General features: G+C 45.6%; 5 protein-coding genes across 6 annotated transcripts; 3 read left to right on the plus strand and 2 right to left on the minus strand.

The window, feature by feature from the left end:
* Window positions 1-4,950: 4,950 nt before the first annotated feature.
* Window positions 4,951-5,334, plus strand: LOC109752056 (BURP domain-containing protein 4-like). The gene has a single exon (XM_020310925.2). It carries the CDS (start codon window positions 4,951-4,953, stop codon window positions 5,332-5,334), a length of 384 nt encoding a protein of 127 aa, XP_020166514.1.
* Window positions 5,335-5,378: 44 nt separating this feature from the next.
* LOC109752063 (ABC transporter C family member 3-like) lies at window positions 5,379-12,521 on the minus strand. Of its 2 annotated transcripts, XM_073499955.1 has the most exons (11): window positions 10,208-12,521; window positions 9,509-9,595; window positions 8,799-9,428; window positions 8,519-8,683; window positions 7,148-7,442; window positions 6,837-7,051; window positions 6,431-6,646; window positions 6,341-6,355; window positions 6,145-6,208; window positions 5,791-6,030; window positions 5,379-5,687 (listed from the first exon to the last, which is right to left on the minus strand). In XM_073499955.1, exons 1-11 carry the CDS (start codon window positions 11,957-11,959, stop codon window positions 5,587-5,589), a joined length of 3,780 nt encoding a protein of 1,259 aa, XP_073356056.1. In that variant the 5' UTR covers window positions 11,960-12,521; the 3' UTR covers window positions 5,379-5,586. The 2 variants fall into 2 exon arrangements, with proteins under 2 accessions (XP_073356056.1, XP_073356055.1); XM_073499954.1 differs by having other exon boundaries at window positions 6,341-6,646.
* Window positions 12,522-16,635: 4,114 nt separating this feature from the next.
* On the minus strand, window positions 16,636-18,603 carry LOC109752093 (UDP-glycosyltransferase 87A2-like). Its single transcript, XM_020310959.3, has 2 exons — window positions 17,888-18,603; window positions 16,636-17,779 (listed from the first exon to the last, which is right to left on the minus strand). Exons 1-2 carry the CDS (start codon window positions 18,366-18,368, stop codon window positions 16,902-16,904), a joined length of 1,359 nt encoding a protein of 452 aa, XP_020166548.1. The 5' UTR covers window positions 18,369-18,603; the 3' UTR covers window positions 16,636-16,901.
* Window positions 18,604-19,045: 442 nt separating this feature from the next.
* Window positions 19,046-19,974, plus strand: LOC109752064 (uncharacterized). The gene is made up of 3 exons (XM_020310933.3): window positions 19,046-19,105; window positions 19,227-19,373; window positions 19,480-19,974. Exons 1-3 carry the CDS (start codon window positions 19,046-19,048, stop codon window positions 19,972-19,974), a joined length of 702 nt encoding a protein of 233 aa, XP_020166522.1.
* A 23,471-nt stretch (window positions 19,975-43,445) lies between these two features.
* On the plus strand, window positions 43,446-45,444 carry LOC109752087 (WAT1-related protein At5g07050). Its single transcript, XM_020310954.3, has 5 exons — window positions 43,446-43,750; window positions 43,845-43,907; window positions 44,006-44,122; window positions 44,230-44,647; window positions 44,731-45,444. Exons 1-5 carry the CDS (start codon window positions 43,557-43,559, stop codon window positions 45,106-45,108), a joined length of 1,170 nt encoding a protein of 389 aa, XP_020166543.1. The 5' UTR covers window positions 43,446-43,556; the 3' UTR covers window positions 45,109-45,444.
* Window positions 45,445-71,235: the final 25,791 nt, after the last annotated feature.

A 71,235-nucleotide genomic window follows, 5' to 3' on the forward strand; every position in this document is an offset into this window, starting at 1 on the left:
GGCCCCTTACGGTGAAGGTAAAAGCCTACGTCCAGTTTGAGGTGGTATTGATTAGGGTTACGATCACCAGGGAGCTGAACTGCTATGCCCGGCTCTCGATGAGATCGTTCTCGTCCCTAAACCGTTGCCGGGTCATCCCTTTATATAGGGAGGCTGACGCCCAGCAGCTCTCAGAGTCCCGGCCGGCTCATAAGAGTGTCCGGCTCGGACTCTCGACTACTCTTGCCTTACACTACAAGTTCTACCATACTGATGATTGTAACTACGGACCTTAAGCCATATCCGGGTCTTATGCCCATCTTTGGCCCACCGTCTTTAAGCTTGGCGCCGGGCTTCTGGCAATGACCATATGAGTGACCCGGCCCCTCCTGGCGGGTGACTCTAAGGTCTATATCCTCAACAAAATCGATATAAAGATCACCGGAAACGGATGCACGGTTTGCAAATGGCAATCAAAACAAGAATGACATAAATCTGCGATTAACAGCAGGATAGCGCTTAGAATACATCAAGTAACTATGCTACAGCACCCCAACATAGCAACAAAGCATATAGCAGTAATCTACAGGAGATGCTTGACAAAAGATGAACACTAATCTACGGCTAGATCACAAAATAACAAGCTCAAATAAGCATGGCAAAAGTGCAAAAGATATCAGCTTCACAGACTTGGTGAAAATACTGAACATGGCTGAAGCAATCAACATGCTACAGGAACTTAACATAGCAAAACAAAGCATGGAATGAATCTACTAAATGCATAGAACAAAAATCCCTTACTGACCATGAGCCAAAAAGGATCAGAAGATATGATGGCACCCATATAAACATAGCAAGTTTCGTTAACAGGTTCCAGACTTGGCAGAAAACAGAACATGGCAAAAACAGAATTATGAAGGCATCTTTGTAAGCAATGCATGACAAAAAAAAAGCATACCTACAGCAAGAGGGAATGTTTATGAAGCTAACCATGGCAAGAGCAAGTTCATAGCATGTATGGATCAACTACAACAACCTTGGCAAAATTGAATATCATGTTAACAATCTGCCAGGAATATTTTATAGCAAAAGTAGAGTAAGATTAAGACATGCTAGGGCACTCCATAATTGCAAACAGGGGCATGGATCGATAGAGAACAACTATATCTACAAAACATCCTTACTAAACATACTCAAAAGAAGCATGGATCTCTCTGTAGAAACATGGATACATGGCAACAAAATAACAGCAGATAAAGGACAGCAAAATCCAGTCCCTGAAAACAGAAACATCACGAAGCCTAGTTTGCATGCTTGTGCTAGTCACCACATAGATCATAAAAATACATGGAATACACCTCTATAAATATGGAATGGCATAGATCAAAACACCTGTAGAGCTTAAGCCCATAAGATGCACACATCAAATGCAACAAAAATAACAAAACATCAAGTTCTGATAAGTAACAGCAGTAAACATCATATAGCACTCTTGCACCAGAGATTTGGGAATCAAGATGGACTCAAACGAGCATGGCACAATGGAACAAAATGAAGAGAATCTCGTGATGAACATTTCGATATATCACACGCATGAAACGGAGCAGTATGCAATGAGATATGCCATGATGAACAGAGCAACATATTGTGATAATTACGGGACTTAGCAGAAATATCACCTCCCGAAACAGATCTAGGGTTCGGGGCACGGACGTCGAGGCGCGGCGCGAGCTCGCCGGAGCTCGGACGGGGACGGCCGGAGGGGACGAGGCCGGGTGCCAGAGAGGGAGGAGACGGCGGGGACGGCGTCGCGGGGAGGCGCGGCGGCGGCGGTCGCGGGCGACGGGGCGGCGGGGCAGTGGCGACTCGGGCGGCGGCGGGGCGGTCGCGGGTGCGGGCGGCGGCGCCGGCGGGAGTGGAGGAGGCGGCGGCGGTCGCGGGCGACGGGGCGGCGGGGCAGTGGCGACTCGGGCGGCGGCGGGGCGGTCGCGGGTGCGGGCGGCGGCGCCGGCGGGAGTGGAGGAGGCGGCGGCGGTCGGGCGAAGACGACGAGGCGGCAGGGCGCGGGCGACGGGGAGCCGCGCGGGGCGGACGGTGGCGTACGGGCCCGCGGGCCGGCGATGGGCTTCGCGGGCCGGTGGCGGTGGAGCGGCGGCGCTGCCACGTGGCGGCGTCTGATTGGCGCGGGCGCGGTTCGTCCGGCGCGGGACGGACGCGTCCGGCGGCGGAGAGGGGAAAGGGTAGGGTTTGATCTGCGCGAAAATTCCGGGGGAAGCACATATTTATAGGTAGAGGGAGCTAGGAGACTCCAAATGGAGTGCGGTTTTCGCCCACACGATCGTGATCGAACGACCGAGAGCATGGAAGTGACTTAGATGGGTTATTGGGCTGTTTGGAGGGGTGTTTTGCTGCAACACACAAAAGGCCTTTGCGGTTACCCGGTTAACCGTTGGAGCATCAAACGACCTCCAAATGGAACGAAACTTGACAGGTGGTCTACCGGTGGTGTACCAAGGCCACTTGGCAAGACTCAGTCCATTCCGAGAACGTTTAACACCCGCTCACGAAAAGAGAACAAGAGGGGTGCGCCGGTGCATGTGGGAGTGTCGGATTGCAAAACGGACAACGGGGAAAATGCTCGGATGCATGAGACGAACACGTATGCAAATGAGATGCACATGATGACATGATATGAGATGCATGACATGAACAAAATGCAAAACGAAAGACAAAAACCCAACCACGGAGGGAATATCATAACACATAGCCGAAAATGGCAAGAGTTGGAGTTACAAATATGGAAAGTTACATCCGGGGTGTTACAGGTGTGAGCTTAGAAGGAAAAAGTTGCAAACCTTAAATCAACAAAGCTCGCCATGGCCGTCGAGATCATCGCGCACAGAAACCACCTTTTATGGCTCCAACTTTGCAACCCAACTCTATTCGCTATCACCGTTGTTCCAATATCTCACAATGATTTAGCCGATATTTAGTGTTCACATATGCAGTATATATAGAGAGAAAGGTATTGTTTTCATTTCTTCAACAGAAATAGCGGTAAGCTTGTCAAGAGTTACACGTATTTTAGTCGGTAGCTTTTAGTTTATGCGACATGAACTTGGACGTCATGAATCAGAACAAAATATCAAAGAGTTGCATTGATTGATTGACGTGTGCTTACCGAGAGGTCAAAGTTTAACACTAAAGAGCATTGTGAATTACTCTTGATATCACAAAGTCACAACTATAGTGTAAAAAGAATATTTCACCCTACACATTACTAGTCTTTCCTAATTTCCCAATTCTCAAAGCCCCGACCAGCAATCCCACTTCCATTCAACTAAGATCACCAACGTCGCGTTAAATTCATTGCTTCCACCACCCGTACTGTTGGTTCTCGACTTCACCCCTCGCTAGAAAAAACAAGATAAGCTGAGGAGGATGAGTAATTAGGAAGAAGAGAACTGGGGGAGGGGGAGGGAGGCTAAGTACAAAACCGGGGGCACTCATAGGCTCCCCTTTTACCACCATGGACTCCCTCGTCACATGAGCCTCATCGTCCTTCCGCGAGTGTCACGTCGGCTTTATTTTATCTGATTTATAGGTTTAGTACAAAAGTGAGTCAACTAGAGATGTTGAGAGGAATATATCAACACTCCACCATGCAAGGCAAGTATTTGTTACCTAGCATTATTTCCATCATCAACGGATTACACCCATGTAGAGTGGATCGTAGCGCAGCAAGCATACCGATAGTGTGCACTGGGGTTCGGTTGCAAAACAGACATCGCACAACATTTGCGCTTTTTCCGGCTTCGTGTCGGTTTAGAAATGCAAACCTGATGCTAATGCTAGTATAAAAATACACTTGCCGAATAGAAAATGGAAAACGGAGAGGACATTGCGAAAGAAACCGTGATGATGACGGTTCTCATAGCCATGTTCGTCCTTGTGGGTTCGTTGCAGGAGCGCAACAAACTGATGGTTATCCTCATTCCGGTAAATTTATGGTAGATATTTTGCATACTAGTTGATTGTTTTTAGTCAGGCTGCAACTTTTTGATGGCTTTAATCCTACTTGTGATTCGTCCTATTGATTACCATTTTTGTTGGCACATCGTGGCTGCCGATAAGGGTGACGTCCCTTGGAATAGAAGTTATACGGCTATATCTTGCATTCTAGTACATATGTTTTGGCTATAAGAGACCATGCGGTGTTTATGGCCCCGCAGATTGACACTTCAAATTCTGATGTATGTTGCGTTCTATTCCCTCCGCTTTGACGGTGTCCCCGCTTTGGTTTAGTAATATAAAAGTGTTTTTAACACTAGTATAGTGTCAAAAACACTCTTATATTATAAGATATATTATAGGACGGGGGAGTAGTATTTATGTTGTCCTGTTTATGCATGCTAGTAGAACACCAGTGATTATTTTGTGGTTTGGTCCAGCCGCGTACGATGTCACGTGGTCACCGCGGGGTCCTTCGTCAACAATCCCTCATCTTCATCGTAAGTAATCTCATTCTTTACCTCCGCCTAATAATCAATGTAAGCGTATTATGGAGCGATCATTAATTTCCATCTTGAATTGCGTACGTGTTGTGAGTGCAGCGTCGGACGGCGTGTTCCCGACACAGTGGTGCAACCCCCGGCCACAGCACCTCAAGGCCGAGAAAGGGATCCTCTTTCTCAAGCGCAACCTGTTCGACGGGCGGTGCTGCCCGCAGGCACCAAGCTGGGCCACGTCTGGCGGACAGGCACCCCCAGCACGGTCACCGGCGCAGACCCCGTGCCGCCGCCGTTCGCCTACAGCAACCTCGGAGACATACTGGCTTACTACAGCATAACGCCGGGCTCGGAGCAGGCCCGGCAGGTCGCCAGCACGCTCCGGTTCTGCGGCCGCAGCGAGGCACGAGGCGGCGACCAACCGGAAAAACCCCACGTCTGCGCCAACACCGAGCAGGTGGCCATGGAGTTCGCCGCGGCGGCCCTGGGAGCGGCGACGGCGGAGCCGCTCAGGACGGTCGTGCACGGGCGCGAGGAGCCGCACAGGTACACGGTGGCGCCCGGCGGCATCACCAGCATTACCGGCACGGTCGTGCCATGCCACCCGCTGCCGTACCCGGCGGACGTGCTGTACTGCCACCGGCCAGGCAACGTGGGGGCGGTGCGCGTGGAGCTGGTCGGGCAGGACGACCCTTCGCTGGGCGCGACGGCGATCGCCGTCTGCCACGAGGACACCTCCGGGTGGGACGCCGAGTACTTCGCAACGCTCAACGGGTCCCGCGGCGAGCCTATCTGCCACTACATGCCGGACAAGTATGTGGTGTGGGTAACCGGTGAAATCCACTAGCCTATGATCGGTGAAGTATGAATCTCGAGCTAAGAGGGGTGAAGTATCAATCTCCACCGTAATATGATCCAACCAAGCTTAAACTAATGGTCACTACTCCTACATATTTATACTGTAAGAACTGCATGCACGAATCTGGAGAAATATATGTGGAGTTCTGAACAACCGTCTAATTTTAAGCCGGAAACGTGAGATCCAATCAAACACCGGCGATATCGGCTCCATGACTCGGCTCTCCTCTGCATCCTCCGCTTATAATTTTGATCCCATCGTGTACTCCGACACAAGTTTGGAGAACAAGGACGAACTGTCCTCTAGCAACTTCGCTGGCGAGTCGTTCTCTGCAATTTCACCTGTTTTACACAACATCACAACAGTTAAAACAGACCAACAGAGGAGAACAGCATATATAGGTTTTGTCAGTTAAAAATCTGTAACGCAGTGGAGGGGACTAACCGTTGTCCAGAAGAATAACCCTCTCGCTATCGAGAACCGATGTGATACGATGTGCTATCGTGATCACGGTGCATTCGGCGAATTGCTGTTTCAAGGTTTTCTGGATCAAACTGTCGGTTATCGGATCCACTGAAGAAGTTGCCTCGTCCAGAACTAAGATCCGCCTCCTCTTTAGAATCACCCTTCCCAAGCAAACAAGCTGCCGCTGACCCGCGCTCCAGTTTTCACCATTCTCTGTGACTGCATTTCAGTTCAAAAGATCAAGTTATTGGCTCGCCATCATAATTGACTAAACAATCGCTGGCATCATAAAAGAAAAGCGTGTTTCTGGAGAGTTTATTATAGATATCGAACCTGTAGAGTCGAGCTTAAGCTCGTTCTTTCTAACCTCATCTCCAAGATGACAACAGTCCAATGCCTAGAAAATGCAGATCGCACATAAATTACTTTAGCCATCAAAAATAGAAAATACAGATGCTGATTTCCAGTTAAGTTATGCGGTCAAATTGACTTTTTTTAAGGAATGGAGTAAATTTGAAAATATAAGTACCTCCCAGATTTGCTCGTCACTATATTCATCCAGAGGGTCGATGTTGCTTCGCAGAGTCCCCTCAAACATAACAGGATCTTGTGGAATGATGCTCAGTCTTGTCCGTAGGTCATGCAGTCCAATGGTGGAGATGTCGACGCCATCTATCAATATTTGCCCGATACACGGATCGACAATGCGGAATAGCGTTTGAATCAAGGTTGACTTTCCACCACCTGTTCTTCCAACAATACCAGTCTTCATACCTCCTGAGAAGGTGCACGTCACGCCTTTCAAAACTAAAGGCAGATGTGGCGCATATTTTACCTGCATGATATACAAGCACTTAGGGTACTAATAACTGCAACGTTATATTAGAAGAAACTCAGAAGTGCTATTACTAATTTAAAAAAAACACTACTATGTGCCATTAAAACTATCCAGTAGAACTTCAGAAGTTTCATCAATATGGATTTGCAAAAAAATAAATTAAAATTTTAAAGTTGAAGAAACGAACATGAAGGTTGCGAAGCTCAATTTCACCCTTTGTTGGCCAACGGCAATCTGGTCTACTTTCTGATATCGTAAGGGGCGGTTCAGAAGGAATGGTCATGTATTGCAATATTCTTTCCATGGATATCATTCTGTTTTCCAAAGCACAGAGGACCATAATAGCCCACCCTAGTAGCATATTCAGACTTAGTCCATAAGTGACTGCAAGGCCAGCTGTCTCTGTGAAGTGTAAGGAGATTATAAGTTAATACTAATTAGGGATGCTAATACATTAATTTCTAATTTTAGTTGATTGGCAAAAGCATGTTTACTTACTTGAGTCAATTAGATCAGTTGGCAAGGTGACCAGAAGTATCAAGGCAAATCCAAAAATAAAAGAAGAAAGAAAGTCCAAGCGAAAGCACAACCATTCCATCGCAGCAGCATTATATAAACTTGCCCGAGATAAATTATCCATCAATTGGCCAGTCCAACTGATGAACTCTCTTTCCTTACCAAAGCATCTAATTATAGTTGTGCCAGCTATTGATTCGGCAAAATGCTGCATCACAGGAGCTCTGCAAACTCCAGTTAACCTCTGCAACTCCCTAGCAGCACTTATGTAGTATTGCTGGAAGAGAAGGGATGGTATTATGATTAAAAGAAGAAACAAGAAGTACCAATTAATTTCATAGATAGACATAGATATAAATCTCTGATACAATATGCTACATATTATACATTAAAATAATGTCGTGGGTTAAAATTTGTCTTAATCTGCCTAACCAAAAATTCACCATTGGCCCTAAATTTGCAGTTGTGACACTTGGTTCTGAACATGCAAAGGGCACTTTTTTAGGTTCTTTAAACCGTACTCCCTCCGTCCCAAAATAAGTTTCGCAGATTTAGTATAAAGTCAGTACAAATTTGTACAAAATCTGTGACACTTGTTTTGAGAGGGAGTATAAAATAGTTAATATAGAAGTTCAAACCAACCTTACTTGGTATTCAAAGTCCATTGAACAAAATTATTGGTTTTTTCTTCAACTATAAAATTATTAGCTTTTTGCGTAGCCACCTGTCAATAAGGTCACTTGTGCTTCAATAAGGTTAAAGTTCCGCCCTCTACTACTGCTAATTTAAATTGTACTGGACCTGCTCTGAGTCACTTACACAAGTTTGAGTCAAGGTAGTTATACTCAGTGACCTATATGAGAAACCATGAAAATCTCGGCACACCTTATTAAGGAAACAGAAACATAGCTCCTAGAATTAGTAACACTGCACATTATATATAGAGTGATATCTGAACAGATTTTCACAACACTACTCCAACCAATAAGTCTATCTATATGAACAATGGCATGAAGAAAATAATTGCCAAAATATATGATTACCTCCTGTACTCTACAAACTAAATTTGTTGATAGTCTATATTTTCATCAAAGAACTATTCGTGGACGGGTGCGTGGAAGCTAGCATATCCATGTAGCAGAACCATGAGTTGGTTGCGAGATCTTATGGGTTTCAGCTCTAGCCTACCCTAACTTGTTTGGGACTAAAGGCTTTGTTGTTGTTGTTCAAGGTGTGGAACTCCCATGCAGAATTCACTAGCTATGAATTAATGTATTTGTACTTTTCCTATGTTTTCAAAATGGATGCGAACAAAAAAAGTCACATCGAAGAAAACTATATGAGAAACATTACCTGGTATGATAGAGATGCAACAATAACAGGGACAAAAATTACAAAGACTGGCCATGCAACCCGTGACATTAGAATAATTGTTCCAAGAATTTCGATGGCAGGAAATAGAAGGTAGCCCATCAGATCATATATTTGAGTATCCACTGCGCTCTGATCGGTGGAGGCCTGCAATTTGTTTCGACTTTCAGCATTAATACTGGAATAAAAAGTTTAACAGCACTCCGACGACATGTGACTTCAATTTATCATTGTAAATAACTTTCTGAAGGTAATTACTTACTCTATTCAAGATACGTCCGCTAGGAGTGGAATCAAAGAAAGACATCGGTGCTCGGAATATGCATCGGTGCATCTTGTCAAATAGCATGGTTGCAGTCTTACATCCAGCCATGACTAGAAGATAGGATCGTATGAAGACGCACAATGAGGTAACAAGAGCTAATGCAACATATACATTTATCATCGTCGAGCTATTGACTGGAGGATTCACATCTTTAGATACCGGAGCTGCCCAAGCCATCCATAAATTGCTTCCAATTTGAAGAGATTGAAAAATGATCTGAGCTAGCAAAATAAGTGGCACAAATGCTCCTTTGTGTGCCATTGTAATATATCTCCAGTAGACAATAAACCCAACCCAGCCTTTCTCCCTCTCTTCTTCTTGTACAAGTTGACCATTTTGAACAAGTACTTCTTCATTGTTATCATGTGTTTGCTCATCTGCTATGGGTAGGGTGCTTCCATTGCCATTAAGATGGCAACTACTTTCATAATTGCTACTTGGGAGCTCCAACATGTCCATAGTAGATAATGCATCCTTGTGGGACACAATTAATTCAGTGAATTCTTGTCCAGAATTAAGTATTTCAGTGTAATCCCCTGCTTGTATTATTTTCCCATCTTTCAAGACCTGAAATATGACGAAAGGAATTGAAAAGGATTTTTTGCACATAGCATAGGGAAGACATTATACATTTGTTTCCAGCATACCATGATAACGTCGGCTGAAGGTAAAAATTCGACATGATGTGTAACATACACAACTGTTTTTGAAGCTAAAAATCCAAGCAAGCACTCCTGCAAAATACAAATTATGGTCAATAAGTTCACTGAATAGCACCCTAGAATCTCTCTCAAGGATATATAAACTCAAAATTGCTTGGGTAAACTGGATCAATCACAAAATCCAAGCAGTTGTTTAACTTGACTAAAAGAACTATGAAACCAATTTTCCTACAAATGCAATATGAAGAACATTCGTTAAAGGATGGACACAGAAGCAAGAGATTAATTACCACTCTCACGCATACGTATTTTGAAATATGTTACTACCCTCAGTAAAAAATATTTTTGAAAGAATACTCATTCTTCCAAGTTAGTTTCGGTAATATTTGTAGTCCAACCAATGTTTTCCACCAAATGCCCCCATTAAATGCATGCCAGTACTTGTACTCAGATATATAGACAGACACTTCGTAAGGGAAAACTTTAAATGTGTATCAGTACTACTACTCAGATATTGTGCGAAAACTGGAAGGTGAACACTGCAGCACATGGGAATATAGTATAAATTTATATAATCAAAATTAATTTGTATAAGATCTGTCGCCAGATAAGATATTAGTTTTAGCATTCAGTTATTTCATATGCATAAAGAACAATGAAATACTACAAAACATCAAGACATACCTTGAACAAGTGCAATCCAGTATGAGCATCAACTGCACTAAACGGATCATCAAATAGATAGATATCAGCATCATGGTACAAAGCACGGGCTATTTGTATCCTCTGTTTTTGTCCACCACTGAGGTTAATGCCTCTCTCTCCTATAATCGTCTGGTCACCGAATGGTAATATATCCAGGTCCTTGATCAGAGAGCATGCTTCAAGGACCTTTTCATACCTCTCCCTATTCATTTCTGTGCCGAAAAGTATGTTATCTTCGATTTTCCCACTCTGTATCCAAGGTGTTTGGCTAACATAGGAGATCCTGCCACAAGTTTTAACCTCTCCTGATAACTTTGGTATCTCACCGAGTATGCAAGACAATAAACTTGATTTGCCGGATCCAACTGTTCCACAGACAGCAACCCTCATTCCCTGTCGTATATGGAAGTTCACGTCTTGGAGAGTAGGCACTTGAGAAGATGTATTCCAAGAGAACTGACCGCTCGTCACCTCAATCGATACATCGGTGGTACCTCTAGGAAGCTTAGTTACAACATCACTAGGGAGTTCCTCAAGACAGAGAAATGAGCATATCCTGTCAAGCGATACTTTTGTCTGAATGATCATAGAGTATGCGTCTGGGAGACCATGGATAGGTGTTTGCAGCTGTCTAAATGTTGCCAGGGCACATAGCACTTTACCTGTTTCTAATGGAATGCCCATAAGCACGCAAACGCCGAAAGTGACCATAGCAACAAAAGCAGGAGCAGAAAAGAAGATGGATAGGAGCATCGCCGAGGTGTATACGTTCTTCTTTAGCCAATTCATCTCTACCTTCCTCAACTCTATGATCTTGGACAAGAAGATCATTTCCCATCCTTGAAGCTTGAGAATGCGCATGCTCTGTAAGATCTCAGACATAGCCCTCATTCTCACATCCTTGGCGCTCATCATTTTCTCTTGATAATTTTGCTCCATTCTCCCTAAAGGCTTATTACCCCCAATTGTCAAAGCAGTGGCGAGAAGGGCAGCAAATGCAGGGCAAAAACCAAGTGTCGAGTATAAGAGGAGCATGGCTAGAACAATTTGCACAGGAAGCCGCCAAAGATCGTGCATGGATCGACTGAAATCTCCTACACACTCGGCATCGAGGCTCACGACATTGATCATCTCTCCGCTCGAGTTGCTTTGCCTGGACTGACTGGAGAGGGCAAGGCCTTTCTGGTAGATAGCAGCGACAAGCGACGAACGTGCACGCACCCCTACTTGTTTTGATCTAAACTGCAAATGCCTCGTCGAGAGGCCTTCGATCAGCTGCGCGACAACAAACGTCAACGCTAGAAGGTAGCCCTCTCTGCTGGACCTTGAGCTCTTATTCAGGTAGTCGACAAAGTACTCGATCAGGTAGGGACCAACATATGAAGCAACACTGCTGAGTAGGGCGTAGACGGCAGTGACGAGGATCGGTTTCCATGTTGTAAGCACAATTGCCTTGGCCAGCTTGACCGCCGTAGCGTCGGTGAACTGGCCCGTCGCAGAGTTTGACACAATCTTTGCCTTGAAATTAGGGAGGACCCCATGGACACTGTCGCTGTCATCCAAGGACGGCACGTCATGGAGATCTAGCGGTTTCTTTCTGCCGAGATCAAGTAAGGGGCCCATCCAAGAAAAAGTGATGATGCTGAACCATCCAGCATCTGTGAAGAGTGATTTAGTGCCTGTTGCCTCGGATGAGGAAGAAGTTTCCTGCTCCAAAAGCGGCTGCTTCATGATGAACAGATAACCCCTGAACACCGAAACTGAGAAAAATGCACATTACAACAGAGTATAAGACTATGAACATTAGATGACACGTCGTCTAAGTTTGACCATAGAACTATTCTATTTTCAGAAAGTACAGCTGATGCAATTGTACAACAGAAACAACAGACAGGCAATGAAGCACATCACCCCTAAAAATAAAAACAGCAGAGCGCTGCAGAGCCTAAAGATGAGCGTGTTTCTGGAACCTGGATTTTTCGAATTCTATCCTGAACTGTCAGCACTGTAAACAGAAGGAAGAAGAAGACCAAAAGGCAGCAGCAACATCGAAATCTCGCGGAAACAGACACGCGCGTTTAATCTGTAGATACATGTATGTGCTGTATGGCAAGGAGTAGTTACACGGGCGAGGCAGCAAGTTGGACGATCGATGCCGATTTCTGCCACTCGACCTCGCAGGATAGGAGGATTCCACGTATCCGCTCGCGAGATCAGATCTTTACTCCGACGTTTTGCCCTCTCCAGATGGGGCGCCGCCGCCGCCGCCTACGGAGGGAGGATCTTTCTGGCGGCTGGCCGCGTGTGTGTTATGTCCGGTCCGGGCCTCCGGGGTTTGGGCGAGAGTTCATATTTATAGCAAGTAGGCAAGGATCATTCTTCGTGACACAAAAAATCAGCAGCGCAGCCTCCCTTAATCCTAGGTTTCCGGGGAGCTACTTTCCCCTTTTTTTTAGGTCAGGGGAGCTACTTTCCTAGTCGTTTTTTTAGATAAGCTACTCCCTCCGTCCCATAATATAAAAACGTTTTTGACATATTTATATTATGAGACAGAGTGAGTATTTTTCTAGGTTAGTAGCGAGCCAGGATCGCGCGTCCCATTTTAGTCTTTTTTTTCCCTCATTGAACAGCCCAAATGCAATCTGGTTGGGCCGTGTTTGGGATAGAGTCTCTCTCTCTCTCTCTCTCTCTCTCTCAAGAGAGTGGGGTTCCTAGAGAGAGGTACTACATAACGCTCTCTCCGTTATGTAGCAATCCTGATGCACAGAGAGTGACTCGGAACGGCGACTGTACCAGCTTGGTTTGGCAGACTGTAGCAGCACGGGTCGGTGCACTGTAGAGTCCGTTTATTTACCCAAATGATAAGTGGGAGAGAGGCCTGGCTAGATGAAACTGCAGGATCTTATAATTTATGGCAAGATGAATCTTCTTGAAAATCAATGTGGAAGGGGCAAGTTCCGGGAAAGATTGTTTCTGTGGCGTCTAGCAAGGCATTCCCTGCCTACGAATGATGTTTGCTGTCGCAGGAACATGTCCACAACGATCGCTTGTGGAATCTGTGTCATGGAAGACTCATGGAGACACTCATTACTCGAGTGCTCTATGTCACGTTGTATATGGGCACTTTCCTATGACGAGAGCATATGATCTCAACGACTGAAGCGAGCGCGAAACAGTGGCTTTTCACCATCATGGAGTCGATGTCTCATGGATGCTTCGTTATGATGGCAACCCTTTGGGCTACATGGTGGGCAAGACGGTTGGCGATACATGAAGAGGCGTTCCATAGTCCATTGTCAACGAATTTATTCGTTAAAAACTTCTTCTCAGAACTCGAAGAATTACCCACAAAAGTCATTGTTTGTGTGATCACACTCCTGGCCGAAGATGGACTTCAACTCGCATGATCGCTCCACCGTCAGGCTACGCGAAAATTCATGTTGACGTACGTCTTGCTAGATCTGGTATAGGAGGCGCTGCGACGGCTGTATGTAGGGACTCTTTCAGAAATTACTTCGGATCATCGACGCTAGTAATCCATTGCGTGAGAGATGTTGCAACTTTAGAGTCCATGCTTGCAGGGAAGCTCTATCTTTGGTGGATGATCTTCTACTTCACAATTTTGTGGTAGCTACTGATTCTAAGCAGGTGGCTAATGATACCAATAGGGGCTGCATTGGTGTTCATGGTCTGATTGTAGCTAAGATTAAGTTGAGGGCAGCCGAGTTCAATTGCGGTTTTTATTTCGAGGGCCGACCATTGAATAGAGAAACCCATTTACTAGCCAAGTTATCTCATTTTGTGATAGACATGTCTGATTATGACAGCCTCATGATCCCGTTTGTATCCCCAGTTTTGTGAACTATGAATAATAAAGCTTGGTGGTTCTAAAAGAAAAGTTTTGCTTTCTTTCATTCATTCTCGAAAAAAATAGGAAAATGATAATAATTGATTTATTTCAGACAAAATGAGTTTTTTTTCAAACATGAACTTTTTTCAAAATGAAAACATATTTTGAAAAACTTGAACATTTTTTACAAAATGTGTTTTTTGAAGTTTTGTTTTTTAAGTGCAATTTTTTTTGAAATTCTGAACATTCTCTGAAAAGCGATATCTTCTGAACCTCCAAACATTTATTGAAACCACAAACTCAATTTTTTTTTGAAATCCGAATCATATTTAAAAGAAGCAAACAAAATTTAAATTTCTAGACATCTTTTTAAATGTGAACCTTTTTCAAAACATGAGCAAATTTAGAATATTTCAAACATTATTTTAAAGCATATTTTTTTGAAATTTTGAAAAAAAATTGAATATTAAAAAACGAAAAAGTAAATAAAAATTGAAAAAAAAAAACAAAAGAAAACAAGACAAACAAGTGAAAAGAAAGCCGTACATAACCATCATAAAAATGGGTGGGGGGGGGGGGGTGGACTGGCCAAGTGAGACGGCCCATTTATTTAGGTCGTCCCTCAGATCTGTGCGAAACAGAGGCAATTTGACGCAACATGCATAATATATAAAATTGTTGTTCCAAACCACACCTTGCCAATTCGCAAAAAAAAAAACCACACTTTGCCACATCTCAAATTAAGCAAGTTTGACCAAATTAAGTGGGTGTTTGATTCTAGACAGACCAAGTGTGGCAAGAATTTTGTTGTGAGTAAAAAGCCTCACATATCATATACACACAAAAAGTGTGTCAAAATTTCCTAAGACAATCCAAAGTGTGGCTAAGAATCTGAACACCTCAAGTAAGGCAAGCGTGGAAAAAATAATGTGATAAAGTTAGTCACTAATCAAACATGCCTTAAACATCAGTAACTAGCGAACATGCATTGTGCAAACGAGATGTATGACCGGGAACAAGGAGGGAGAAAAGTTTACAATACTTTAGACTATGTTTACCTTAATAGGGAGATGAACAGGAGGGCCCCGGGGTGAGCCAACGTCCCTCATGGAGGCTCTTTCTAGTGAATGGTGTCAGCAAAGAGCATTTTTCAAAAAACAACTCATAGGGAGTATTGTAGAAATTGCCATGCTATAACAAAGAGATTTGTTGTGCTATAATGAGCGATTTGCCATGCTAAGAAGAAATAACTGTCACAGGAGTTTGCTATGGAGTAGAAAGAGAAATTGTCATGCGTATCAAGGATTTGCCATCTGCAGTTGAGAAAATTGCCAGGATAAAAAAAATGGGAAGTTGCCCACATGTTCCATTGTGTGCAAGAAAGTTGTTATATATGCTTCCAGTAATTGCCATCCTACATCGTAGAGGGTTCCATGCTAAACACGGGATCGTTCCTGAGAGAGAGAGAGAGAGAGAGAGAGAGAGAGAGAGAGAGAGAGAGAGAGAGAGAGAGAGAGAGAGAGAGAGAGGGTATGAGAGTGAACATTTGCATCATTCGCTCGGGAGGGTGCATGTGAGGAAACGATCATTGCTATGCTGTCACCGGTTTGCCATCCACGCAGGGAACATCATCTCTATATATAGCATTTCCCCTTTTTTGTAAAGGAGTTGAAGCTCTATATTAATCAAACATGAACATTACAAGAAAACCCCTAAAATATAGTCCAATCATAGGAGAATCCTCCATCCTCATCCCGCATATGGCAACGATGTGCCGATGTTGCTACCACCATAGTTCTGTGTAGGGGTTGGAGCCATAAAATTTAGGCGATGGGTTCACTCCATGACTCACTGCGAGGATTTTCCATTGATGAAGTGTGTTGTGGCTCTTCGAGCGCTTGCCTATGGGTGCTCGACATATGCCATCAATGACTATGTCCGCATTGAGAAGATACAATCCTCGAGGCATCAAAATAAAGGATCCTTTCAAAGAGGTTTGAGTGGATGCTAGAAATCCTATGAGAAGTAATACAAAGAAATCCATAAAAAAAATCCCTAGATGATTCTATCCTACGAATCGAACAACCGATGTAGAAAAAACCCTAAGGATTCTAATCCTCTAAAACTCATATGAAAATCATTTGAATCAAAGGAGCCCTAAAGCTTTTCCAGTTTCTTGTGTGGTATTGGTCATTTCTCTGGTTTTTGTTAGATTAGTTAAACAAAATAGTCATGTACTCCCTCCGTAAACTAATATAAGAGCGTTTATAATACTACTTTAGTATTCTAAACACTCTTATATTAGTTTACAGAGGGAGTACTTACTTGCAAGTGTTCTGAACAATGCAAGTGACTTTCTCAAAGACAAGGAGAGCTATTGTAATAATTAATTATTCCTTCAAAGACAAAGACAAAGAGTACAAAGAGATGTTAAATGCACAAATACACTACTCCGGCAGAAAAGTGCAGAAAAAGGAGTTAATAGCTCATAAAAAAAAAAGCAAAGAGGGCCGGTGGAGTCGACTTACTACACGAGTAGTAGAGAAAGTAGTTTGAGTTATTAACAATCTGCCACCAATTGAATGTTGTGCAAGCTTATTACACCAAAGAGATTGTTCTGAAAGTACTATTAGAAATCTCCCCCATTCCATGAGAAAATCGACCAGAGTTCATTCGGAAATGGTGGAGTACTAGCAGATACTACAAATCAAATTCGGATACATCACGATAACGAACCTACTAGTATTTCTGAACTAAAACCACAACAGGAATTATGGAACAGAGGTAGTACGTTTGTTTGAGAACGTAGCCTCTAAGAACACATCAGTCCTTGAAATGTGAAATGTAATTGATGAAAGACACCATATCTCTGTCAGAGGAACCACCCACTTCAACGGCGGCGCGAGAAGCCTCCTTCAGCACAGAAGCTCTCCTCCTCGTGCCCTCGCCATCACCACAGTTCACCAGCCTCTTCACGGCTCCAGCGATTTCCCCTCTACCAATGACGCCGTCGGCCCGGGCCTTCTCCTTGAGGCTGTACCCAACCTTCCACTCATCGACGATCAGCCGGCTGTTGATCGGCTGGTCGAAGGCTATCGGCAGGGTCAGCATCGGCACGCCGGCGTACAGCGCCTCCAGCGTCGAGTTCATGCCGCAGTGGGTGAAGAACCCACCAATGGATGGATGGCACAGGATTTTGAGCTGGTCACACCACGGAACGACCACGCCGTCGCTTCCACGGATCAAATCCTGCACTCGGGAGCACTTGTCGCGGAGCACCCAGAGGAACCTGACCTTGCTCTGGGCAAGGCCAATGGCGATCTCGTCGAGCTGGGTGGCCGACACTGAGAGGAAGCTGCCGAGTGAGACGTAGAGCACTGAGCTCGCAGGCTGTGTGTCCAGCCAAGCCATGTAGCTTTCTTCCTCTGGATTGGCCTGGTTTTCTTGGAGTGCCATGAAGGGGATGCAAGGACCAACGGCAAACACAGGGCAAGGGAGCTCTTGCCTTAGAAAGTCAATGGCGTTGCTCTCGAGCTCGTAGAAGGAGGTGAAGATGACACATTGCGCTTTCCTCACGTAAGGGTATGCTTCAAGAATTTTGTCCAGCCTAATCTTGTCGGAGTGCGTGGGCTCAAGATCGGCAAGCCGGGTCGACTTGAGTCCAGGAATGTAGTTTTCCATCAGACAAGGATCAGTGACATCTGCATGAGATTTAAGACTGATCATGTACAGTACCATTAATGCACTGGCGTGCTGCAGAGTAGACAAAGAAGAACTACGAGGGACGAGTTGGGGCGTAGAACTGGTACCGGCCATGTCAGCGCTACCGCCGGCAGCCGTGGGCAACCGATCGAAGCGGTACTGCACGGAGAACATGGTGGCGCCGAGCGCCGAGAGGATGCACACAGGGACGCCCCTCCGGTTGCCGGCGCGCACCGCCCCCGGCACGAACGTGTCGGTCACAATGGCCGCGGGCGCGGCCCCGAGACGGTCGAGGAGGCGCTCGAACGGCGCCTCCATTTTGGTGTACACGGCGTCCACGAACCCGGCCCAGTCGGCGGCGCGGCCGTGCTCGGAGGGGATGACGTTGGGGACGGCCTCGAGGCGTACGCCGGGCGCGAGCGCGGGGCCGCCGAGCAGGCCGAGCCACTCCTCGGTGACGACGACGGTGGCCGAGACGCCGTCGCGGGCGGCGAGGAGGCGGCACAGGTTCAGCATGGCGTTGACGTGACCGCGGCCAGGGAACGGCATGGCCACGACGTGGCACGGCGGCACCGCCACGGAGCCCATTGCAGCTGGTTGGCTTGAACCTCGAAGCGAGCGAGCCAGAAAGAGACGAACGTCGCGGCTGTGCGAACCGTGCCTCTGTCCGTGCGCCAACAAGAAGTATCGTGGTGGGGTGGGCTTTTGGCGGCCGCATGGGCCTCGTGATTTGTAACGCGTCAGGCTATAGTGTGACTACGGGCTGGAATAGTACAGCCTAGCACATGAGTTGCAACCTATGAGTAATTCTAAAAAAAAAACCTATGTCTGAAAAAATAAACCTATGCGTAATTCTAAAAAAAAAAAAAACTATGCGTACCATGTTGGGTCCTGCATGGGTTGTTCCAGTCGTTTTTTTTTCGAAATACAGTATACTCCACACGAGTTGAGTAAATGACCCAGAACTACCACATTTGGGGCAGAGTAGACACATAACTACCTACTTTGCCTCTTTTGTCTGAAAACTACCAACATTGGGGCAGGTATGTGACACATACCACCGTTCGCTCGGTTTAGCTATTTTCTGACCGGTCGGCCCCACGTTCAGGTCGACGTGGCAATGGACGATGGACACGTAGCTGACGGCCATTAGGTCTCCTTGGGTAGGCGATATAACCACCGTTCGAGACAGAAACAGTCTCCTCGCTCGCTCACCCGACGCCACCCGTCGCCGCCGCCGCCGGGGTTCTACCTCGCCGCCCGACATGGTATCGTGGGGAGACGGTGAGGAATCGTCTGAGGACCACAGCAATGCTACCAGCGAGGTCAGTCATCATTTTTCTGAATTCTACGGTTAGGGTTTCTCTGATTTGGGGATTTAGGAATTGGGGATATATGATTCGAGCTAGATCTTCTCTCAGCCACAATGTACATTCTATTTCTTAGGGCTTAAAGACCCTTTACGACTCGGATTGGGAAGGGTTAGCTGATGGAGCAACACCTCCAGGTTGTAAATGTGGAGCCATTGCCGCAAAGTTTGTAGGTTGGGAAGGATATGAGACAGGAAGGAAATTTTTGGGATGTGCAGGGCAGGTGTGTGATTTACCTGTACCTATTTCTTTAATCACTGCTTACTCATCAGTAAATGTAGCAATTCAATTAGGAACTAATGAAATAAAAATGTTCTATGTTTCTGTAGTTTGGGGAAAGATGTGATTATGTTAAATGGGTAGATGGAGATTGGCCATCATCACTGCAGAAAGCTATTGGAAAATTATGGGAGATGTATGGAGAAGCCAAAGCAGGAAGAGTTAGTGATGCTCTGTACTGTATGGAGGAAAAGTTCAAGTTTAGGGATGAAATAACCAAGCTCCACCGTGATCTGAAGATTGTCCAAGAAGAAGTGAACAAGACTGTGAATGAGAAGCAGATCACACTTGCTCTGAAGGCAAAGGCTGAACAAGCACTCATTGATGCAAGGGCAGAACTGGAGGAGAAGAAAAAGCTGGATGCTGCAGCTAGTAACATGCATAAGGTGTTGAGGATCAAGGCAGAGAAGGACAGGGATAAAATCAAGGAAGAGAAAAGAAAATTGGAGTTAATGATTGCAGATTTGGTCAAGCAGAAAGAAGGTACCAGGGCAAAGCTGAGGAAGATTAAAGAATTATGTGATAGAGTAGTATTTCCATTATAAGAGAATTATGTGATGAGTCGCCATGGTCCAAGAACGCACGGGAGAGAGAGTGGAGCTGGACTGAACTGTTGGGCAAACACTGTCCGAGCGAAGACCTAACGCCGTCAGCTACGTGTCCGTCGTTCGTTGCCACGTCGACCTGAAAGTGGGGCCGACTGGTCAGAAAATGGCTAAACCGAGCGAACAGTGGTATGTGTCACATACCTGCCTCAATGTTGGTAGTTTTCAGACAAAAGAGGCAAAGTAGGCAGTTATGTGTCTACTCTGCCCCAAATGTGGTAGTTTTGCCCTTGCAGTCGTTTTTTTTTTCGAAATACAGTATACTCCACACGAGTTAGTACTACACATGACAGAGCTGAGCATCTCTTCCCTAGCCAGTAGCCACTCGTCGTTACCGCCATGGAGCCCACCCCATTGCAGCTCGTGGTCGTGGCTCGAACCTTGAAGCGAGAGACGAACTCTCAAAAAACAAAAAACAAAACTGGGCGGCTCTGTGAATCGTGACGGGATTCCGCCTCTGTCCGTGCGCCAAGCATCGTGCTGGGGTGGCGGCTTCTGCCTCGAGATCCGCCGCAAACCCAGTTGGAGTTTTTTTAGGGGGCAGTTGGCATTTTTGGGACTGTGTGTGTGGGCGCGCGCGCGTCCAGAGAGGCCCTAGAAAATGATCCGAAGATGTTCTTGCTGGGCGCGTCTTTGTCTCCTCTCGCCTTATGAGCAACCTAACTGGACCGGGCCAGTAAATATAGTTCGCCAGTATCATTCTTTTTTACTTTTACTTTTTATTTATATTTTAGGATATTCTAAATACATACATATATTCCAAAAAATATACTTATTTTAGATAATTTTTTGAAAAACATTCACTTTGAATATGAAAATTGTTAACACAGTGTAAAAAGTTTATTAGCATAATTTTTAAAAATGGTGATATAACATTAAATTTGTTTTTGTGATATTACAAAATGTTCACGCATTCCAAACAAAATATACATGAATTCTTTTAAATCTTTATACAATGTAAAATAAATGTTTGTGTAATTCAGAAGAAATGTTTCGCTCTGTTCAAGAAAAATGAACATTACATATAAAAAATCTTCACAAGTTTCAAACATATGTTCGTGACATTTAAAAAGAAAAAAGGTCCAGTTTACTACCCTGAAAAAACTTGGGGGTTCACATAACCCCCTGACCTTTTTTTTTGCTCTCTTAACCCCCTGATCTATGATCTATCCAATACCGTTCAGAAATTATATTATGTGGGTTTCCTCTGGTGGTTTGCTACGTGGACAAGGTCACAACGGTATTTGTCCAGTGGGGCCTAATAGCCAGCACAACCTAGAGCCCCTCTCGTCTTCTACCTTTGGAAAGAAGGATGTGTGTGCGGTCAACGCATACACGCAGCCCCACCTCCTACTTGTCAGCAACTAGCCGAGAAGGGGATAAGGCCTCCCGGAGCTGTCTGCCAGCTTCCCTTGCTCCCCTGGCTTTTTCCCGTTCTTCCCCGCCCTCTCCCGCGATTAGGTCAGAGCACCTTGTCATCGCTGTTTGCCATTCACGTGACCATATTGACACCTTAGCTAGCTCCCCTGGCTTTCTCCCGTTCTTCCCCGCCCTCTCCCGTGATTAGGTCAGAGCACCTTGCCATCGCTATCTGCCATTCACGTGACCGTATTGACACCTTAACTAGCTCCCCTGGCTTTTTCCCGTTCTTCCCCGCCCTCTCCCGCGATTAGGTCAGAGCACCTTGTCATCGCTGTTTGCCATTCACGTGACCGTATTGACACCTTAGCTAGCTCCCCTGCGCCCCGTAGCGACACCTTCTTCCCTGCCCTCTCTCAGGATGCCTTTGCGCTCCTTAGCTAGCTCCCCGCACCTCGTAGCGACACCTACGTCGAACCCGTGCCACTATCGCCAACAACGATTCCAGTCCATCCTCGATAGACACACGACCACCAACATACGTAGCTTGGTCCCAGCTCTTTGTAGACCCCATTCCCGCATTAAATGGTTGGTGAAACATCAAACCCGAGCCCCTTCGTGGTGGTTTGGGCCACCGACGGCTAATCACCGGTGTAGCCAGTGTGGCATGATTAGTTTAGGTTAATTAGGGTTAGTTAGGTCCCTAACACGTGCCCACCGGTTAATTAGTTAGGTTAACTAGTTTTGTTAGGATTAGTTGTAATCCAGTGGGACCCATCTGTAGGTCAAATACCTCTTTTGACTCTGTCCATGTCAGCATTCAATCGGGGCAACCAAGCAGGGATTTTTTTGACCAGTATGGGATAGTTGAGGGGGGTAAGTGAGCAGAAAAAAACATCAGGGGGTTATGTGAACCTGCAAGTTTCTTCACGGTAGTAAAATGGAGTTTTTTTACTTTTAACAATGTTTATACCATTTAAAAATGTTCACATAATTTTAGAATGAAAGTTTTGTATCATTCAGAAAAAATGTTTCAATGTGTGTTTGAAAAATGTCCAACACGTATTCAAAATCATGTTCGAAAACATGCATTTGCAAAAATGTTAACCTTGTATTTTAAAAAAGTTAAACATGTATAATTTGTTTAGATGTATACAAAAATGTACAATGTGTATGAAAAAATACACATCAAAACATACATTTGAAATAATGGTAATCTTGTATTTGAAAAAAATTTAAACATGAAAAAAATATTCCTGATGTATATGTACAATTTGTATGGAAAATGTAGACATATGTTGAAGAAAAATAAAAAAATAAAAAATCGATGAGAATCGAAGAAAGAAACAAATAAAATAAAGAAAAAAAACAATGCAAAACAGTGAAAACCGGTAAGAACATCATTGAGAAGAAAAAAAACATCAGGGATGTAGCTGCCGTGTGGGCTAACTTTCTACCGATCGATGCTAGGGCCATTTTTTCCATTCGTACCTCACCAAGACGTGAACCGGACTTTCTTGCCTGGCAGCCGGAGAAAAACGGTATCTTCTCCGTTAAGAGTGCTTATAAGCTTGGTCTCAGCTTGACAGAGCATGCTCATAATGTGCCAGCTACAAGTACTAGACCGAATGGTGATCGTGAGATTTGGAAGAAGCTATGGAGTTTGCCAGTTCCTCCTAAAGTCCGTACTTTTGCATGGCGTGCAATTACTAATTCATTAGCAACAGAGGAGAACAAGAAAAATCATCATATCCCAGTCACCGGAGTGTGCACGATCTGTGGGCAGGAACAAGAGGATGTAAAGCACGCTTTTTATCGCTGTCCGCCGGCTCGGGCTTTATGGAACGCCATGCGTGACGTTTGGGACCTTCCCTCACATGCGATTATGGAGCGTCTACAAACTGAGTGGATCCCGGAGCTCTTATTCCCACGTACTGACCAAGTCTGTGCTCGTATCCTGATGATCCTCTGGAGAGTATGGCATGGACATAATGAGCTTACTCATGACAAGCCTTTTCCATCTGTAGAAGGATCCCGACGGTTCTTATGCAGTTACATGGCAAGTTTATTGCATGTCAAGAACCAGACTACTGAGCAAATTATCAAAGGAAAATGTGTACTGAATGGACCGGCCCCTGCTGTAGTTTCGCATATAACACATGCTACAGCCAATAGTTAGGAGAGACCACCTGCTGGCGTGCTGAAGCTGAATATTGATGGGTCATACAGTGAGAGTACAGGGGCGGCAGGGGCAGGTATGATTCTCCGTGATGAGCATGGACGAATTGTTTTCTCTTTCTGCCGTTTTCTTAATCGTTGCGGATCAGCACTTGAGGCGGAACTAAGTGCCTGTATGGAAGGCATGTCCCTTGCACTGGAGTGGAGTCAGCAGGATGTCCTTGTTGAAACAGATTCCATGGAGGTCGCTAAGATGATTAATAATCCATCTCGAGATAGCTCAGAGCTGGGTCATCTAGTTGAGCACGTGAAGCATCTCATGAACCAAGGGAGGCGTTTCGTTGTCAACAAAATCTCCCGGGAAATGAATCAAGCGAGCGATCTGCTTGCTCGTTTTGGTCATCTAGAGGAACGAACAGTAGTTTAGTTAGGATCGGGGCCTCATGCAATATTAGACCTTATCCTACGGGATTGTAATGTGACTATTATTTAATCAATACAATCCCTTTACCCCGCAAAAAAAAGAGAAGAAAAAAAACACGAGACAGCTACAGAACTGGTCTGACCCAGTAGCGACGCGTCATAGGCGAGCCTGAGCTACGTCTTGCAACAAGCGAGACATAGCTCCCAGTGTTTCTCCTGCCCAATCTTTGAATAACACAGGCCTAATAGGCCATTTGGGTCAGTTCGATTTGATGGGTTTGGGCTAGTTTAGACTTTCTTGGGTGTGATGGGGCTGGACGGGCCGAAAGCATGTCCATGTGGTGAGGGGATAGATGGGGAGATGAATTTTGCTCTGACAGCTAGGGTTTTGAAGGCGGCCGAAGGATTGCAGCTACCAGCAGAAAGTCTGCCCCGGTTCCGTCGCCTCCAACCGTCGGCTTGGTGCTGTGAGTTAGACTAGCCACAGTGGGAGTAACTTCGGTAGTAACATCGAGTCCAACTCAGCAATTTTGCTTATGTGGCAATGAGTTAATGAGGAGAGATGTAGTACTAGTAACTTAGCTAGTTACTGTAACATCACATGTCCCAATGCAATATGAGTCTATAACGTAATAAATGAAGCTTTGCATGTTACCACACTTATGTTACTACCCACTATTGAGGTAGTAACATAGAGTAGTAACATGAGCATGTTACTACTCTATGTTACTACCCATTGTGGCTAGTCTTAGAGAGACCTCGGCTCCTTGTACGCGTGTTCAAGATTTTTTAGGATGAGTTTGTGGTCCTTAAAGTTAACGTTTTTAAGGCAGATATGATTCCATTAAAAATAAATGCCATTTGTTTGAGTGTGGCGTTTGCTAACCATCTGCCATACCGTTGCCATAAAATAAATGTCACATGTTTCTTTCTCTACTACGGTGATACTTTTTACCGGGCGACACCACAAAGCAAGAGGTGTGTATTTTGTGTAGGTTTGGTTATCTGATTTTGCAAAGCTTGGCCCCGTGTTATCACATCACCGGCCTTGCGGGTCTATTGAGTTTTTTAGTGTGTCATGTTGATTTTATTGGTTCATTTTTTCAAGTTGGAATCTGTCGCCGCCACTATAGTGAATATCCATTGATTTGATAGCCTACACTACTAAGGGATTATTTCCACCCGAAGTACGTTTATTAAGGTTTTCCATGTCTTTTAGATGGGTGGCTCAAGGGGCTCTCTGGATGGTAAATTTATTCAAGTGTGGCTGCTCCAGTCTTGCCGTGTCTTAGTTGAAGCCTTGGTAGAATTTCGTCTTGCAAAAATTGTTACCACAAAGAAGGTGCATCCGGGTCCATCGCAAAAAAAAAGGTGCATCCGGGAGATTTCGGTGCAATTCTTGACTTTATGAGTTACTTTTTTTTCTTGAATCTTCAATCCAAAGCAATGTACATTTAATATTTGCCTCATAAAAATAAATTTAACAAGGACAGTTATGGGTTCGACCATTCACTCGAAAAGGAAAAGTTAACAAAAATACTAACACTCACCCGTGTGGGCGTTCCCCAACTCGCCCACAGACCGGGATTGTCGTTCACTGTCTTTTGCACGAATCTTGACACGAAAAAATGAATTTAGTGTGCCACATAGGACGGGGCTGGTGTGTGGGCGTTGGAGAGTTTGCCCACATGCCCGCACCACGCTTTTTGCCAGCTGCGCTGTGTGGGCGAACTAGTTTCTGCCCACATAGCCACCACCTAGTTCATGCGCGTGTGGGTGAACTGCTTTTCGCCCACACGACACTCCTACGTTGTGGATGGCAACTGCAGTTACGCGAACGTGGCAACTAGGTAAACACACATGGCGACTGTGATTCTTTGCTAGACGGCAACTGCATTTGCGCGTACGTGGCAACCAGATAAACACACATGGCAACTGCGATTAACAATACATGACAACTATGGTTGGACCACACGTGACAACTAGATAAAGGCACATGGCAACTACGGTTTGATCACACACGGCAACTACGGTTTGATTACACGCGGCAACTACCATAAATTAGACATGGCAACTATAGTTAACCAAAACAGATAGATTTGCCATGCTTTTACAACTACACTTGCCATCTCGGATAACTACATCTGCCAACCAGGATGGCAACCAAATCATCATCCCGCGGGGTACCTAACGTAGTTGCGCCAGGACGCGTGGGCATTTTTGCTTCGTGCAACACGCGCGGGGTGAAGATGAGTAGTACTTCTTGGGCGTGTGGCACGAAGTAACCGCGCCCACACGTGTGGGTAATTCTAATGTTCGTCCACACACAGCCCGTGTGGGCTGCCTCCTACTCACACCACACACAGTGTGTGGGCGCATGTCGAATACCACATGTGTGGTGGATATCGGCGTCCAAAGTTAATCAATGGACTTTGCTAAGAAAAAGTTAAATCAATGAACTGTATTGTTCCGAACCTATCATATTGTGTGTTTGTTTTAGAAGTAGGGTAAAACTGTTTTCTTAACCGAAAACCAACTGTAGCATATATATTTTTGTCTGGATATATTTCCTATATTTATAAGAAATTTAAAACTCGCATCTCACAAGAATCATGATCTCCTTTTTCGCTCAACTGAGTATACTTGTTGTGCAAAACACCCTGGCTGGCCACCAGGGAAGCATATTTGCCTACGCAAAACCAAGCATCATCGAGCCGAAAAAATGTGAAGCATCGTTGCACCGCCGATGCAAGTCTAACACGACATATCATCATGCGGCCGTATAAACAAACCGGTCCAGAAAAGAAAAGCTGCCAAACCAAGATCCCAGACAGACAGGAAGTGTCACCCGCCACTGCCAGCCGTATCGCCGGACCACGACGACTTCCTATCGATCTCCCGGGACGTCGTCGGCGGCGGTGAATCACTAGTTAAATCGTCAGTCGTTTCTGCTGGATTCGACTTGCGTCGTGACGCACGCCCAACGATTGTTTAAATTTTCGCTACCTTTTCCTGATGCTGCAAGTCGAATCGCTGGTGCAGTGTGCACGCGGCGTACGTACCTTCTCTTCTCTTACCATGCTGTCGAGCTCCGACGACGTGACATGCATTCCGGTGATGGGGTCGGCGACCGATCTCCAGATTAGCCTGTTCCGACCGTGCTATCTGATGCATGTCGGAATCTAACTGGCTTGCTTCTAGATATGGTCTTCTACTCGGCGTATACGTATCTATAGTCGTGTTCCAAGACCGGGTTAAGTTTTAAGCATTCCTTCGTGACTTGTCAAACTTGCGTGTCCTTTGACATCTCTTATAGGGTGGAAAATTTCTGGTCTAGGTGAAGGACCCAGGTTCAGTAAATTGTTCTACGGTTCAGGGCCTAAAGAAAAGCCAGGTTCAGCAAAGCATTTTCCTGATGAAATTGAGAATGGATCATAAGTTCATGATCATGCATGTGACGCCTTTGTAGCTAGGCTGAAGATTAATTTGATGTATATTGCACAAGAGTAGACCTGCAGCCTCAGTAGAGACTGATAATAGCGTATTTAAAAAGTGGAGCAAGGCACGGAGCAACTTGAGTTGGTTTTGCTGTTCTACTGTACATATAATATGCACTGACCAAGAACCCTAGACATGTCCAGATATTTGGGGCGTGTCGAGATACAAACGTGAGTGCGTGACTGACCAAGTGACACCTATGGCCAAAGGGAAAGCGGAAATTATTGTTGGGAGCTCTTTAGCCTTTACCACACCATCATCTCCTCTCTTGCCACCGATCGAACTGCGCGCACGAGGATCCACTACTGCTCCCGCTGTCGGCGTCCAGGTGCAGCTGGCCCCGGCCGGCAGTGCGATCATCAGGCATAAGGGTTGAGAACTCCTTTTGGACGACTCCTGCTAGAGAACTTTTTTGGATCGATGCATGGCTCTGCCAGGGCATGTAATTGAAGCGGGATCTATCAATTGTTAGGCAACAGCTAGTTCGGAGATGCCATCTCCTTCGCTTTCCTTTCCGCCATGGAGACCACTTGGATTTTGTTTCTAGACGGACGTGGCTTTCCGCAGCCGCGCGCTCGCCACAATAATGTACGTACGTACATTTCTCTGAGAGGGTTGTGCTGGTGCGTACGTGACACTGCCACTACCGTCCATGCACTTATGAAGAAAGGTCACCCTCACCCGAGAGTGCATTTTCTACCATGCACGGTATATACCGTGCATTGATCTGCCGCTTAATAATTTCAGGGTCCTAAAGAAATCACAATGTACTAACCTATTGTACGTCTCACTTTTCTCCTCCTTTCTATCACATGGTCAGTTTGTGTGTGTCAGCTTTTTTTTAAATAGTGTCCTTCTATTTGGATGCCTCCCCCTCGTTGCAACTCTATCCCAAAAATATATTTTCTCTGTCTATTTAACGATTTAGATGCTTGATATCTTCTGAAATAAATTTTTTGTGTTATATTCTATTTGGACAAATGTGTTTATACCCGCAAGATATTTTAAACAAGACCTATAGAAAACTGATCTATAGAAAACTCGATGAAACTTGGTACATACAGTAGTTTTTTACAGTTTCGTAAGGTCTCTCCACGTTTCATATTTGAATTTTAAAATTTACGAGAATATATTCAAGAGTGATCTTGTTTCAATGTTCACTTCACAAGGAACATAAATACGCAAATGTATCATAAATCAAACTTACGGTTCAAAAGATAAAATAAATCTAAATTTTAGAATCATATGAAAAAAACCTGAGTGAGTGTAGTACTACTCGTCTCGGAGGGGAACTTTTGGACTATGGGGACATATACACTCTATATGAAAAACGAAATTAGTAATTGAACAAAAATTCAAAAAATCCTGAAAATATTTTTGAAATAAACTTGACCTTACCTTGTACTTGTGAGAACAATTTTACAAAAAGAAAATCTCCCTTTGACTTGTTTTCAAAGAAGACAAAATTTTGGCCAAAATAGTGTGAATAGTGACCTATAATAGCAAATAAATTTTGTCCTTTTCGCTGTGAAGTCAATGTTGGTCTTTTTTCGTGGAAATTTATATACTATACTAGTGCAAAAGTAAGTCATGTTTATTTTAAAAAAACTTCTGAACTATTTTGACTTTTTGTTTAATTATTAAAAAAAATCCCCATATAGGGTGTGTATACAGCAGGAACCAAAGGGTATTTCCCTACTTGTCTCTACTTTATGAATGAGAGGAGAGATATTGCAGGTAATAACTACGGGGAAAAGTTGCCAGAAGAAATAGTGACTGATTCATATGGCATAAACTAATAGAACAAGGGGTCATAAATTGAAGTTAACTAAGCAACACAACGATCAGATGCATGTATGGATTCGAATCTCAAAGATAACCAGTGGCTGATGCATGCACGGTATATACCATGCACGGGATAATGTCTTTTCTCACGCTCACCCTCACCCGGCCGGCAGGGGCGATCCATCATCAAGTTGTCGTTCTCATCTTGATTAGAGATATGTACGTACACAACTAGCTTGCTAGTTCATACATCACTCAAGTCCATGAATTAGTTCCGCAAGCATTGTGCGTCGTTCTTTAGCGATCAGAAAGGAACGTCAGACAGTTCCATAATTTGCTCTCGCTTGAAGCCGTGCATGTGCTTTCTTTTCCATGGAAAATGAGAGCTATCTGTGTCATTATGTAGTAGTAGCAAACTAGCAACAAAGTCATCATTGCAGCAACATGCATGCATGCATCCCTCACCGTTACAGAGTTGCCGCCATGTCAGTTTTTAATTTCTTATTAGGCAGAGCCGCAAACCTCCTGCGTTCGTCCGGACCGCACTGTCTGAACCGGGAAGTCAGGTCTGGACGTGTTTTCTCCCACAAACCTTTGACAAATGTGGGAGGCTTTGCGGGAGTACAGACCGCTGACACGCCTGCTTCTGACCACCCTGGCTCATCCAAAATCACCCACCTGTCCCTCCCGCGTTTTCCTTCTAATGCACGCGCCGCTTACAACGCTGCATGCATGCCGACACAGAGCACGCAGCGGCCGGCATTGATGCCACGATGTGATCGGAGGGAGTGAGGGCGGCGCTGACCGACACGACCCCGGGAGCCGCCGCTTCAATGCGGGCATACTTCCTGAGGAACAAACTTATCTAAGGGGTATATGGGAAGTGGGAGTACATGATCATTTTCCTATTCGAGAAATTAAAGTTGGCATCTCACGAGTACCATTTGACCCTTTTGTGCCAACCATCTTTTCCAAATTCCTCTTGTTTATCCAATATGTATTCCAATCAGAAATCCAAGGTAAGATCAAGCCAAAGGGGAATCTAGGTACCGTTGACCCAGGAAATCAAGTATCAAAGGACCCGGGCAATAGGTTTATGATTGAACTGAAACTAGAGCAGGGAATAGCAGGACGCCTATGTTTCCAATACAGAAATCCTTAACAGAACAGAGCATAGACAATAGGGCCAACTATTGATCTTACTTTCCCTAGCCAAGTAGTACCGAAGGAGTATCTCCGAGTTAAGTAGTACCGTAGGAAAGGAAGAAAAACCAAGTGAAAGAAAGAGATCGCAATGGTCTAAGATATAGTCAGTGAACAATAATTTAGATTTGATGTTGGATCAAAACAAAAATGTAAAAAGACAACCTTCGGTCGGTAAGAAAGCTGGAGGAGGGTTAGTGCTAAAATCTTCTTGTTCGGATGGTTGAGAGAAGGAGGTGTGTCCTGTGGTGGATACACCGATTGATCGAGACGCCTCAAGGCCACCAGAGGGAGAAATAGTGATAGCAACGCTTACAAGGAATGCTAGGATAAGTTGGGAAGAAGGCAAACATACTAGCGACTAGATCCTTGTGGCAGATTGGAAGATACTGATATCTTTATTCAATTTGTTGATTGATGGTTTAAGGAAATTGCAGTGGTCCAAATCTTGCACATTTACTATGACCGGCCATCATATTAGCAAATAAGCGTATTCCTAAGCTTAGTGCATGAAAACCATAAGAGATTAGCTCAAGTAGTACTAAGAAAGGTGCTAACGGCAATGGGACTCCCGCAGGTAATAAGAAGCTAAAAAGATGAAATCCAACTATCGTAATGCCTATAAAAATGGGAAATAAAAGAGCCAAAGTAATGAGAAAATGACTTGTCACTGTGAAGCTAAAGGGTATCATACCCTTGGGATTACGAAACAATGAAAAAAGTAAAAGTGACCTAGATGCAAGGAAAAAACTTTTGTTTCTCCAGATTTTGGCCGGTAGGAATTTTCCTCTTCTTTTTCCAACTAATATGGCCGATAGGAATTTTTCTATGATTTTTCCAACCGATATGTAGATCGTATACTTATCTTAAAACAACGAGACTCTGGCTACCATGGAAGAATATTTGCGTAAAATCATGGAAATCACATATTTTTAAGATTTTCAAAATAATAAAAGAGAGAACTATGTGATAAACGAAAATACTAACGTCCACACGTGTGGGCGTTTGCATCTCGCCCACACGCATGGATCAACGTCCATTTGTGTTTGCACGAATCTTGGCATGTTTGCCAGATTTTTTATGCCACGTAGGACTGGGCTGGTGTGTGGGCATTCATCCGGTCGCCCACACGTCTGTTTCACCATGCGGAGGGGCTGGTGTGTGGGTGTTTAGCAGTTCGCCCACACGCCAGTTTTCACGCACACAGAGGGGCTGATGTGTGGGCGTTTATCAGTTCGTCCACACGCCCGTCTCCTCTCCCATACCCAAAGCTGTCAGTTGCCATGTGTTTTGCAGGGTACATGGCAACTGCCCTAGCGTGCTTGTAAGAAGATGGCAACTCTCTTTTACCCTAGTTGCCATGTGTTTTTGCAGGGTACATGGCAACTGCCCTAACATGCTTGTAAGCAGATGGCAACTCCCTCTTTACCCGAACATGTTATTTTGCCATGCCTTTTTTGTAGTGCTACGTACATGGCAACTGGCTAGTGTTAGTAGGTGGCAACTCCTAAAGTTTTTAAATCATGGCAACTGTAGTAGACCAGACCATACATGGCAACAGCTACAGTTGTCCAAAAATAACATCCGACACTTGACCTGAGATGGCAACTGCAGTTGAGCAACCATGGCAACTGTAGTTTTCAGACATGGCAACTGTAATTCAGCAACATGGCAACTGCAGTTAAACAAACATGGTAGAGGGTCCGGACCATGGCAACTGCGGGGACACTGTTGGGGATCGTAGCAGAATTTTTTTAAAAAAAATTTCCTACGCATCACCAAGATCCATCTATGAAGTATACTAGCAACGAGGGGAAAGGAGTGCATCTACATACCCTTGTAGATCGCGAGCGGAAGCGTTCAAGTGAACGGGGTTGATGGAGTCGTACTCGCCGTGATCCAAATCACCGATGACCGAGTGCCGAACGGACGGCACCTCCGCGTTCAACACACGTATGGAGCAGCGACGTCTCCTCCTTCTTGATCCAGCAAGGGGGAAGGAGAGGCTGATGGAGATCCAGCAGCACGACGGCGTGGTGGTGGATGTAGCGGGATCTCGGCAGGGCTTCGCCAAGCTTCTGCGAGAGGGAGAGGTGTTGCAAGGGGAGAGGGAGGCGCCAGGGGCTGTCGTCTTGCTGCCCTCCCTCCCCCCCACTATATATAGGCCCCCTGGGAGGGGGGGCGCCGGCCCTGGATCCCATCTGCATGGGGGGGCGGCGGCCAAGGGGGGAAGGGGGTGGCTTCCCCCACAAGCCAAAGGGGGGCGCCCCCCACCCCTAGGGTTTCCAACCCTAGGCGCAGGGGGAGGCCCAAGGGGGGCGCCCCAGCCCACTAAGGGCTGGTTCCCTTCCCACTTCAGCCCATGGGGCCCTTCGGGATAGGTGGCCTCACCCGGTGGACCCCCGGGACCCTTCCGGTGGTCCCGGTACAATACCGATAACCCCCGAAACTTTCCCGGTGGCCGAAACTGGACTTCCTATATATAATTCTTCACCTCCGGACCATTCCGGAACTCCTCGTGACGTCCGGGATCTCATCCGGGACTCCGAACAACTTTCGGGTTTCCGCATACTCATATCTCTACAACCCTAGCGTCACCGAACCTTAAGTGTGTAGACCCTACGGGTTCGGGAGACATGCAGACATGACCGAGACGCCTCTCCGGTCAATAACCAACAGCGGGATCTGGATACCCATGTTGGCTCCCACATGTTCCACGATGATCTCATCGGATGAACCACGGTGTCGAGGATTCAATCAATCCCGTATACAATTCCCTTTGTCAATCGGTATGTTACTTGTCCGAGATTCGATCGTCAGTATCCCAATACCTTGTTCAATCTCGTTACCGGCAAGTCTCTTTACTCGTACCGTAATGCATGATCCAGTGGCTAACTCATTAGTCACATTGAGCTCATTATGATGATGCATTACCGAGTGGGCCCAGAGATACCTCTCCGTCATACTGAGTGACAAATCCCAGTCTCGATCCGTGTCAACCCAACAGACACTTTCAGAGATACCCGTAGTGCACCTTTATAGTCACCCAGTTACGTTGTGACGTTTGGCACACCCAAAGCACTCCTACGTTATCCGGGAGTTACACGATCTCATGGTCTAAGGAAAAGATACTTGACATTGGAAAAGCTCTAGCAAACGAACTACACGATCTTTGCGCTATGCTTAGGATTGGGTCTTGTCCATCACATCATTCTCCTAATGATGTGATCCCGTTATCAACGACATCCAATGTCCATAGTCAGGAAACCATGACTATCTGTTGATCAACGAGCTAGTCAACTAGAGGCTTACTAGGGACACGTTGTGGTCTATGTATTCACACATGTATTACGATTTTCGGATAACACAATTATAGCATGAACAATAGACAATTATCATGAACAAAGAAATATAATAATAACCATTTATTATTGCCTCTAGGGCATATTTTCAACAGACGCGTGGTGACTGTCACGTGGAGCATGCGGGACCGTGAGTACGGGCGTGTTAGGGTTATCTATTTTGCCCACACGTAGGCGTGTGAGAGGGACCGCGAGGCAAAAGATCAGACGTGTGGGCATTACTTGTTTTGCCCACACGTAGACGTATGGACTGGTTCTTTAGATACCACACGAAACGTGTGGCCAGACCCCTTAACGCCCACATGTATGGGCGTTATCGGGACCCGTGATAAAACATATAAAATGTCAAGCCATGGGAATTTAAATCATTGTCTATAGAACGTCACCCTACCAAAACATTTTTTTTGTGTGTTTGAAAACTAATAAACGTGGCTTTGAAGTAATTTAGGGCATGTACAATGGTTGATAAGGTTTCTTATCTTAAGTCTTGCATGTAATTTAGAGATGGCAAAAAAGAGTCTACAATGGGTCATCTCTTAGCCTTATCTTCAATAACTAGTCATTCCTATAAATGTGGTGAGACATATTGTGCTAAAAGTTCATCTCTTGTCTTCTTTTAAATAAGAGAGGACAAACCTTTTTTTTATGAGTTCTCTTTTCTCCACCTCATCATTTATCGTACGTGGCACTTCTAAAATAGCACCATTGTGCATGCTCTAGTTTTCATTACGGGAGTATCCAATTTGATCGCATGATCAGCATCATTTTCTCCTTTTGCCGTCCAGTACTTGTTTAAACATCACTAGACCCTGGTTCCCTAAGTAAAAAACATGACTAGACCTTGGTTCCCTAATACTCCTATAAGTAAAAAAACACGACTAGACCCTGGCCACCACGGAATAATACTTGCCTGCGCAAAACCAAGCATCATCGAGCCGAAAAAACCATTAAGCATCGTTGCACCGACGATGCAAATCCAACACGATATATCATCATGCGGCCGCATAAACAAACCTGTCCAGAAAAGAAAAGCTGTCGAACCAAGATCCGGACCAGCCGGGAGGGAGAGAAGAGTCACCCGCCACTGCCGCAACCGGCCGTATCGCCGAACCGCGACGACTTCCTACCGATCTCCCGTCCGGGACGTGGTCGATCGTCAGCGTCGAATCACTAGTTAAATCGTGAGTGGTTTCTGCTGGATTCGACTTGCGTCGTGACGCACGCAGAGCGGCAGATGGCAATGATTTTTTAATCTTTTTTTTTGCAGAGAATGATTTTTTAATCTGCCCCCCTTCCTTTTGCCGATGCTTTTGATCGTATTGCAAGTCGAATCGCCGGTGCAGTGTGCACACGTACGTCCGTTGCTGTCGAGCTCCGACGTGACATGCATTCCGATGAGATCGATCGATCACCAGATTAGCCTGTCCCGGTTATGTCGGAACCTTTTTTTTTCTTGCTTCTAGATATAGTGTTCTACTCGGTATCGAAAACACTAAACATGTTAGACCCAACATGATTTTCTTCAGAAACGCCGATTAATTACACGTAGACGCGTTACACATGGAGAAGAACCCACCGTCCATCGGGGCACCAAGATTTGTGCGGTAATTTAGCTTGTTTGCAATACGGCGAGCTCCTTTCCGCCCCCGGCATCACCTCTGCTGCCCAGCAACGCCCTGTGTCCTCTCTTGCTCGACGAGCAGGATACTGAGGACCGTGCAACCAGTGGATCTCGCCGAGCAAGAGCTGTTGTTGCATCGACCACTGTGTGATGTCCTTCTCCTGCTCCCCGAGATTCTCCTCTCCCATGCTTCTTCCCCTCTACCGACATGGTGGTGTCGTTAATTCTTGCCACTTTCCGCTAAAGAATTGGTGCGATTGGCTGGTGTCCATATTTGAACGTTTTCTCTTAGATGTCTGTTTTTTAACATTGGTTCAATCAATTTGTGAAAGCATATTTCAAGTTTGTAAATTTGCGTGAAACATGTTATATGTGCGCTCTCTGAAATATGGATTGTGATATGTGAAATGTGATTTTGTGTCCCATCAATAACTGAAAATTACTGAAACTATTGTTTGTAAAATTATCTAAATAATTGAAATAGTATTCTTTGAAATTAATACAATACCAGCAATTTTTGTGTACAAAAACTATGAAATAATTGAAAATAGTCACTAAATTTATTGAAAATACAAGTCATTTTAACTTTCAAAATGCTAAAAGATACTTAAAATATGTCTCTTTTTTTGGAATTGTTGAAATATCCGTTCTAAAAATATTTTAAATTATTGAAATTTTAAAATTATAGAATTATATGTTTTTTATTTTATTAGATTATTGAAATATGGGTTCTGAATTTTTAACATATCTGTTAGTTAAATTATTAAAATATATGATTTTGTGAACTAGTTGATATTGAAATATATGTTAGTTAACTATATGTTAATGAAATTATTGAAATATATGTTAGTGAAATACATTTGCAATGAAATTTTTGGAATAGGTGTCAACAAAATTATATAGATGATCTTTGAGAATTTGTGATGAAATGTGTGTTATATTATTTTTTAAGTTGTATCTGGAGTCCTTATTACGGAATAGTCATTGAAATAATTATTTTGAAATAGTCAATGAAATAATTATTTTTAAATACTTACTAACTTTCTTGAAATGGTCACTATATGATTATTTTAATTTTATAAATCTTTGAATTGTTTTAGTTTGTTAATTAGCTAAAATAATATTACTTGAGTTTTTTTAAATCCCTGCAGAAAAAATACCGGAAATGAAACTGCATATATAGATGAAATACAGTAATAGACAATATGGTCGAGGGATGAGGATACTCCTTGCCATGTCGTTCCCTTGTTGGCTAAATCACTTTGGTTATCCAGCTTTTTTCTTTCACATCTCGAAGATGCTCACGGCGCGAAAAGTTTCTGGTCTAACTGAACCCAGGTTCAGTAAAAAATTATCTATGAAACTGAGAATGGAGTCATAAGTTTTCATGATTATGTATGTGATACTTTTGTAAGCTGACGATTAAATGATACGATACATTTGCAAAAGAGTAGACCTGCATGCAGTCTGAGTAGATGCTGATAGTGTGCGCAGCAAGTGGAATTGGTTTTGGTGTTCTATTCTACTGTACATACAATATGCACTGACCAAGAACCCTAGACATGTCCAGATACTTGGGGCGTGTCGAGATACACGCGTGAGTGCGTGAATGACTGAGTGACACCTATAGCTAAAGGGAAAGTAGAAATTATTGCTCGGAGCTGTTTTGCCTTTATCATCTGCTGCCACCGCGGCTGTCGGCGCCGGGGACGGAGATGTCCAGGTGCATGCAGTGCGATCAGGCATAAGAGTTGAGCACTCCTTGTGGACGACTCTGCTAGAGAACTTTTGGATCGATGCATGACTTTTGCTAGCTCTGCTAGGGCATGTAATTGAAGCTGGATCTATCAATTGTTAGGCAATAACTGGTTCGGAGATGCCATCTCCTTCGCTTTCCTTTCCGCCATGGAGACCACTTGGATTTTGTCTTTGTTTCTAGACGGACGTGGCTTTCCGCAGCCGCGCGCTCGCCACAATAATGTACGTACGTACATTTCTCTAAGAGGGTTGTGCTGGTGTGTACGTGACACTGCCACTACGTCCATGCACTCCTGAAGAAAGGTGACCCTCACCGTACCCGGCAGAGACGACATCGCGATCGATCCATCATCAAGTTGTTGTTCTCATCAAATTGATATGTACACAGCTAGCTTGCTAGTACATCACTCAGATCCATGAATTAGTTCCGCAAGCATGGTGCGTCGTTCTTTAGCGATCAGAAAGGAACGTCAGACAGTTTCATAATTTGCTCTCGCTTGAAGCCGTGCATGTGCTTTCTTTTCCATGGAAAATGAGACCTAGCTGTGTTCATTAGGTAGGAGCAAAAAAGTCATCATTTGCAGCAACATGCATGCATGCATGCATGGCTCACCGGTACAGAGTTGCCGCCACGTCAGTTTTTAATTTCCTATTAGTTCGTAGACAGGAAGAGCAAACAGAGAGTGCTCCTCTCGCTCTAGCAGCTAGTAACAGCTATATGGCACTAAAACCACATGGTAATTTTTTTTTGCGAGAAACCAGATGGTATGTGTGGTAAGCAATTTCATATTTGAAATTATGCAGTTGAGTTATGAGGCATTATTTAAGTGGTGATCTAGATAATGGGAATAGAAGTAGATGAAAACTACCAAAAAAAAAGAAGCTATATGGCACTGAAATATGGTTCCGGTATGTGAAATATGGTTTCTCGCTCTAGCAGCTAGAGCAAACAGAGAATGTGAACTATAGTAATATGCCTTTAAAATTATTGCTGCTGCCAACATATGGTTCCAGTATGTGAAATATGGTTTATTATATGTGCAATTTCTGAAAAATTGATTGTGATATGTGAAATGTGATTTTTCCCCATAAATATGTGAAAATAAATGAAATTACTGTTTCTAAAATTAGTGAAATAATTGAAATAGTTTTTAGTTAGTGCAATAAATGAGATGTTTGTGTATGAAAACAGTGAAATATATGAAATTGTTGAAGTAGTCACTAAAATTACGGAAAATATAAGTTATTGATCTTTTTGAAATATTACGAAAATTACTGAAATATGTCTCTACTTAAAAGAAAATCAAATATGTGTTCTCAAAATAGTTCAAAATTTTGAAATATTAACATTATTGAAATATATGTTCTTATGTTTTCAGATTATTGAAATATGCGTTCTCTCAAAATTTTAACATATATGTTAGTTAAAAATTAAAATATATATTAAAGATTTTTCTGGAATAGTTGATATTGAAATATATGCTAGTTGTATAAGTTGATGAATTTATAGAATTATATGTTAGTGAAATACATTTGTAATGAAAATATTAGAATAGGTGATATATGTGTCGGATTGATTTTTAAACGGTCACTAAATGATTATTTTAATTTTTGAATTATTTTTAATTAGTTAAAATAATAATAATTGAGTTTTGTAAATATCTAAAGAAAAAATACAGGAAATGAAACTGCATATAAAGATGACATGCAATAGACAACATGGCCGAGGGATGAGGATACTCGCCTTGCGTGTGGTTCCCTTGTTGACTAGAAATCGTTTTGGCTGTCAAGCTTGTTTTCTTTCACATCTCGAAGATGCTTGCGGGGCGCAGAAAAATTCTGGTCTAGCTAGAGAAAACATTTCCCTGTGAAATTAAGAATGGAATCATAATTCATTTCCCTATGTAATTAAGCCGAAGATTAATTAATGCGATATATTGCAATAAGAGTATCTTAGTACTGTTGAAATATATTGTCCGCCTCACTCCATCAGTTCAGACTTTTGGATGAGTTAGCTGGAGCATGAACTCAATATGGTATCAGAGCCAAGAGGTCTTGAGTTCAAGACCCTACCGACGCAGTATTAAATAAAAATGATTCTGCGGCCTACATCGATCCCACGTCAAGAACTAAAATAGACTAGACGTGAGGGGGAGTGTTGAAATATATTGTCCGCCTCCCTCCATCAGTTCAGACTTTTGGATGAGTTGGCTGAAGCATGAATTCAATAAGTACATACCGATAGTGTACAGAAAGTTGAGCAAGGCACGCAGCAAGTTGAATCGGTTTTGGGTGCCCTACTGTACATATAATGTGCACTGGTGACCAAGAACCCTAGATATTTGGGGCGTGTGTGGAGATACAAACGCGAGTGCGTGACTGACAGAGAACTCCTTTTGGACGACTCCTGCTAGATAACTTTTTGGATGTAATTGAAGCGGGATCTATCAATTGTTAGGCAACAACTGGTCGGGAGATGCCATCTCCTTCGCTTTCCGCCATGGACACCACTTGGAGCTTCCTCCCTTTTGTGTCTGCTTCGAGATGGACGTGGCTTTCCGCAGCCGAGGGCTCGCCATATAATGTACTCCTACAGTGCATTTCTCTAAGAGGGTTGTGCTTGTGCGTACGTGACACTGCCACTAGCGTCCATGCACTCCTGAAGAAAGGTCGACCATCAAGTTGTAGTTCTCATCTTGATTAGAGATGTATATGAACACAGCTAGCTGCAAGTACATCACTCAGGTCCATGAATTAGTTCCGCTAGCATTGTGCGTCGTTCTTTAGCATCAGACAGTTCCATAATTTGCTCTCACTTGAAGCCGTGCATGTGCTTTCTTTTCCATGGAAAATGGGAGCTAGCTGTGTTCATTAGGTAGTAGCCAACAAAGTCAGCATTTCCAGCAACATGCATGCATGCATCCCTCGCCGTTAAAGAGTTACCGCCACGTCAGTTTTTATTTTGGTAGAGATCAGGAAAAGCAAAGAGAAAGTGCTCCTCTTGCTCTAGGAGGAACAACGATATAGCACTTGTATCTCGAACCGGCCATCCACACTCCGGATGAGATGTCAATGGACAAACAATGATCAGTGGCTCCAAGATGATGCCTTCAACGGGGTATACACGAAGATGTCATCGTCGTCTGATAGAGAGGAGAGTTAATAATACAAATGTTCAAGCAATGGAGAGTTAATAAAAATAACTATTGGTGAGTCGGAGCTATAGTCAACATCAGTGCCATTGTTTGACCAAGTTTTTCTTAGAAGCTGGCTCTTCGTGCAGATACAACACCAAACACAACCCTAGTTTTTGTGTGAACTCTTGATAACATGGAGTGTGCAAAAGAGTCAACAGGTGACTATGCATTTCTACATACTCCTACTTGAAAACTCAAATTCCTCATAAAGAACTCAAATTCTAGTATGCTTTATTGCCTCCTACAAAAGGAAACCTCCTAACAAATCCAAGATCCTCAGAGCACCTTCAATAGTCCACGTCTACAATTTATGAGACGTTGATGAATAGACTTTTTCATGATATGAGAACAAAAAGTGCATGACAGAGACTATTTTTTTTCCAGAACATGCAAGCGTTGTGTGTGCCGCTTCATTATGAACAGAAGGCAGAGAATAGTACAAGGTCTATTACAAGGTAGAGCAGTGCATGATTACAAAGCTGAACCAACAACACGACACTACAAAAACATAACATAACTATCCTAAAAGAACATAAACATAACCATCATTAAAAATAATATAATAAACTACTCGCGATCATCTACCAATTGACCTACCCTATGTTGTTGTTACCAGGCGGCGCTAGAGCTTCCCTCAACCCACATCAAGGTTGTTTATCGAAGAAGAAATAACAACCTTTGATATAAGAAACAAGTACAAACCTTGTTCGAGACTTCCAATCACCATCGAGCACATTGCACACATACAATAGTTAATTATTGTCAAGTACCAAGGCGAAGAAAAAAAACCATTGTTATTTAAAGGAGGAAAATGTTGTTAGGCATGCCTTTTTTTTTTATTATTTTCGCTCATTTCCTTTTTTGGCAAAATTTTCTCTCATTTCTTAGTAGCAAGCTAAAAATAATATTGAAAATGGTCCAATAACTAAGTAATAAGTCATTAATGTTACTTTTCACACAAACTTTGATGTTCTCGAGAGTCAGGTGTGGGTTTTGTACAAAGGGCACCGACACTTGGTTGTTTCAAGAGAGTACAAAATTAGTACTGAAAAAAAAGTGTGGTGCAAAAAATTGGATAGCCTCGACTATTACAGGATTTAGCAAAAATACAAGTCTCTGACAGATGAGCCATATTATGTATGTTAAGGAAGTGTGGCATACCACAACAGAGGTGAAACAACAATAGCCATACACGGTTGCCACACATGTGGTGAAGTGTACTTGAAGCAAACATCTTCGATAGTAATTTGTGCGTGCCAGGAAGAAGACACCTTATTATCTAGGATCTGAAGATAGCTACATATAAACGTAGAATTATTATTTGCAGCACACAGGTGCACAAGTTCATATAATTTTTTTTTACCAAATTTTATAGATTCACAGTGGCGGAGCTATGTGTGCTTATAGGGGCTGTGGCGCCCCCAGCCTTAGAGCATCTCCAGCCGTTTGCCTCCCCAGGAGCCAATTTTTCGTCCGCTTGGGGTTGTGCCGGCGAAAATTTTAGCGTGGGGGGTCAAAAATTTCCCAGTCGCACCCCCCTCAGGCCACCCCGTCCAGGTCGCGCTCGCCGCCCAGGCCTCGCCCACTCGCCGGCCGCGCGCTCCCGCTCGCAGGCCACACCCTCCCGCTCGCAGGACGCGCCCTCCCGCGGCCGTGCTCGCCGCCCAGGCCGCGCTCACGGTGCCCTCCTTCCACGCCGCCGTCCTCCTCGCCCGTTCGCGCCCAGGCCGGCGAGGCCGGTCCGCTTGTCGAGGCGGCGTTGTAGGTCGCCATGGCGCGCCTCGAGGAGGGGTTCCGCCAGCTGCTCGTCCACGGGACCACGTCGCTCGCCCCTGAGGACCTGCACGTTGTCCCGTCCGCGTCATCCGTCTGCGAGCACGGCGGCCACCCCCTCTGCGCCGGAAACTCCGACGGGCGGTTCGCCCGCGCCACCTGCAACTGCGGCTCGGGAGCCGTGGAGTGCGCGGGCGGGGACGCCGCTCCCCCCTACTCGCTCGCGGGGGCGACCCGAGGAGCACGGCGAGGGCCAGCGTGCACACGGCGAAGGCGTCGGCGTGATTTGGTGGGGAAAGAACAAAAGAGAGGGAGTGGGAGGCTGACTGTGGGCCAAATGCATGCAAAATCTTCTCTCTCCGCCCCCAAGTGCTCCTCGATGGGCTGGGTTTGGCCAGGGAGTGCCGGCGCTAGTTCTGGGCAAATCCGGCGAAAATTGAGAGTCTAGGGCATGGCTAGGACTTTTTTTACCGCCGGCGATTAAAAAGTGGTCCGGGGGGCTTCTTGGGGTGGTGGGGGGGGGGGGGGGGGGCTGGAGATGCTCTTAGGAAAATGTATGAAAGAATTATTTTTAGAGGGCTTAGAGATGAGAAAAAAAAGTATTTGGCCCCCTCAAGTCCACTGGATTCATACCTTCAATGTATAATCTGAAAAACCGCAACTTTTGTAAATATGGAAGTATTGGAGGTCTGCCTACGCCCACTAACCATAAGCCACGTGCCGGTGCCAGTATTCTCCACGCAGCACCATACATATTCCACACAAATGACGCTGATCATCATCACGCAGCTTAAAGCTTTGCATAGTTAATTAAGCACCAGATGCACTGTTACTTTCCCGAAAAAAAAACGAGAGAGGATGCGCTGTTAGTTCAGCTAAGCTCAGGCACGCAGTAGGCCGTCACATTCAGAATCTTATACAAACGTTTTCACTGCTCCACGTACGTTGCGCCCATTAGCAAGAAAAGATTCTTCTGCTCCCTCTTTTAACCTAAAAAATTGGCCGGAGGAATTCCACTCGGCAGCCACTAATTAAACGGATCAGCTGTGCTTGCGTTTTATTTCGAATCGGATCCGCTGTGCTCTTGCATGCTACACTTCTGGAATATACGATGCCATCTCGTCACCTTGGACCCACGTTACTCAGACGTACTGTCACCCAAATAATGGTGCAAGTTATCCCCCCTCCCCACCCCTAACCCCTATATATAGTGGCCAAGCCTCTTCCATTTCAGCTCACACTCCCTTGCTTCACTCGATCTTTGAGTTCTGAACACACCCTGCCATTGCCACCTTTCACAAAACAAGAAGCTGCTATATATCTAGCTAGGGAAAGTTGAAACAAGGAACAGTTTGGTCGATCGCCATGGCTTTCTGTGGTGGTTTCATGGACAAGGCCAAGCCATACATCGCCATGATCTCCCTACAGTTTGGCTACGCCGGCATGAACGTCCTTACCAAGGTCTCTCTCAACGGCGGGATGAGCCACTACGTGCTCGTCGTGTACCGACACGCCTTCGCCACACTCGCCATTGCACCCTTCGCTCTCTTCATCGAGAGGTATAGCTAGCTAGCTACTCAATTACTAGTGTACGCATGTATTGGTGGTATTTTTTTATCTAACTAGCTTGTGAAACTTGACATGAAATGGCAGGAAAGTGAGGCCGAAGATGACGTGGTCCATCTTCTTCCAAATCTTCGTCCTTGCGCTGCTCGGGTTAGTGCATGCTAGCTAGCTACCTGCAAAAATCATCTGAGATGCATGTCTGAAATGACACGCCCATCTTACCCCTGTTCTTGATTTCTTTACTGCAGACCGGTGATCGATCAGAATTTCTACTACGTGGGGCTGAAGTACACCGGCCCGACGTTCGCCTGCGCGATGAGCAACATCCTGCCGGCGATGACCTTCGTCATGGCGGTGATCTTCAGGTACAATTTCACTACCAGCTTACTTTGTATGTCGTGCATCATATGCATACATGCGCACATGGAACGAGAAACCATTGCTAACATTTTGCATGATGTTCGGTACATAGGATGGAGAAGATAGAGTTGAAGAAGGTGCGGTGCCAGGCCAAGATCTTCGGAACGGTGGTGACGGTGGCCGGCGCTATGCTCATGACGCTTTACAAGGGGCCCCTCATGCACCTGCCATGGACCAACGGCCACGCGCAGCCCAGCGGCGGCGAGGCCCCGGGTGCCGCCGGCGTCGACCCCACCGCGAGGGAGTGGTTCCTGGGCTCCCTCTTCATCATCATCGCCACCCTCGCCTGGGCCTCGCTCTTCATCCTGCAGACCCACACCATCAAGAAGTACACTGCCCAGCTCTCCCTCACCACCCTCATCTGCTTCATCGGCACCATCCAGGCCATCGCCGTAACCTTCATCATGGAGCGCCGCGTCTCCGTCTGGACCATCGGCTTCGACATGAACCTCCTCGCCGCCGCCTACGCAGTACGACCACTTACCATTGTCCACTTCGTGGCCATGATCTCTTCCATTACCAGTTCTTGACCGGTTTTGCTGGTATTTTGCAGGGCATCGTGACGTCGAGCATCGCGTACTACGTGCAGGGGCTGGTGATCCAGAAGACGGGGCCGGTGTTCGCGTCGGCGTTCAGCCCGCTGATGATGATCATCGTGGCCGTCATGGGGTCCTTCATCCTGTCCGAGAAGATATACCTCGGGGCCGTGCTGGGCGCCGTGGTGATCGTGGTCGGGCTCTACGCCGTGCTCTGGGGCAAGCACAAGGAGACGCAGGAGCAGGAGGCGGACGCCAAGGCGGCGCTGCCGGTGGCCTCCAAGGGACCAGACGGCGCGAGCGTCCTGCAAGGAGCTGCTGCCGCCGCCGGAGATGATGATGGGATGAGGTCGGCCTCCAACGGACGTGGAGCTGGGTCAGCCAGTGCAGTTTGATGGACTGGGAACTCCAATAATCTGTGCCCTTGACATGAGAAGACGTAGGTCGTCGTCGTCCACGACGCACGCACTACGGCCCCGTCGGAATGGAGGTTTTCTGCTAGGAATCTCGTGCTGTTGTCCGTGAAATTTCTGCTTTCCAAGCACACGACCCACCAGCATTAGCCGCCAGAAGGGCTAGTGGCTCGAATTTTTGTTTTACGATGTGTGATTGATCGATATGCTACACTTATTTGTCATTAGTACTGCTACATCTCTGTCCATCTCGGAGAGTGATGTGATTTGCCTTTCCACTTTACTTGTCTATAATATTATAAGTGCATCAATGTTATGAGATTCCAAGCGGCCTTCCTATTTTATTTTTTAAACACTGATCGTAGAACAATTGTTCTTTGTTCTATGGTGATTTTCTCATTATCAAAATATAGACAAGGTTAACTACAAAACTCAATCCTCCTGCTAGATTGCATCTAGCTCTCCTCATGAGAAGATCCTCCCAAGATGAGGGTCTTCTCGCCTTCCGCCGGCACCGCCGCCAACCTTAAGGCCATGGAGGCGCGGTGGACTTCGGCCCTCTCCGGTGGGAGGGCTCTTGCTCTGTTTTTAGGTCTTTTTTTAGGGTTGATTAGGGTCCGTGTCCTACTCAGGGATGCGAGACGGCGACGGCTCACTGTAGTTGGAATAAGGTCCTCTCCGCCTAGTCCCCGTTTTGGCGGTGCGTACAGCGTCATCAGAAAGCGTGTGGAGGTGTATCTCCGACGGGTCTCGTCGGATTCGGTTGGTGTTGGTCTTCGGTGGATCTTCATGGATCTAGTCTTGGTGCGTCTATGTCCATGTGTCTACAGGTTAGATTCTTCGGGTCTACGCTTCTCTTCATCGGCAGCGGTTACCGTTGTGGTGCGCTGGTCCTGTGGGGCCTTAGCACGACGACTTTCCGACTGTTTACTACAACGAATTTTGCCCGGCTCCGGTGAAAGAGGGGCGATGATGGCGGTGCGTCTCCAGCTCGCTCCAGTGTTTGTAGTCATCGCTAGGTGGTCAATTGATCTGGATGTAATTTTTATTATTTCTAGTGTTCTTTGTACTGCCAAGATAGTTAAATAGATTAGAAGTTTTCTCGCAAAAAAAAAACTAGAAAGCAAGAAAAAGGCTAGAAACACTACCCAATACCCCTCTTTTGGCAACATCATAATTTTTTAAAAGATTATTAAGAATCCACTCTTGTATAATCTGAACCTTGGTATCCTTTATTCGGTTGCACACATTGTTAAGATCCTGCTTCAAAAGGGCCCTCCAAGATACCACACTTGGCTTGATCTTGCTTTAAAAGGACCCTCCAAGATGCCACACTTGGCCTTGCGTCCTTGCTATTTTCACTGAAGAGTTATAGTATGCTAATACAAGATCGTGAATGAAAGGGGGCCTCTCTGGAACCAACAAGCGATGCTGCAAGCCGTATGAGCATATTTAGTTAGACAGTGAAACCCTATTCTGGGATCCAGCAGTCTAGGCGGAGCAAACTCCTGCTCAGCCTTAAGCCTCTTTATCTCATTGATCAGATGACCATACGGTGACTTGACGAGAGAGTTGTCAGATAGAGCAGGTAAGACTCCATATTTTATGAGATTCCAAGCGGCTTCGCTATTTAGCCGGCATGTAACTCCGGGACCGAGATGGGATGACGTTGGATTGAGATCCAACGGTTCAGACATAATCGACTGAAACTATTATTTTTCCGGCCTGATCTATAGACTGACCCAACAATATCACATACCATATCTCAACAGATTGGCGTAATTTTTCTACCGCGTGTACAACCCTATAATAATAGTTTTTTCTCCAAAAGAAAACTACAAGATCAATGACTTCGGACCCCCCAAATGTTGTAACTGACAGACACGAGTTGGTGGTTTCCTTGCGGCAACCAAGTAAATGGCCTGCAGCTGGATAGGCATGAATCAAGTTGCACGTTGTGGCAGGCTCCTGAGTGCTATGGTTACGCAAGTACACACTACAAAAGCACAGTCGTCACGAAAGATTCATTTAGAAAGTTCCTTTGGTGAACATACTGCCTGTGCAACAAAATGCAGGGGTATGCCGTCACCCAAGAATGTTGTGTCTGGTACGTGGAGTTGGATTCAGACTCCACTGAGATGACACTTGACACTTGTTGCTTTCTGGTAACTTGAGCTATCACTTTGGTAACTATGCAGAGAACCGTAGGTGCATAAGTGCTTCTAGTTAAGGGTAGATAAGAAAGATCGGTGTGAAAGGACCTTCGGTGCACCTCAAATTTGTTCAGGCCCGCCAAGCTAGTTCCTACCGTGGTTGGTTTGCTCAAAGAAAGGAAAGAGAGGATAGTACTCTTGATTTATGGTGGTGTACCCTTATAGGGGTTACTGCTAAAAGTCTCAAGGCTTATCTTCATGGCCTCATGGGTTACTGATCAAAGTCTCAAGGTTTATCTTCATGAGAAATTTTATGATGCTCCCACTTACAAGAAATATATTTAGTGGTCATTATAGCGTTAAGGCCTCTTCCAATTCATTGGTGCTTATGCGAGGTGTTAACTGCATTAGAAGGCTTAGCAAGCACACATGCATTGGGAGATTAGTGTTAAAAAAACTAATCTCCCAATGCATATAGTGCATATATGCTTAGCTTTTGTAGCTAAGTTTTTCTCATTTAATTATTTAAAAACTAAACTCCTTCATGCATTGGTTGGTAGGCATTTTGTATAGATCCACACGCTTAGCATCGTTTTTTCCTGGGTCATCATAATGCCCTCTCTCCTCTTTAATTGTTTTGCCGCATCATTTTTTTCCTCTGTGACACCCTTAGCACCTGTGCACCATGAAGCGCTGGGAAGGGCCTAAAATAACTACTACCTCTGTCCGGGTTTATTAATCTCCATCGTATTTTGGGTCAAAGTTTGACCACATATTTCACTAGCAAAATGTAATGCATGTAACAAAAAATATATTGTTAGATTTGTATTTGAATGTAGTTTTCAATGATTATGTTTGTTACGTATAATTTAAATTTTATTAGTTAAAATCATGATAAAAAATACAAGAGGGACTAGTAAGCCAGGACAGAGGTAGTAACGAATATCAAATATAATTGTTTTCTTGGTGTAGGTGCATCTATTCCAAAAAACTAAAAATATAACAACTCTTAAATAATAAAACTCTTTGCGCCATTCCATGCAGACTAGTAACAAGACAAAAAAATGAATGGATATTAATTTCCTCCCTTCCGGTTTAGTTGACCTCTGACACTTGTTGCTTTCTGGTAACTTGAGCTATCACTTGGGTAACTATGCAGAGAACTGTAGATGTATACGTGTTTCTAGTTAAGGGTGGATAAGGAAAGATCGGCGTGAAAGGACCTTGGGTGCACCTCAAATTTGTTCAGGCCCGCCAAGCTAGTTCCTACCGTGGTTGGTTTGCTTACAAGAAAGGAGAGAAAGGATAATACTCTTGATTTATGGTGGTGTGCCCTTCTAGGGGTTACTGATAAAAGTCTCAAGGCTTATCTTCATGGGTTACTGATCAAAGTCTCAAGGTTTATCTTCATGAGAAATTTTATGATACTCCCACTTACAAGAAATATATTTACTTATCATTATAGTAGTGTTAAGGCCTCTTCCAATGCATTGGTGCTTAGATGAGGTGTTAAGTGCATTAAAAGTCTTTGGTCATTTAATGATCAAGCATGCATGAATTGCAATTAATGCATTTGGTAAACATGATTTTTTGAGGAAAATGAGCAGACTGATTTAGTACTTCTGCAAGTACAAAATTTGATCCACCACTCACATTGGATCAGCAATATTAACGACTCATATTTACTTAGCACATCTTAAAAAGTAAAGAAAATAAAATGAGCAGGAAATAGAGAGGTTATGTTGCGCATTATTAAACTCGTGCAGTGACATAGAGTTCCAAGTTTTGTTGCGCATTAAACTCGTACTTCAACCATCCCTTCTTTTTTTCGTAAAAGTACTCATCTCACTCTCTGAATTCTTAGACATGGAGGAATTTTGTGCCCCCATTTGTATGACTTTTAAAATAAGAAATTATCAAAAATCTAGGGAATTTATAAAAGTGAAGAATTTAAAATAAAATAAAAACAGGCAAAAGTAGAAAAATATATATACTAGAGAAGTTACTACACAATTTACGGATTTTTTATTTATAAATATTAAAATAAAATGAAACAAAACATTGAAGTATTATAGGAAACCCAAATATATAGTTTGATAAAACTTCTAAACAATTTTAAATCCATAAAAATAATAATTTCCTTATTTTTCATATTGCTTTTGATTTTTGTAACATTTTTTTCAACAAGTTCCTTTTTTTCTCCACCAAAAATTACTGCATTTTATTTTAATGCAATTTCAAAATATTTTTCTTTTCTTTTGTTTCCACTAGATAACTGCATGTGCAAAACTACCACCTTATCATTTGTCACAAGATTTTGACTAGATCTGGCACCAATGTGACACCCAAAATTTTTAATTGGATTTTCCAAACTTTTAATTTTTATTTGAGGAGGGTATTTAAATTTTCTTCTAAAGAACCACCCTCTCAAAATTTTCTCTTATGGCAAGTGTTCTATTTGGATTCACCCAAGGCTTGATTTTGGTCTTGGAGGTTTTCCTCTTTTATTTTGACTCAAACCAAAATGTTTTTCTCTTGGAAAATTGCCTTTTAAAATTTTCTTTGAAAAAGGCCCTATAACTTTTGGAATGATCCTTTGCCACTTTCAACAATTCTCTCTTGCCATGATCCTAGTGTAAATCCACTCTCCTAAACCTTCCCTCACCTTTGGATCATGATTTGCATCAAATCCAGCAAGTTGGACCTCCCCATATAATTATTTTCCATTTAAATCTTATCAAAACAATTTCTGTCTTCTATTCTAGCCCTTGGAGATTTACAAAGGAACTACCCTTTCTGTTTTGATTCTTGCCCCCAAACCTTTTTCCCTTCCTAGTCCTTTGAACCCTCAACCAAGATCCATGAAGATCCACTGGTCTTCAGTTCAAATTTTTCAAACTATACTTGCTGCAAGTTTGGACCAGATTTGTCAAATTTGGTGAAATTCATTCAAATCTTTCTCCAAAAATTCTGAGTAAAATCAGGCAGCCTCTGGGTGCATTGAGTGGTCACCTCACCAAGTCCCAGCCCCAGGAAATTTTTTCTCCTTGCCAAATCATTCTGTCGAACACCTACTGGACACTGTTACTGTCATTGTTCAGTTAAGTTCAGAAACAGTTTCAGTACACTGTCGTTTTCTTCAGAAACGGTTGTCGATCTCGACAGTGCCGCGTTGTCGCCGTGTTCCCCGTCCCCTCCCCCTTGTCCCTGCACCGCACGAGCGCCTGGACACTTGCGGACGTCGGCGACGAGCTGGAGGAGGTGCGCCGCCCCGTGACCGACGCCAGCGGCGGCTTTGCGGCCGCCAGAGAGAGGCGCGGTGCAGACGGCGCCACCCAGCGCCGCCCAAGCCACCGGAGATCGCCGCGTGGCCTTCCACTCCCCAGAACGCGCTGCCACTCTCATCGTGAACCGCAGGGCGCGGAGCGCGCTCTCTGCCGCCGTCGTGCCCGTGCGGCCACCCCACCGTGGACCGGCGCCATTACGCCAAGACCAACCGAGATTTGCGGGGGAACGGCACCAGTACACCTCACTGATGCTGCCTGGCCACTCAAACCCCCTGCTCAACCACTGCCTCGCCGTAATCACTCGCCGGAGCAACCCCGTTCACGGCCATCCCCTCGATCCGCCTATAAATAGAGGCCCCGAGCTTCAACTCGAACCCACACCACCTCTGCACTCCACCTAGACCGCGCCAAGCCACTGGAAGAGCCCCGAGGGAGCTTTCTTCCCCGACTCCGGCCGCCGCGACCCGCCACGGGATCCAGCTCGATTCGCTCCCGTGCGTGCTCCCCTGCCTACCATCTCTTGCCAGTAGCTCTCTAGTGCATCCCTCTTTCTGACCCGCGCTTCAATTCGAGGTTTGCAGCACCCACCGGAGTTCTCCACCATCGCCCGAGCCGCCGTCCGCCGGAGAAAGTGTCGCCGTCGACGCGGTGCTCTCCGACGGTCGAGTCCACCACCCACCGACGCGGAAGGACACGCTGAAGCTCTTGGTACACTCCGATCTCCCTGTCTCGCCGTGGTTCGACGCCGGCAACCACCGCAGTCTTCGGGCGCCGGCGAGCTTTTAAACCTGACACGTGGGACCCCCTGTCAGCCTCTCTTCTGTTTTCCCTCGCGAAACGTTTTCTGTTGGCGCCTTCGGGCAAATACGTCTTCCCCTTTGAGCTGGCGCGTTTCTTTCCGAAGCGTTTTCTGTTTTCTCAGTTAAACCCCTGGAACTTTTCTGTTTCATTACAGATGAGTCCCTGGACAGAAACCTTTATAACTTTTTAATAAAAAGTGATTTTTGAGTGATTCTTTTTTTGTCAGTCTTGTATTTTTGTCTAGTTTTTTATAGTATTTATTTTGAAATTTTTTGGAGAAGTTTTTATGCACGCGTTGGTTTTCACGTTAGTGCCCGTTTTCGTTATGCCGTAGGTTTCGGAAGAGGTGACGGAGCCGCGAACTTCGCCGAGCTAGACTCCGACTTCTCCGAACCAGGCAAGCATGTTTGAACCTTTGATATGATAGGTGTTGTGCATGTTTCGCGTGAGAGGTTGTGTGTGGCATATGAGTATCGGTGAGTACCTCGTTGCTTGTGAGGCAACTACCCGCGTGTTCCAAAGTTGCGATGATAGATGGCCTAACCATGTGGTGACATGGAGGGCAGCAAGGTGGTACTGTTGTAGCATGCCAGCCTTGTGCCATCCGACAAATTCCGACGTTAACGTGGACGGAGTCACGTTATCGTTCTTCCCCTTTTCGTGCTACCACACGTTTTCTGCCAGAATGCGGTTTAGTAAGTTGGTAACCTCTTTCCGTGTACACACCAAACAGAGGGGCCGGGATGATGGTTCCATGGCCCTGGATTAAAGCCAGTCATCCGGTCAGGGGGCATGGGTGTTTTCGGTTGGGACCGAGAGGGGGGCACCCCTTAGAGCGCGCGTATAGAAATTTGATCCCATGCTACGCGAGGTTGTAGCCTCCCCGTCTCAAGGTTTTTCTTGAACGTTGCCGAGGGTGATCCCTGGCTTCGGAATGTTGAATGGGTGTGTACTGGTTAGACATGTTTCTTCTAAAACACCGTAAACGGAACTAGTCCCCGTGACTACCGAAATCCGTTGGCTGTGGTAAAAGTGCAAACTCTGCAGAGTCAAATCCTTCCAAGTCATCGTATCCATGATCAGGTAGAGTAATCAGTACATCCATATCTATCCTCGTGGAAATCTATCCCCGGTGAACAAGCTCAAGTGGTAAACCCAGTTTAATTGTTTTTCCTGCGGATGGACTAACCTTATATTTGTCTCGTACTTATAATAATTTATATTCTCGAGCTACTGAATTATTGAGCTATGGTGTAAGCCCTTTATGCGATGTCGCTCAGACGTCCGACTGTGGCATGTTTGCCTTTTACTTTCCATATGAGCCCTTTCTGTGATGTCGCTCAGACGTTCGACTGTGGCATGTTCATCTTTTATTTTCTGTTATAAGCCCTTTATGTGGTGTCGCCTTGACGCCCGACTGCGGCATTGTATTTCCTGCATTTTCCGCTCGAGGAGTCATTCAGACCCTCGTTTGGCACCAGTATTACTATTCTTGCAGTTTCCTCTCGAGGAGTCTTTCAGACCCTCGTTTGGCACCAGTATTACTATTCTTGCAGTTTCCTCTCGAGGAGTCTTTCAGACCCTCGTTTGGCACCCAGTATTTACTTTGGGATTTCGGGAGGACTACCGCCCGACTTCTCTGTTATTTTCCCATGCATTATTGTCTCTATGTCTGAACGCACTTGTTATCCTGTTCAAATGCTTCATGTTTATATTTGTTATATCTTATGTCCGAACTGTCTTGCGAGTACTTTCATAGTACTCACCTGGCTTGTTGATTTGGCCAGATGTTGACGAAGGTGATCTCTTGGATGAAGAATTTGATAGTGCGTCCGACGCCTAGAGGAGTCCCAGTCAGTCCTGTGCGATCCCGGATATTGGTCACTTGTATTATATACGCTTCCGCCACCCGCAATAAGTCTCCTCGAACCTCACTCCGACGCTCGAAGAGCTGTAGTTTTCAGGAGTCTTATCACCCACTTCGCGATGATATTTCCACCATCGTTGTTATCGTGAGTTAGTAGTTATGCCACCCTATCCGCCGTTATGTTCTATCGGCGTGCATGTAATAAATTGTTGAGCAGTCCCCGCTCAACCTTGTATTATATTCAGTACTCCTGGTATTTTTCTTCTGTGACCAAGATATTGTCTACCAGTGAGAAGGAATTCTTCTTTACTGGTCCGAATAAGGGATTGGTCTCTCAATAAATATTTTCTTGAAAAACCGGTCGTGACAAGCTTGGTATCAGAGCCAGGCTGACTGTAGGAAGCCACTAGGTGCGATCGCTAATCGGTTATTAGCGTCTTTTGTGCTTTTTCAGCATTTTGCAATTGTAGCTATTTTCTGTTGGTCATCATAAATTTATGACTTGACTACTCAGAATTTTTGCCTACTTTTGTAGATGGCTGGCAGCAGCTGTGAGACTCGAGTGTTCACGAACGTGCCCGAGGGGTTTGTCAAACTCCTCGTCTCCATCACCAAGCTCGCGATCGGGCCAGCGACTCGCCCGGAGTTCACACTTTACCAGCACAAGCTCAGTGACGACGTGTCTATGCACCAAGCTGTGGTGCAATTCAAGGGAGGACGTTCTGCAGCTCGCCACTTCCGTTTTGTGGGAAGGGCCATGCCTACGGAGAGGCATGCCATGCAGATGGCTGCCCGTGAGGCGATAGCTCGTCTTCGGGACATCCTTCCTACGATGAAGACTCGTCGCTACCGCTACCTCCCATGCCATGTGCCATATACCAGTCACTATGCATTCGCCTGCCATCGGGGAGAACGAGATGAAGCCATCGAGATGGTTGTGGAGTATCTCAAGGCTCTGGAGGAGTCTTTCGACAACCTCGTGGACGATCTTGTGGCTGCCCGCATGGATTTAGTCCGGGGCGGTCCTGCCTGCAGGAAGGAGCTTCTTCACACAGCACCGCCTCTGACTTTCGTCTCGTCCTCAGCATCTTATGCACCGACCGTTTTAGCCACTGCTCGCCGTCTGCCTACCACTGAGGAGTTCGACCGAGTCATCGCTCCTACTCCAGTCAGAGCTGCACCGCCTCCTACACCCGCGCTACCGCTGGTCGCCCCCGCGCCATCACCGCAGCGCAGTGTTGCGCGCCAGGAGCCTGCTAGAGAGGAGGTGGAGGTTGAATCTCCTGGACCGCTGAGTCTTGCCCTCGGCAAGGGAAAGGAAATCTTCACCATCTCCGACTGAGAGCGCCGAGTAGCCGCGCGTTATGTCTGCTTGTATGATGTGTTTTATCTGTGCGCTAGTTTGTATTAGTGTGTTCGCTGCTTTCCGGAGGAGTACGCTAGTCTAAATAACATGTCAGGAATGTGTACGCACATCCTGAGTGCTGTATCGTGTGCTTGCTTTTCGCGTGTAAGATATATGCTAAGCAGTTCTTCTTCGTGCAAAATCGTTTATGTTTTCTTAAAAACCTTGAGGTCTTTTAAATTGTTGCCTTTGCAAGATTTTCCTTGTGCTACACAGTTCTTCTCATGGGTTTTGCAAAATACTACCCCAGACTGGAAAAATGTCTCGCCCGTGGACTCGCTCCATGCCCAATCAGCCAGAAGAAGTTTATGGGACACAGACTAGCAACAACTTCACTCAGGGACAGTCCAGTCAACAAGACAGCGAAGCAGCCTTGTCTCAAGTATGCCGTCTCTTCGAACAAAGCCAGCAACAGCACCAAGAGATGATGAATCACGTCATCAATATGGGAAACCACCGTGAACCCTATCAACCTCATTCCAAGTTATCTGAGTTACAGAAGACTCGCCCTTCAACGTTTGCTCACACTGATAAGCCGCTGGAAGCCGATGATTGGCTTCGTGACATCGAAAGGAAGCTGATTATTGCTCAGTGTTCAGATCATGAGAAGGTGCTTTATGCACCACACTACCTTACTGGAGCAGCTGCAGCATGGTGGGAAAACTTCCTACACATGCATCCCAGTGAACACAACATCACCTGGGAAGAGTTCAAGGAAGGCTTTCGTGGGGCACATGTCCCCAGGAGCATCATAAAAATCAAGAAGAGAGAATTTGACGACCTCAAGCAAAGAGGCATGTTAGTGACAGAATACAACGGTCAGTTTACCCAGCTATCTCGTTATGCCTACGACGAACACATGACAAAGAGCAAGAAGATGGAAAAATTCCTGGACGGCCTAGCACCGGCACTGAAATGCCAACTGGTTGTACACACTTTTCCAGATTTTAAAACTCTGGTTGACAAGGCCATTACCTTGGAAAATGAGCGCCGTAGTCTGGAAGACATCCGTAAGCGAAAGAGGGACAAGACGGCTCTTGCTCGCAACAACCGAAGCAAGACTGAGGTTCCAAGGACAGAAGCAAGGAAATCCACGACTACTGGTCCAAGGCCCGCCAGACAGTTTCATGCCAGGGACAAGGAGTTCACGTACCGTCCAGGGGTCACCTGCTATGCTTGTGGTGAAGAAGGGCACTATGCCAAACAATGCCCAAAGCCGAGGAACTCGGCCCCCAAGCCAAACAATGGTGGGAATAATCCAGCCCCCAAGCGCAACAATTTCAATCCCAACAACAACCACAGGAAGGGTCACCTGAACCATGTGACCAGGGAAGAAGCGCAGAATGCCCCAGACATCGTGCTCGGTACGTTCCCTGTCAACACAGTACCTGCCACGGTTTTGTTTGATTCTGGAGCTTCCCATTCGTTCGTTTCGAAGAGTTTTGTTTTGCAACATGGTTTTCCGATACTTCCCTTGGAAAAATCTATGATCATCAAGTCCCCCGGAAATAAGCAAATCGCTCAGAGTTACTGCCAAGGAGTAATCATTGAGTTCGAAGGACTACAGTTCCAAGCAAATCTCATCGTACTGGAAAATAAAGGACTGGATGCCATTTTAGGGATGGACTAGTTAACCACCAACAAAGGATTCATTGACTGTTTCAATCGGACCGTGATTCTCACTCACCATCATGGCAAGACAATAAAGGTTACAGCTCAAGAAAGGCCACGGTCACAGCAACCAAAACTGAACAAAGTGGACATTTCAGAACTGAGAAAAGTTCCAGTGGTATGCGAGTTCCCTGATGTATTCCCTGAAGAACTACCAGGCATGCCACCAGACCGAGAGATAGAATTCAGCATCGAACTAGCACCTGGCACCGCTCCCATCTATAAGAAACCTTATAGAATGGCACCCTCAGAATTGGTGGAGTTGAAGAAGCAGATAAAGGAATTATTGGACAAAGGATTCATTCGAGCCAGCTCCTCACCATGGGGTTCGCCAGTGTTGTTCGCCAAGAAAAAGGATGGGACACTGAGACTGTGTATAGACTATCGAGCTCTCAATATGGTCACCATCAAAAACAAATATCCGATGCCACGGATAAATGATTTGTTTGACCAGCTCGCACAAGACAAGGTGTTCTCAAAGATTGATTTGAGATCGGGATATCATCAATTGAAAGTACGGACAAAAGATATCCCCAAAACAGCATTCACCTCCAGATACGGATTATATGAATTCACAGTGATGCCTTTTGGTCTAACAAACGCCCCCGCATATTTCGTCCACCTCATGAACAAAGTGTTCATGAAATTCATGGACAAATTTGTTGTGGTGTTCATTGACGATATTCTGGTTTACTCAAGGACACCAGAAGAGCATGCTGAGCATCTCAGAATTGTTTTGGGAGAATTGAGGAAGCATCAGTTGTATGCCAAATTTAGCAAGTGTGAATTTTGGCTAAGACAAGTTGGTTTCCTAGGCCATATATTGAACCAAGAAGGCGTGGCCGTAGACCCAGAAAAAGTCAAAGCCATACTTGATTGGAAGCCACCCGCCAACGTTACAGATGTGCGGAGTTTCCTGGGAATGGCCGGATATTACAAAAGATTTATTGAAGGATTCTCCACTGTGGCAAAACCAATAACACAGTTGCTCAAGAAAGACAAGAAATTTGTATGGACGGAAGCATGCGAGAATAGCTTCCAAGAACTCAAGAAGAAATTAACAACAGCACCAGTGTTAACCGTGCCAGACATACGCAAGAGTTTTGAAGTATATTGTGACACGTCCCGAAAAGGCCTCGGATGTGTACTAATGCAGGATGACAAAGTTGTCGCGTATGCCTCCAGGCAGCTGCGAAAACATGAGGAAAATTACCCAACACATGACTTGGAGCTAGCAGCAGTCATACATGAACTCAAGGAGTGGAGGCACTTTCTGTTGGGAAATCGCTGTGAAATATATACGGACCATAAGAGCCTCAAATATATTTTCACACAGCCAGAGCTAAATTTACGCCAACGACGCTGGTTGGAATTGGTCAAGGACTATGATGTCGGCATTCACTACCATCCAGGGAAAGAAAATGTAGTGGCTGATGCCCTTAGTCGAAACCCCAGCCCGGACAACGACGGTCCGCAAAACTTGAGGCCTGAGTTTCAGCAAGAGTTCGCTAGGCTCAACATGGTGTTAGTCTCTGAGGGCACCGTATCAAATATGGAGAGACAACCCACCCTAGTGGAGCAAATTAAGAAGGCTCAACAGGGACATCCCAGCATCGAAGGTATAAAGAAGAAAATGAACCTTGGTAAGGCTTCAGAGTTCGTCACAGACAGTGAAGGAATATTATGGTACGGAGACAGACTTTGCGTACCTAACATTGAGGAACTCAAGCAACAAATCCTAACCGAAAGCCACACCGCTCCATACTCGATCCATCCTGGAGGAACCAAAATGTACAAAGACATTCAGGAAAGATTTTGGTGGCATGGTATGAAAAGGGATATAGCCGCATTTATTGCTTGTTGCGATTCGTGTCAGCGCATCAAGGCCGAGCATCAAAAGCCAGCAGGGCTACTCCAGCCAAATAGGATACCGGAGTGGAAATGGGATGAAATAGGAATGGATTTCATCGTTGGACTACCACGATCACAACGCGGAAATGACGCCATATGGGTCATCACACACCGACTAACCAAGGTTGCTCATTTCATTCCCGTGAAGACTACCTACTCCACACAGAGACTGGCCAAACTTTATCTCTCCCGTATAGTTTGTTTGCATGGAGTCCCAAAGACTATAATATCCGACCGAGGCACACAATTTGTATCCAAATTTTGGGATCACCTACAACAAGCTCTGGGCACGCAGCTAACTTTCAGTACAGCATACCACCCTCAGACAGATGGACAAACGGAACGAGTAAACCAAATCCTAGAAGATATGCTGAGAGCCTGTGTGCTCACCTATGGATCCAGTTGGGAAGAGAGTTTGCCGTATGCCGAGTTTGCTTACAACAACAGTTACCAAGCCAGCTTGCAAATGGCACCCTTTGAAGCATTGTACGGACGGAGGTGTCGTACCCCACTGAATTGGTCGGAAACAGGTGACAGCCGTATCTTCGGCCCAGACATGCTTAAAGAGGCCAAGGAGAAAGTTAAGCAGATCAGGGACAGACTCAAGACAGCGCAGAGCCGACAAAAGAGCTACTACGATCAAAAACATCGTGAGGTCAGCTTTGAACCCGGTGATTCCGTATACCTACGAGTGTCTCCTATGAGGGCTCTGCAACGGTTCAAAATTAAGGGGAAGCTAGCCCCGAGATTTATTGGACCATTCCGTGTAGTCGCACGAAGAGGCACAGTAGCCTACAAACTAGACTTACCCAAGGAGCTGTCAGACGTCCATGACGTGTTCCACGTCTCTCAACTGAGAAAATGTGTAAGTAACCCGGAGAAGCATGTATCTCATGAAAGCATTGATGTGCAACCAGACCTCACCTACAGAGAGCGGCCGGTAAAGATATTGGAAGAGTCTGAAAGGAGGACCCATCAGAAAACGACAAAATTTTTCAGGGTTCAGTGGAGCAACCACACTAAGGATGAAGCTACATGGGAAAGGGAAGATTTCCTTCAGGCAGAATACCCATATCTAATTGAGGCTCAGCAGAAATCTCGAGGACGAGATTTTTCCTAAGGGGGTAGGTGTTGTGACACCCAAAATTTTTAATTGGATTTTTCAAACTTTTAATTTTTATTTGAGGAGGGTATTTAAATTTTCTTCTAAAGAACCACCCTCTCAAAAATTTTCTCTTATGGCAAGTGTTCTATTTGGATTCACCCAAGGCTTGATTTTGGTCTTGGAGGTTTTCCTCTTTTATTTTGACTCAAGCCAAAATGTTTTTCTGTTGGAAAATTGCCTTTTAAAATTTTCTTTGAAAAAGGCCCTATAACTTTTGGAATGATCCTTTGCCACTTTCAACAATTCTCTCTTGCCATGATCCTAGTGTAAATCCACTCTCCTAAACCTTCCCTCACCTTTGGATCATGATTTGCATCAAATCCAGCAAGTTGGACCTCCCCATATAATTATTTTCCATTTAAATCTTATCAAAACAATTTCTGTCTTCTATTCTAGCCCTTGGAGATTTACAAAGGAACTACCCTTTCTGTTTTGATTCTTGCCCCCAAACTTTGTTCCCTTCCTAGTCCTTTGAACCCTCAACCAAGATCCATGAAGATCCACTGGTCTTCAGTTCAAATTTTTCAAACTATACTTGCTGCAAGTTTGGACCAGATTTGTCAAATTTGGTGAAATTCATTCAAATCTTTCTCCAAAAATTCTGAGTAAAATCAGGCAGCCTCTGGGTGGATTGAGTGGTCACCTCACCAAGTCCGAGCCCCAGGAAAATTTTTCTCCTTGTCAAATCATTCTGTCGAACACCTACTCGACGCTGTTACTGTCATTGTTCAGTTAAGTTCAGAAACAGTTTCAGTACACTGTCGTTTTCTTCAGAAACGGTTGTCGATCTTGACAGTGCCGCGTTGTCGCTGTGTTCCCCGTCCCCTCCCCCTTGTCCCTGCACCGCATGAGCGCCTGGACACTTGCGGACGTCGGCGACGAGCTGGAGGAGGTGCGCCGCCCCGTGACCGACGCCAGCGGCGGCTTTGCGGCCGCCAGAGAGAGGCGCGGCGCAGACGGCGCCACCCAGCGCCGCCCAAGCCACCGGAGATCGCCGCGTGGCCTTCCACTCCCCAGAACGCGCTGCCACTCTTGTCGTGAACCGCAGGGCGCAGAGCGCGCTCTCTGCCGCCGTCGTGCCCGTGCGGCCACCCCACCGTGGACCGGCGCCATTACGCCAAGACCAACCGAGATTTGCGGGGGAACGGCACCAGTACACCTCACTGATGCTGCCTGGCCACTCAAACCCCCTGCTCAACCACTGCCTCGCCGTAATCACTCGCCGGAGCAACCCCGTTCACGGCCATCCCCTCGATCCGCCTATAAATAGAGGCCCGAGCTTCAACTCGAACCCACACCACCTCTGCACTCCACCTAGACCGCGCCAAGCCACTGGAAGAGCCCCGAGGGAGCTTTCTTCCCCGACTCCGGCCGCCGCGACCCGCCACGGGATCCAGCTCGATTCGCTCCCGTGCGTGCTCCCCTGCCTACCATCTCTTGCCAGTAGCTCTCTAGTGCATCCCTCTTTCTGACCCGTGCTTCAATTCGAGGTTTGCAAAGCCCACCGGAGTTCTCCACCATCGCCCGAGCCGCCGTCCGCCGGAGAAAGTGTCGTCGTCGACGCGGTGCTCTCCGACGGTCGAGTCCACCACCCACCGACGCGGAAGGACACGCTGAAGCTCTTGGTACACTCCGATCTCCCTGTCTCGCCGTGGTTCGACGCCGGCGACCACCGCAGTCTTCGGGCGCCGGCGAGCTTTTAAACCTGACACGTGGGACCCCCTGTCAGCCTCTCTTCTGTTTTCCCTCGCGAAACGTTTTCTGTTGGCGCCTTCGGGCAAATACGTCTTCCCCTTTGAGCTGGCGCGTTTCTTTCCGAAGCGTTTTCTGTTTTCTCAGTTAAACCCCTGGAACTTTTCTGTTTCATTACAGATGAGTCCCTGGACAGAAACCTTTATAACTTTTTAATAAAAAGTGATTTTTGAGTGATTCTTTTTTTGTCAGTCTTGTATTTTTGTCTAGTTTTTTATAGTATTTATTCGGAAATTTTTTGGAGAAGTTTTTATGCACGCGTTGGTTTTCACGTTAGTGCCCGTTTTCGTTATGCCGTAGGTTCCGGAAGAGGTGACGGAGCCGCGAACTTCGCCGAGCTAGACTCCGACTTCTCCGAACCAGGCAAGCATGTTTGAACCTTTGATATGATAGGTGTTGTGCATGTTTCGCGTGAGAGGTTGTGCGTGGCATATGAGTATCGGTGAGTACCTCGTTGCTTGTGAGGCAACTACCCGCGTGTTCCAAAGTTGCGATGATAGATGGCCTAACCATGTGGTGACATGGAGGGCAGCAAGGTGGTACTGTTGTAGCATGCCAGCCTTGTGCCATCCGACAAATTCCGACGTTAACGTGGACGGAGTCACGTTATCGTTCTTCCCCTTTCCGTGCTACCACATGTTTTCTGCCAGAATGCGGTTTAGTAAGTTGGTAACCTCTTTCCGTGTACACACTAAACAGAGGGGCCGGGATGATGGTTCCATGGCCCTGGATTAAAGCCAGTCATCCAGTCAGGGGGCATGGGTGTTTCCGGTTGGGACCGAGAGGGGGGCACCCCTTAGAGCGCGCGTATAGAAATTTGATCCCATGCTACGCGAGGTTGTAGCCTCCCCGTCTCAAGGTTTTTCTTGAACGTTGCCGAGGGTGATCCCTGGCTTCGGAATGTTGAATGGGTGTGTACTGGTTAGACGTGTTTCTTCTAAAACACCGTAAACGGAACTAGTCCCCGTGACTACCGAAATCCGTTGGCTGTGGTTAAAGTGCAAACTCTGCAGAGTCAAATCCTTCCAAGTCATCGTATCCATGATCAGGTAGAGTAATCAGTACATCCATATCTATCCTCGTGGAAATTTATCCCCGGTGAACAAGCTCAAGTGGTAAACCCAGTTTAATTGTTTTTCCTGCGGATGGACTAACCTTATATTTGTCTCGTACTTATAATAATTTATATTCTCGAGCTACTAAATTATTGAGCTATGGTGTAAGCCCTTTATGTGATGTCGCTCAGACGTCCGACTGTGGCATGTTTGCCTTTTACTTTCCATATGAGCCCTTTCTGTGATGTCGCTCAGACGTCCGACTGTGGCATGTTCGTCTTTTATTTTCTGTTATAAGCCCTTTATGTGGTGTCGCCTTGACGCCCAACTGCGGCATTGTATTTCCTGCATTTTCCGCTCGAGGAGTCATTCAGACCCTCGTTTGGCACCAGTATTACTATTCTTGCAGTTTCCTCTCGAGGAGTCTTTCAGACCCTCGTTTGGCACCAGTATTACTATTCTTGCAGTTTCCTCTCGAGGAGTCTTTCAGACCCTCGTTTGGCACCCAGTATTTACTTTGGGATTTCGGGAGGACTACCGCCCGACTTCTCTGTTATTTTCCCATGCATTATTGTCTCTATGTCTGAACGCACTTGTTATCCTGTTCAAATGCTTCATGTTTACATTTGTTATATCTTATGTCCGAACTGTCTTGCGAGTACTTTCATAGTGCTCACCTGGCTTGTTGATTTGGCCAGATGTTGACGAAGGCGATCTCTTGGATGAAGAATTTGATAGTGCGTCCGACGCCTAGAGGAGTCCCAGTCAGTCCTGTGCGATCCCGGATATTGGTCACTTGTATTATATACGCTTCCGCCACCCGTAATAAGTCTCCTCGAGCCTCACTCGGACGCTCGAAGAGCTGTAGTTTTCAGGAGTCTTATCACCCACTTCGCGATGATATTTCCACCATCGTTGTTATCGTGAGTTAGTAGTTATGCCACCCTATCCGCCGTTATGTTCTATCGGCGTGCATGTAATAAATTGTTGAGCAGTCCCCGCTCAACCTTGTATTATATTCAGTACTCCTGGTATTTTTCTTCTGTGACCTAGATATTGTCTACCAGTGAGAAGGAATTCTTCTTTACTGGTCCGAATAAGGGATTGGTCTCTCAATAAATATTTTATTGAAAAACCGGTCGTGACAACCAATCTGTGTAGTACTAGATGTACAAGATCAAACTTATCTGTATGTATATTTGAAAGAAAAAAACTTGGCTGGTTTGATATTGAATTATGTGTGTGCACGAATGATTGATGGTGAAATTAAGGGACCAACCTGAACTTAATAACTACCAATAATTGTTTTTTACTACAAAATAGCAGCAGTGAACAATTTATCGCCAAATGATGGTTGGATTGGATTGAATCCAACCAGTAGAGTATGTATAAGAAGCATTAAACAAACATGCTAGAGCCCGGGTGAGGGAGTCCTGGACTAAGGGGTCCTCGGGCGTCCGGCCCGTTAGCTACGGGCCGGACTGATGGGACGTGAAGATACGAAGACCGAAGACTGCATCCGTGTCCGGATGGACTCTCCTTGGCGTGGAAGGCAAGCTTGGTGATCGGATATGTAGATTCCTTTATTTGTAACTGACCTTGTGTAACCCTAGATCCTCCCGGTGTCTGTATAAACCGGAGGACTTAGTCCGACGGGGGGATATTCATTACCATAGTCATACAGGCTAGACTTCTAGGGTTTAGCCATTACGATCTCGTGGTAGATCAACTCTTGTAATACTCATATTCATCAAGATCAATCAAGCAGGAAGTAGGGTATTACCTCCATAGAGAGGGCCCGAACCTGGGTAAACATCGTGTCCCTGTCTCCTGTTACCATCGACCTTAGACGCACAGTTCGGGACCCCCTACCCGAGATCCGCCGGTTTTGACACCGACATTGGTGCTTTCATTGAGAGTTCCACTGTGCTGTCCCCAAAAGGTTTGATGGCCCCTTCAATTGTCAACAACAATGCTGTACAAGGGGAAACCTTCCTCCCCGGACAAATCTTCATGTTCGGCGGCTTCGTACTGCGGGCCAACTCTTGGCCACATGGAGCAGATCGACATCTACGCCCCTGGCCGTCAGGTCAGATTTGGGAGCTTGAATTACGTCGCGGACATTCGTGGAGATTTGATCTTCGCCGGATTTGAGACAGCGGCGACCGCTCCTAGTCACCCCGATGAACATGACCTAAATCTGTCATCGGGCCGCATCCAGGAGATTGGTCCTGTGACTGCTCTGGCCGTAGATCCGGAGCGTATTGCGCCGACCGACGAAGGGAGGCTCAACCCCACTGCGGAGGTCGCAAATTCCACGGCACTGGAGCCGAACATAGACCTAAAGTCACACGGCGTCTTTGTCACCGGAACTCCGGACTCGTCTCTGGTTATAAATTCCGAGCCATGTGCATCTGCGGACGCCGAACTGGACCGCTTGTCGATCTTTGAGTTTAGCGCCACAGACATCTTCCAGCATTCTCCCTTGGGCGATGTGCTAAACTCGTTAAGAAACTTGTCCTTGGCGGGGGACTCACAGCCGAACTATGTCCGGTTCGAGCTGGAGGCTGATGATGAAGGAGAATTTCGCTTCCCACCCACCACCCACTTCATAGCCACTGTCGAAGACTTAACCGACGCGCTTGACTATGACTCCGAAGACATTGACGGTATGGACGACGATGCCGGAGACGAGGAGGCCCGAAATCCTCCATTCACTGGACGATGGACAACCACTTCCTCGTATGATGTCTACATGGTAGATACGCCAAAAAATAATAGCGGCGATGACAAGGAAAACCCAGCAAAGGAGGACCCTCCTAAAACACAGCCAAAGCGCCGGCGTCAGCGGCGCCGCTCTAAACCCTGCCGCAGCAGGGACAGCAACACCGGCACAGGAGACGACAACACTCCGGATGGCGCCAAAGACATAGAAGAACCTAATGAACAAACTGCCGAACGAGACAACCGGGAATCAGGGCATGCCAGCCCTGATGAACAGGCCATAGAAGAAGACTCGGAGGACGGTAGTTACCGTCCACCCTCCGAGGAGGAGGTGAGCCTCGGCAACGAAGACTTCATCGTGCCTGAGGAGCCCCTGGAGCAGGAGCGCTTTAAGCTTCAGCTAATACCCACTGCGAGGAGCCTAAAAAAGAAGCAGCAACAGTTTCAAGCTGACCAAGACTTGCTCAATGACAGATGGACCGATGTCCTGGCAGCCGAGGAATACGGCCTTAAGCGCCCAGCCAAAAGTTACCCGAAGCGCAGACTACTACCTCAGTTCGACGATGAGGCGCCAGATCCCGCACCAGCATCACGCAATCCGGCTGATCGGCCACCGCGCGGTCGGGATAAAACTGCAACCCGAGCCGAAAACCAAACTGTCCCACCTCGCTGTAAAGGCAGGGATAAGACAGCCCGGGGCTATACACATGACCTTCGTCAAGACCTAGACAGTAGAGCAGGACATACAAGATCGATCTACGGATCACGAGGACGTGCCTTGACACACGACGACGGCTACCCATTTGGACGTGATAAACCTAACCACGCCCGGGCCGAATGCCGCAGATGGACTCCATCAGAGCTACGTCGTGATGTGGCCCGATATAGAGGCGCCGCGCACCCTCTTTGCTTCACTGACAAAGTAATGGACCATGAATTTCCAGAAGGGTTCAAACCCGTAAACATCGAATCATACGATGGAACAACCGATCCCGCGATATGGATCGAGGATTTTATACTCCACATCCACATGGCCCGCGGGGATGATCTTCACACCATCAAATACCTCCCACTAAAACTCAAAGGGCCAGCTCAGCACTGGCTAAACAGTCTGCCTGAAAATTCTATTGGCAGATGGGAGGACCTGGAAGAAGCTTTCCCCGACAACTTCCAAGGTACATATGTGCGGCCGCCAGACGCCGATGACTTAAGTCACATAGTTCAACAGCCCGGGGAGTCAGCCAGGAAGTTCTGGACCAGGTTCCTAACTAAAAAGAACCAGATCGTCGATTGTCCGGATGCCGAAGCCTTAGCGGCCTTTAAACATAGCATCCGCAACGAATGACTCGCCCGCCACCTCGGCCAAGAAAAGCCGAAATCTATGGCCGCCCTCACGGCCCTCATGACCCGCTTTTGTGCGGGCGAGGACAGCTGGCTGGCTTGTAGTAAAAATACGGCCAGCGAAGCAGGCCCCTCCGAGGCCAAAAATAACAACAGCAAGCTTCGACGCAGCAGACACAAACGCCGAAGCAATGGCGACAACACCGATGAAACTACTGTAAACGTCGGATTCAGCGGCTCCAAGTCCGGTCAGCGGAAAAAGCCGTATCAAAGAAACAATCAGGGACCATCTAGCATGGACCGCATACTCGATCGTCCGTGCCAAATCCATGGCACCCCGCACAAGCCAGCCAATCATACAAACAGAGATTGCTGGGTTTTTAAGCAAGCCGGCAAGTTAAACACCGAGAATAAGGAAAAGGGATCGTAGAGCGAGGACGAAGACGAGGAGCCCCTATAGCCAACCACAAGGGGACAAAAGAAGTTGACCCCTCAAGTCAAAACGGTGAACATGATATATGCTACACACATCCCCAAGAGGGAGCGCAAGCTCGCACTAAGGGACGTCTATGCGATAGAGCCAGTCGCCCCAAAATTCAATCCATGGTCATCGTACCCGATCACCTTTGACTGTCGCGATCATCCGACCAGTATCCGGCACGGCGGATCAGCCGCACTAGTCCTAGACCCAATCATCGACGGATTCCACCTAACGCGAGTCCTCATGGACGGTGGCAGCAGCCTCAATCTGCTCTATTAGGACACAGTACGCAAAATGGGCATTAACCCATCACGGATCAAACCCACAAGGACTACCTTTAAAGGAGTCATACCAGGCGTAGAGGCCCGCTGTACGGGCTCAATCACACTAGAGGTCGTCTTCGGATCTCCGGATAACTTCCTGTTGGGGAACGTAGTAATTTCAAAAAAATTCCTACGCACACGCAAGATCACGGTGATGCGTAGCAACGAGAGGGGAGAGTGTTGTCCACGTACCCTCGTAGACCGACAGCGGAAGCGTTATCACAACGCGGTTGATGTAGTCGTACGTCTTCACGATCCGACCGATCAAGTACCGAACGTACGGCACCTCCGAGTTCTACACACGTTCAGCTCGATGACGTCCCTCGAACTCCGATCCAGCAGAGTGTTGAGGGAAAGTTTCGTCAGCACGACGGCGTGGTGACGATGATGATGTTCCACCGACGCAGGGCTTCGCCTAAGCTCCGCAACGGTATTATCGAGGTGTAATATGGTGGAGGGGGGCACCGCACACGGCTAAGAGATCTCAAGGATCAATTGTTGTGTCTCTGGGGTGCCCCCTGCCCCCGTATATAAAGGAGCAAGGGAGGAGGAGGCCGGCCCTAGGAGGGGGCGCACCAAGTGTGGAGTCCTACTAGGACTCCCTAGTCCTAGTAGGATTCCACCTCCCATATGGAATAGGAAAAGAGGAAGGGAAAAAGAGAAGGAAGGAAGGGGGCGCCCCCTTCCCTAGTCCAATTCGGACCAGACCAAGGGGAGGGGTGCGGCCACCCTTGAGGCCCTTTTCCTGCTTTCCCGTATGGCCCAATAAGGCCCAATACGTATTCACGTAACTCTCCCGTACTCCGAAAAATACCCGAATCACTCGGAACCTTTCCGAAGTCCGAATATAGTCGTCCAATATATCGATCTTTACGTCTCGACCATTTCGAGACTCCTCGTCATATCCCCGATCTCATCCGGGACTCCGAACTCCTTCGGTACATCAAAACTCAATAAAAATGTCATCGTAACGTTAAGCGTGCGGACCCTACGGGTTCGAGAGCTATGTAGACATGACCGAGACACGTCTCCGGTCAATAACCAATAGCGGGACCTGGACGCCCATATTGGCTCCCACATATTCTACGAAGATCTTTATCGGTCAGACCGCATAACAACATACGGTGTTCCCTTTGTCATCGGTATGTTACTTGCCCGAGATTCGATCGTCGGTATCTCGATACCTAGTTCAATCTCGTTACTGGCAAGTCTCTTTACTCGTTCCGTAACACATCATCCCGCAACTAACTCATTAGTCACAATGCTTGCAAGGCTTATAGTGATGTGCATTACCGAGTGGGCCCAGAGATACCTCTCCGACAATTGGAGTGACAAATCCTAATCTCGAAATACGCCAACCCAACAAGTACCTTTGGAGACACCTGTAGAGCACCTTTATAATCACCCATTTACGTTGTGACGTTTGGTAGCACACAAAGTGTTCCTCCGGTAAACGGGAGTTGCATAATCTCATAGTCATAGGAACATGTATAAGTCATGAAGAAAGCAATAGCAACATACTAAACGATCGAGTGCTAAGCTAATGGAATGGGTCAAGTCAATCACGTCATTCTCCTAATGAGGTGATCTCGTTAATCAAATGACAACTTATGTCTATGGCTAGGAAACATAACCATCTTTGATTAACGAGCTAGTCAAGTAGAGGCATACTAGTGACACTCTGTTTGTCTATATATTCACACATGTATTATGTTTCCGGTTAATACAATTCTAGCATGAATAATAAACATTTATCATGATACAAGGAAATAAATAATACTTTATTATTGCCTCTAGGGCATATTTCCTTCAGTCTCCCACTTGCACTAGAGTCAATAATCTAGTTCACATCGCCATGTGATTTAACATCAATAATTCACATCACCATGTGATTAACACCCATAGTTCACATCTCTATGTGACCAACACTCAAAGGGTTTACTAGAGTCAATAATCTAGTTCACATCGCTATGTGATTAACACCCAAAGAGTACTAAGGTGTGATCATGTTTTGATTGTGAGATAATTTTAGTCAACGGGTCTGTCACATTCAGATCCGTAAGTATTTTGCAAATTTCTAAGTCTACAATGCTCTGCTCGGAGCTACTCTAGCTAATTGCTCCCACTTTCAATATGTATCTAGACTGAGACTTAAGAGTCATCTAGATTTAGTGTCAAAAACTTGCATTGACGTAACCCTTTACGACGAACCTTTTGTCACTTCCATAATCGAGAAACATATCCTTATTCCACTAAGGATAATTTTGACCGCTGTCCAGTGATCTACTCCTAGATCAATATTGTACTCCCTTGCCAAAATCAGTGTAGGGTATACAATAGATCTGGTACACAGCATGGCATACTTTATAGAACCTATGGCCAAGGCATAGGGAATGACTTTCATTCTATTTCTATCTTCTGCCGTGGTCGGGCTTTGAGTCTTACTCAATTTCACACCATGTAACACAGGCAAGAAACTCTTTTCTTTGACTGTTCTATTTTGAACTACTTCAAAATCTTGTTAAGGTATGTACTCATTGAAAAAACTTATCAAGCGTCTTGATCTATCTCTATAGATCTTGATGCTCAATATGTAAGCAGCTTCACCGAGGTCTTTCTTTGAAAGACTCCTTTCAAACACTCCTTTATGCTTTGCAGAATAATTCTACATTATTTCCGATAAACAATATGTCATTCACATATACTTATCAGAAATGCTGTAGTGCTCCCACTCACTTTCTTGTAAATACAGGCTTCACCGCAAGTCTGTATAAAACTATATCCTTTGATCAACAAATCAAAGTGTATATTCCAACTCCGAGATGCTTGCACCAGTCCATAGATGGATCGCTGGAGCTTGCATATTTTGTTAGCACCTTTAGGATTGACAAAACCTTCTGGTTGCATCATATACAACTCTTCTTTAATAAATCCATTAAGGAATGCAGTTTTGTTTATCCATTTGCCATATTTCATAAAATGCGGCAATTGCTAACATGATTCAGACAGACTTAAGCATAGATACGAGTGAGAAACTCTCATCGTAGTCAACACCTTGAACTTGTCGAAAAACCTTTTTTTGCGACAATTCTAGCTTTGTAGATAGTAACACTACTATCAGCGTCCGTCTTCCTCTTGACGATCCATTTATTCTCAATTGCTTGCCGATCATCGGGCAAGTCAACCAAAGTCCATACTTTGTTCTCATACATGGATCTCATCTCAGATTTCATGGCCTCAAGCCATTTTGCGGAATCTGGGCTCACCATCGCTTCTTCATAGTTCGTAGGTTCGTCATGGTCTAGTAACATAACTTCCAGAACAGGATTACCGTACCACTCTGGTGCGGATCTTACTCTGGTTGATCTACGAGGTTCAGTAATAACGTGATCTGAAGTTTCATGATCATCATCATTAACTTCCTCACTAATTGGTGTAGGTGTCTCAGAAACTGGTTTCTGTGATGAACTACTTTCCAATAAGGGAGCAGGTACAGTTACCTCATCAAGTTCTACTTTCCTCCCACTCACTTCTTTCGAGAGAAACTCCTTCTCTAGAAAGGATCCATTCTTAGCAACGAATGTCTTGCCTTCGGATCTGTGATAGAAGGTGTACCCAACTGTCTCCTTTGGGTATCCTATGAAGACACATTTCTCCGATTTGGGTTTGAGCTTATCAGGATGAAACTTTTTCACATAAGCATCGCAACCCCAAACTTTAAGAAACGACAACTTTGGTTTCTTGCTAAACCTCAGTTCATAAGGCGTCGTCTCAACGGATTTTGATGGTGCCCTATTTAACGTGAATGCAGCTGTCTCTAATGCATAACCCCAAAATGATAGTGGTAAATTGGTAAGAGACATCATAGATTGCACTATATCCAATAAAGTACGGTTATGACGTTCGGACACACCATTATGCTGTGGTGTTCCAGGTGGCGTGAGTAGCGAAACTATTTCACATTGTTTTAACTGAAGGCCAAACTCGTAACTCAAATACTCTTCTCCACGATCAGATCGTAGAAACTTTATTTTCTTGTTACGATGATTTTCCGCTTCACTCTGAAATTATATGAACTTTTTAAATGTTTCAGACTTTTGTTTCATTAAGGAGATATACCCATATCTTCTCAAATCATCTGTGAAGGTCAGAAAATAATGATACCTGCTACGA

Source organism: Aegilops tauschii, chromosome 1 (assembly GCF_002575655.3).
Source record: "Aegilops tauschii subsp. strangulata cultivar AL8/78 chromosome 1, Aet v6.0, whole genome shotgun sequence".
Taxonomy (NCBI): domain Eukaryota; kingdom Viridiplantae; phylum Streptophyta; class Magnoliopsida; order Poales; family Poaceae; genus Aegilops; species Aegilops tauschii.

Bases quoted from the DNA above. Each gene is read 5' to 3' on its own strand.
- LOC109752056 (XM_020310925.2), top strand. From the start codon at position 4,951: ATGGAGTTCGCCGCGGCGGCCCTGGGAGCGGCGACGGCGGAGCCGCTC.
- LOC109752063 (XM_073499954.1), bottom strand. From the start codon at position 11,959: ATGAAGCAGCCGCTTTTGGAGCAGGAAACTTCTTCCTCATCCGAGGCA. The intron at 9,429-9,508 runs GTATGCTGGAAA...GTCATATTTCAG, and splicing joins CTTCAGCCGACGTTATCATG to GTCTTGAAAGATGGGAAAAT. The intron at 8,684-8,798 runs GTAAGTAATTAC...AACAAATTGCAG, and splicing joins GCGGACGTATCTTGAATAGA to GCCTCCACCGATCAGAGCGC.
- LOC109752093 (XM_020310959.3), bottom strand. From the start codon at position 18,368: ATGGGCTCCGTGGCGGTGCCGCCGTGCCACGTCGTGGCCATGCCGTTC. The intron at 17,780-17,887 runs GTACCAGTTCTA...AATCTCATGCAG, and splicing joins CGGTAGCGCTGACATGGCCG to ATGTCACTGATCCTTGTCTG.
- LOC109752064 (XM_020310933.3), top strand. From the start codon at position 19,046: ATGGTATCGTGGGGAGACGGTGAGGAATCGTCTGAGGACCACAGCAAT. The intron at 19,106-19,226 runs GTCAGTCATCAT...TCTATTTCTTAG, and splicing joins ACAGCAATGCTACCAGCGAG to GGCTTAAAGACCCTTTACGA. The intron at 19,374-19,479 runs GTGTGTGATTTA...ATGTTTCTGTAG, and splicing joins TTTTGGGATGTGCAGGGCAG to TTTGGGGAAAGATGTGATTA.
- LOC109752087 (XM_020310954.3), top strand. From the start codon at position 43,557: ATGGCTTTCTGTGGTGGTTTCATGGACAAGGCCAAGCCATACATCGCC. The intron at 43,908-44,005 runs GTTAGTGCATGC...TCTTTACTGCAG, and splicing joins TTCGTCCTTGCGCTGCTCGG to ACCGGTGATCGATCAGAATT. The intron at 44,648-44,730 runs GTACGACCACTT...GGTATTTTGCAG, and splicing joins TCCTCGCCGCCGCCTACGCA to GGCATCGTGACGTCGAGCAT.